Source organism: Wolffia australiana, chromosome 4 (assembly GCF_029677425.1).
Source record: "Wolffia australiana isolate 7733 chromosome 4, ASM2967742v1".
NCBI lineage: Eukaryota > Viridiplantae > Streptophyta > Magnoliopsida > Alismatales > Araceae > Wolffia > Wolffia australiana.
Genome location: NC_135838.1, coordinates 13,801,985 through 13,874,073, shown reverse-complemented (window position 1 = coordinate 13,874,073; position 72,089 = coordinate 13,801,985). Strand labels below are relative to the sequence as shown.

The window sequence follows — 72,089 nt, the reverse complement described above, 5'->3', positions numbered from 1 at the left end:
AGATTAGGGTTGCCCCGGGAATCGCCTGGAGATAATCGCCGGAATTACCCTGGTATGTTTGAAATTTTGCTCTTTTGGGGGGTTTGGTTTTCTTTGTTTCTTGATTTGGGGATTTGAAATTGCGTATCTCTCATTTCTTATCATGAATTTCTATTTCACATTTGGGGATGCGAGGGCCACCTGCTCAGAGACTTCTTCTTTTTCTCTCCATTCTCATTCAACAGATTGCCCTAATCCATTTGTCTCGTCCTGCTCTTGATTTCCTCTTTATTTTTTATTTGTTCATTACCGGGCTTCCGCTTCACATTTTTTCATCGATGAATCTTAACTATTTTTTGCTGTTAACTTTGAATTTCTTCCAGTTTTTTTCCTTATCTTGACAGATTATTTTTTCTCCGCAGAAGGTTCATCAAGATTTGACGCTTTGCTGCTCAGAGACTTCTTTGGCAAGGATATCGTAGAAGAGGTAGAATTGGGGGGTCTTGACGATGAAGAGGAGGAAGATGTCGTATTTCTTGGGACAGAGGGACTTGATAATCGGCATTCATCTCTTGGGAATGGAGATGAGGTAGTCATTTATTTCTTCAATGAAGCGATTTTCTGTAAATTCATGTTTTATTTTGTTGGATGTCTAATGAATCAGCTCCTGTTTGTAGTCTCCTATTTGGCTCAGTTGAGAGAATTTCTGATTAAGTAGTTAATCAAAATTCGTTTACACACTCTCTCGTAGTTGTCTTATTCTTGGTTTTGAAGAACCCTTTGATTTTGTCGTGTATTTTCAATGAGGATGTATCATTTTTATTGACATCTCGTAAACAAACTCTTTCCCAGACGTGCATATTATATTTTGTTGCGTGCTTCTATTTTAAAGAAGCAAGGAACATAATATAATCTGTTTTATTTGGAGATTGAGTTATTTACAGAGACGGAGGTAGCTACAACTAAATTAATCGTAAAGGAGGATTGTCAGGACCATGAAAAGGGATGAGGGTAATCAATACTGAATCGTGTTACATTGCCCTTGTTTTTTTATCCTCATACATAATCAGGTCAAAAAAATTGTTTTTTGCTTTGAATCATAGGCGTTTATTTTATCCTTATCATTATTCTTCTCTTGTCTCTTGCATTCTCCAGTGGTTGTATTTCCCTCTTCTTTCATCGTTCTTTGGTTGAAGTCAAGCTAGTCATGACTCCGGCTGATTTAATTCGTAATAATCTTTTGGTTTATTGGAAAACAATGATCATTGAAAACTGGTTAATCTTTTTAATTTAATGGTTGAGTCACGCTTCCGCGTTGATTGGTTTATATCTGGTCTTCAGCTTTTGACATTTTACATGAGGAGAACCCCATTTAGATCGGTCATCTTAATGGTCTTTTGTTTTGTTGCTTATCTCACATAATCCTTCATTTTTATTCTACATTTAAAGAAAAAACCATGAATGTCGCGTTAATTGTTACTGATGTTGATGCCATTATCTCTCTGTCGTTGTAGGTTCGAGAACTAAGATCTCTATCTTCTGTCGATCATCTCACAAGAAAAATTTCTAAGGTTAGTTCCTGTGAATCTTTAGTGTACTTGATCTTTTTATGATAAATCTTAGTTCTGGCTAGGATGCATCATGCACATCCACCGACATCTTTTTGTCTCAATTTTCTTGTTAGATTATCTTTATATATCTATATCGTTTTTAATTATTTGCACTTCTGCCAGCAGCATGACAATAGCATCGTGGGCATCCGATCAATACCATCATGAGACCCTGCTAAGAATCTGATGTGCAATTCTGATCCTCCTGCGGCGCCGGATCCTGGAGGGTGATAGTGATAAATTGTTGTAGAAGAAAGGCACAATTTTAAAATTAAAATAATGTTACCTGTACCTGATTTCAGCCCCTTGGTCACCTTTGGAGCTACGGGACTGTGAGACCGTGTGACGATTGGCTGAAAAACCTTGATAAGATTTGAATTGTGAGCAAGAAAGTCTAACTTTATAGGGATGAAGGTGTAAGTTCCCATAAAGTAAATTAAGTGTTAGGTGAGTAAAGATTAGCGAAGAAGAATCTGGAGAAAAAGAGCAAAGGAAATTATTTTCGAGAATGTTAAGTTATGGTTTCAATGCAGACAAACGGTGCACTTGATATTCCATCGTCCCCTATTAGAGAAAAGAGAAAATAATGGGAAGGACAAAAGAGATGCGAGGGCTGAACATATTCTCACCTAAAGATATATTCTCATCTTCATCATTCAATTGATTCCAAACTACACGACAATTCACATAAAGTCTAATACTCAAGGATAAATTTACTGATGCGAAATTGAAAAATGAGAGACATGAAAAGAGGATACAACTTTAGCATGGTCCTGGGATAACAATGTCTTTTTATTAGTGAAATGTGGATCGTCATGGTCAACTATAGATTTTAGAAAAGTGAAGAAAATGATGAAAAGATATTATAATTACGTTAAGGAAAAGAGTGTTATCAAAAGAAAAAATAATGAGAAATCAATGGGAAGCTCAAGGAAATTTAATATTATGACCGTGTAACATAGACCGTCATTTTCTTTAAAGGAATGGTTCGGGTTTGGTCCATGACGAACAAGAAGGACAAACAAGCGCCGAAATTCATGGATTATTGAGCGCGATTCAAAATGCCTTCGTCCAAGCGTGTTGGTTTCCTTAAAGATGGGAAACATGGCACAACAGTCGTCATTTCTGTTACTCTCACTCATTGGTTTCCAAAATAATATAAAACATTTAATCATAATTTCCTCATAGCCATGGACTGCTAGAGGGCCTGAAATGGCAAACATGAACGGAAATTGTGGGAAATTAGACAACAAAGATCATATCATTAAATGACAACTAAATCGTGTTCGGTAAATGTTCTGACAATACAAGTTAATGTTAAACTTGAACGAGTGGAGGTTTCGTAGCTCCATTGAAACTTAAACGGCGATGGTCTTTGAAAATTGGTGGATATGCGTCCTCTACTTAAACACGTGGAGGTTCTGTAGCTCCCTGGGATCCCTGCATGATTGATCAATACAAGTTCATTATTTTACGTTGAATAAACTCCAAGAAGCATATAAACAAAGTTGGACATAAAATTGAAACCGTACTTGGCCTCCAGCTTCTATTCCTGCTTGGGTACATGTCTTCCGATGATGGCCAACTTGGTGGCAGAGAGAGCACTTCATATGCGCGCCTTTCTTCGATAGTCTTTGCACCATAGGTTCTTTCTCACTGATGTCAATTCTCCTCTTCTGCTTGGGCCTTCCAGGTTGTTTCCTCGCGAGAGTAGGGAATAAATAGCTCCCTTCAGCTTCGCTCCATAAGTTTTTTCCATTCATTGGTGGGATACCATAACTATAAGCTAGCTGTTATACATCTTTCTTCAACCACTCACTGACAAAAATGACAGGGTCCTCCTTGATCCAATGAATGCAAGTAATAGCATGGGAGCATGGAATGCCCCTTATCTCCCAATATCTGCAACTACAGGTTCTACGAAGTAAATCAACCACAAATCTGCTTCCCAAGTTTGTAACCTCGAATTGATACTTGCCTGCATGCCTAAGAGTGCATGTCCTAGACTTCTTCTTGTTATCTTCGACCAACTCCCTTATCCGAGGGCATTATTGATCAGTTATGTCAGAAAACAACTCCCTTTTTTTATCTACCCTCTGCATGACTCCACCTCTAATTTCTTCCAACATGTCTATGATAGGTTTAGATCTAGCCTGTATGATGTAATTGTTGAAGCACTCGCAAATATTGTTATCAATCACCTCCCATTTTGTATCCTTACTAATGTAAGCCATGCAAAACTTCTTTATACCTATATCTCCAAAGTCATGCGCGGCTTGTGGTTTCAATGTGCTCATCTCTCTCATAATCCTTTGGAAATCTTCATGAGTTGTGCACTTCACAGCTTTCCAAAATAAGTTCTTCAAAATCTCAGTGGAATGTCCTTTCTTTTTCCAATTTGCATAAATATGTCTAGCACAATTCCTATGCTCCGCATGGGGTAATAAATATGACATTGCATTTTCCAGTCCCTGCACAATGTTAGAGAGTACCAATCTATTAGTGTACTACAACAGTTCGACAATAAGCATTAAAACTATATTTATGAGCGAGTTAGTTAAGTACCTTCTGCTGATCGCTAATATAGTCCAACCATTTCCATCCAGGATTCCTAAATCATTCATCAGCAGTTGAATAAACCAAGTCCAAGAAGCTTGATTTTCCCCTTCGACCACTGCCCAGGCAATGGGGAACATTTGATTATTCCCATCCTTGCCCACAGCACTCAACAATTGGCCTTTAAGTTCAGTCTTCAAAAAACATCCGTCCAAGCCAATGACTCTTCTACAACCTTCAAGAAAACCTCTTGCTATTGAATCAAAGCATATGTAGATCCTCTTAAACCAAACCAAAGAATCAGGAGTGGCTCTATCAAGAACCAGCTCAAAAGTACCATTCCTATTGACCTTCTTTAACGCAGCAACATAAGCAGGAAGCAAGTGATAATGGTCATTCAAAGTTCCTTGAAGCTTCATGCGCGCCTCAAATCTAGCTCTATAACAGGTTTGCTTTGAAACTGTGATTCCAAACTGAGCATTTATTTCTTGCATCATATCTACCACCTTTAAATCCATATTCATTCAAATTTTCTCTAAAAAGTGTTTTGCAATCCAATGATAATCGGCTTGCCTATTCCTCGGAGCCCTATTGCACGTATGAGTATCATTAAGTGTTTTCACAACAAAAGCCTCTTTCGTACCATCCCAACTAGTGTATATCCTCCATGGGCAATCTCCCTTGCAAACAACTTCAACTTTCCGGTCACCAGACCTTAAAAAACTGATGTTGAATCCGTTCCATATAGCATGGTCCTTCACAGCTGACCTAAATTGAGAAGCCGATTCAAATTTCATGCCTAATTGAAATATAATACTCTCAATGGGGCATCTCGGATCATACCTCTTGCCCTTGTATATGTTCCTTCTATTTTCACCCTCATCATCAGTATCATTGGGAGTTAACATCTCATCCTCTGAATCATCATACTCACTATGATATCCATCAACAAATATTTGTTGTTGGACTTATTCGTTTCTATTTCTGTGGCCTTCAACCAATTCCTCATTCCATTCGTCACTTGAATATTTGTGGGGAGCACTTGTATACACGTCACTTTACTCATTTTCCTCACATATACTATATTCAGAATCATCATCGCTATCATAATCAGAACTAAACACCTTTCTCTCGTCATCAGCCCTGTTTAAGAGACAAATGGAAAATAGTAATTGATCATGCGTGCAATATACTTAAATTACCAGGGAGAACTTACATTCTTCTACACTAATAGGAGCACACTGGGGGAGATCACCACTGCACGATGAAGAACCGGACCTTAAATTCAGTCCGATTTTAGATACTTCTTACGTTCAGAACCTTAAATTTAAGTAGGTTGGGTCGTGGTCCAGCTCGTTCTGCTTCATTCAGACCTTCAATTTCGGAATGTGAATTTCAAAAAACTATAAAAAAACCATAAAAAATAAGTAAATTTAATAAACTAGGTTTCATTTACAATATAAAAGAAGATAAGCTGAATGATATACTAAAGAATTAGAAGGGATTTCAATCTGCCACGGTAGATTGATCCTTCGATGAAGAATTAAACCACAAGAATTAACCCAATTTCCCTTCACAGCTAGATTGTCAAAAATATGATTTTGGTGAGAAAGAGATTGTAATTTAACAAGTAATGCGATCATTTTGCCAGCAAAACTTTTCCTTTTCAGTCTTCAATGCCAATGACTGAATTATCTGTGGCCCAAGACAAGGTTTCAATGGCTAATTATGTGCATTCAAAATTGTTTCGGCATATCATGAGTCTCATATGCTGCACACAGTTTGAGGCATAATTATCCGTTATAATTAGCCATGGGAAGCTTGTCCTGGACCACGGATAATCCAGCCCAACATGACTCGCTTTATACACTGTGTTCCGTGAATGAATACCAAGTGGTATTCTTTATTTTCTATCTCCTCAGGCCTCTTTTATCCCTCGCAATAATGTGGGTTAAGTGTCTCCAAAGGACTGGAGGCTTATTGACAAAAACAAAAATAGAAAAAGGAGAGAGTTTCCAAACACCAGATCTTCTCCTTGAACCATTAGAACCTACGACGACGATCCAAATGTTTGTGCTGTCCAGTAGAACCACTTTTCTAACATTAGTTTAGATAAAAATAAATATATCTTCTTTCATAACTATAGTTACAAGCTCATTCGTCAGACCCTCAGGGTAAGAACCTGCACTGAGTCACCATTAAGATTCCCTGGTATAAACATCCATTCTATAAGTTCCTCTAACAATGGTCTTCTCTAGTTAAATAGGCCCTTCATTTTGAACATCAGCAATTTTTTAGTTCATTTTTTCCTTCAATTTTTTTCAAGAAACAACGTCCGTAGGTAAAATGCATCCTAATCAGGATTTATTTAAGGGGAGGACGCCTGTTTGAAGATTATTAATTGAAAATTCAAATTATAGCAAGAAGATTTTTGAAATTTTCTTAGATCTGGTGCTGGCCTTCACAAAATCAAAAGACCGAAATGCATGATATTTTGAACAGCACAAAATTTGAAAAAAAACACACGCCGGCTTTTCACTCCAATGGGTGATATAAAAAGAAGTTCTAATGGTGGTTCTTAGATACTATTATCAGGAATAATTCAGAGATATCAAGTCTTCTCCAAATTCCTCAAATGAAAATTAAAATATCAACACCAACAGCAAAAAAAAACTGATAGTTTCTATGGGAAATTTGGGGTCTAACCTGTTATGCCAGTGAATAGGACCCTCAAGGCTTTTTCCTTCTGGTTTTTGCGAATCCACCGCATCAGAAGAACTTTTCAGACTTTGATAAGCAGGATCGGTACCAGAACCTAAAAGAAAGATCAAGGAACAATGATATTTGGTAAAGGTTTGAAATAATACATCTTCGTGTAAGAGAAAAAGGATGGTGTCAGACCTGTGGATAAGACAGCTGTAGCCTCAGCAGCATCTCTGACGGGCAAGACACCAATAAGACCCTTATCCTCTTTCTGCCATAGCTCTTGTTCCACTAGCTTGACGCTGTTGAAGGATTCAATAAATTAGGAGGAAGGACTTACTGGCATCGAAAGTCAACTCTGCCTATGCAAATTCATAATTTAGATCAATCGGCAGTCAACGTGAACACCACACTGGGAAATTTTTCAGAGTGATCTCCGAAAGGAATTTGCACGGTATGTGTGATATGGACCAAGTTCAGACTGGCTCTCTGAGTTTTACTCCAAGAGGATCATCCACAAGGACTTTGAACTAAACTTTCAGAAATTTTATCCTCCAAGAGAGTCATCAACAAGGAATTTGAACTAAATTCAGCAAAGACAGCTAAAGGGAAAGAGTATCCCCGGGACACCACTTGTAAGTGGCAGATGCAGTGAATTCAGAAAATATTTGCACGGAAATCACCTCCGCTTCTGAAAATGCATTATTTCGATTAACCAGCAGTCAATATGAACATCACACTGAAGCGTTTTTCGGACAGAACACCAAAAAAGCAGGACATACCGCATTATCTATGATCAACCATAAATTTCAGGACATTATGTGGTCGATGTGACCACCAACAAGGGGTCTGAACAAAACTTCAAGGAAAAAAAAGAGAAAGGGCAAGAGTAACCCAGAAACACCACCTGTATGGGGAAATTCAGCGAATTCAAAAATTATTTGCATAAAAAATCTACTCTTCTTGCGCAAATTCTCAATATAGATCAACCAACAGTCAACAAGGACATCACACCGTTTTTTTCAGATAGATGGCCAAATTAACAAGACAATCCACAAATTTCAGGTAATTCCCACGAGATAAACTCCGAGAGGATCATCGACAAGATATTTGAGCTAAAAATTTAACAAAGACAACAAGAAGGACACAGTCCATATGGGAAAGCGCAGCAACTTTCAAGAATATTCGAATGGAAAATCAACACTTTTCATACAAGTTCATCATTTAGAACAATCAGCTTTAAACAAGAACACCGCAACAAAAAAAATCCTATGGATCGCCAAAGTGACGCAACAAACCGCAATAATTCCGGATAAATTTTCAAAAAAATAAAATCGAGCTGCATAATAAGAAGATTAGGAGGGACAGAGAGCACCTTTCTTGGATGAACAAGACCAATGGGGGAGATAATCAGATGCCCCAGACGAGCAATGCTTTTCTCATAAACAACATCCAAAAGGCAGCCCCTGACGACGGCAATGAACCCTAGCTCGTGGAACTCCCGTAGCGAAGAAGAAACTGGCAATGATTCCACTGCAAATAGCACCAATCCGCCGCCCCTTCTCTCTCACGCCCTTTCTTTCTCCCTCTCCACCGTCCCCTCTCTCTCAGTCCTAGTTCTGAGCTCTCTCCTGGGTGATTCAACTTGGACGGATTAATAGAACGTATTTCTCACTTTCTTCGTATCCCGTTTATGACGTGGAATCCACGTGGCTGATAGGTGGATTCCGCCTAGGTGGATTCCGCCAGAAATCCACCTGGCAGCCACGTGGATTCCACATCATAACCGGGATACGCCGGTGGACCGATTAGGGAGTTTGGGCTGTACCGTGGCAAAAAAAAGTTTAGGCTGGAACGCTGATTTTCGAAAAAGTATGGGATTTAACCGTGATATTAACCCATATATATATACAGATATATATTTATGTATATATTGTCTGTCTTTTCATCTCTCTCCCTCAATATATATATACATATATATATGTATATATTGTCTGTCTCTTCCTCTCTCTCCCTCAATATATATGACTATTTTGTCTCATCCTCACTCCCCGTCTATGTATAAATATTGTATATGTATCTTCTTCTCTCTCTGTCTTTCTTTCTCGTTCTCTCCCTCTCTGTCTGTACTAGCCCCTTCTGTCTCTCTTCCTCTTTATCTTTGTATCCCTTCCTCTGTGTCACTTTCCTTCTACATCTCTCTCTCTCTCTCTCTCTCTCTCTCTCTCTCTCTCTCTCTCTCTCTCTCTCTCTCTCTCTCTCTCTCTCTCTCTCTCTCTCTCTCTCTCGGATGTAATATGGATACAACCACTCACCACTTAAGGCTTTGTCATGGCCGAAAGCAATGGGGTGACATCAGCAACCACACGTCACTTTAGCCAATGACAAGGAACTCTTTTCTTTTTTCCTATAAATACCCCACAGTGACAGTTAGTTAAGGGGACTTTTGGCTTTGAATGGTTTTCATCTACTCTTGGTTTTTCTTCTAGTGGTTTCTGTCTCCCTGTTCTTCTTTTCCTCCATCTCCAACTATCTGAGTTCTGTCTTCCTGTCAACACAGTTTCTTACCGTCATGTGTCAGCTCCATTCTTTTTACATATATTGGATAAGTACACAAAGGCACGATCTCAGCCTCCTATATTGCGTATTGAATTGTTTGGTATCAGAGCTGTTATCTTGTACGTATTATTTATGGGTACTTCTATGCCATGTGACAAAGCTCTCACCATTCTGTTTGCTGTTACCCGACTGGGCATCAATAACAATAACTTACCCTGAAGCTTCACCTTAAAAAGAAGAATCCATGCCCACTTGGGCACGAGATCTTCGACAAAACTGGAAGGAGGAATTACAGAGCTTTGGTAAATGCTTACAACTTCTTGAAGATGTGCGCCAAGGATTGGATAAGTTGTCAGATTATAAAGATGGAAATGATCCACAAGTAAGAATGAGAGACCCGACATTAACCTTTTTAGGCCGTGAAATCAGATCACTACAACCAAGCAATGACAATCGTAGGGAGCAAGATGTCTGTGACTATTGAAGTATCAAAATTGAATTGCCAAGCTTTTACATGCCCTTCCAATCATCCAAGTCACAATTTGGGTCCAATTACAGCTCCACAAACTATAGTCTCGGCCAACCCATGGTCTATTGGAGGTGCCACCCGTACTACACCTCAAACAAAACACACTAAAATTGACGATGCTATACATGTGGATGATTTGACCATTGATACCATGATAAATGCATGTGTATTTGCATATATTCTAGATGCTTTTGGTATTATTTATTTGGAATTTATCATGTTATCAATGAGTCTGAACAAACATGTGAAAGGGTAAAATTTGGATATTTGCACCCAGTCGAAGTAAGGAATCTGGCATATTTGTTTGGAATAGATTCCATTTTGAGAGATTTGAAAAAGAACTATCTTGTTCAAAGGTTCTACACATATGCTTTTTCTCAAAACATTTCATTAGACAATGACTGTTTTTTCCTCTTTCCAAATGGTAAATATTTTTCAGAACATGGAGTGTGAAACAAATCCATGTTTGAATTGAAGCTGAGATACTGATGCGAGTTCTTCCTTTCTGAACCAGATAGATTTATATCTGAAAAAGGCTGACAAGAAGTTCTTTCAAATTGACTATTTGTTCCTCTATTAGAGGTGTTGCAGAAATTTCTGCAATTGAGTAAATAGCTCTATGAACGAAGGGATCGGGTCAAATTAGAAAATGGAAAGATTTTTACAAGTTATATGTTTTGTTACCACTTTTTGGAAATTCACCAGATATGAATTTGTCAGAGACGTGAATCTATTGGCAAATAGCCTCTCTCTCAAAAAAATAGGTTTTTTCTACAGACGCACAAAGAAAATATTTTGTTGCGATGAACAAGATATTGAGGAATTGTGCTCATGTAAGATCGTAATTATTGATGCGTGCCTTTTCCACATAAAAAGGGAATCCTTTGTTACAATAGATGAATTAAATAAATAATACGCAGTAGCTATAAATTCCAATTTTGTACTGTTAAACAGGAAATCTCGTAGTGAGGTGCAAGGGATGCATAATCTCTTGTCGTGGAATAGGTAGCTGTTCGAGAGGTAATAGTCTCAATATTTGTATTTCAGATCATCGCGAATAGCACGGGTAAGCTTCCCAAAGTCGGGACAATTGATGTAATCCTATGGGAGTTGAGGACAACTGGTCTCCAGCTAAGAGCACCCGCTACGGCATTATCATTTCTTTTCTTGTGTCAGATGATGAATGTGTAGTCCTGTCGATATGCAATCGAGTGAGCGTGCCGATCGCTAACTTTCTTCTGATCGTGCAGGTACTGTATTGCACTATGATCAGAGACGAGTACGAACTCCTTGGGTAGGAGATAGTGGTGCCAATGGCAGAGGAATTGCACAAGGGCGTAGAATTTGCAATTATAATTGTTGTATTGTCGCCTCATGTTGTTGATGTGATACGACGACGGCCGGGATCGATCGGCGCGTTTCACGTCACAGGGTTATGATGCGAATGTACGGGATGTAAGCCGAATGATGAGAAAATACGAATGAGCAGATAAGGACTTGACGGATAGCGACGTCGGCCGTACCGATCAATGAGAGACGAGTGAACCTAAGATCAAACTCCCAATGACCCGCTGGACCTACTAGACGTCTACTAAGTGAGGGGCATCTAACAGCCCTGGAGCGTTCGGCGTCCAAGTCGGATGACAGTCCGTCTACCACAAGAATCCCTATGCTCGACAAGGTGGCTAGTCCTATCCGATGATGTTCGAGAGTATCACGGTAGCGGACGCGATAGGGGAAGACGAGACTGTCAAAGATAATAATACTGGAGTTTATAGAGGGGAGACGAGACTGACCTTTGTATCGCTTAGTCCAAGGCGTCCAAGTCGTCGAGCGGATGCTTAGTGTCGGGTCGTGCGGACGAGTGTCGTTGGCGAGGACAAAACCGGGTGCGGACGGTGCGGTCGTAACTACCAGCAGAGAGCTGAGTCCACGGGTGGCGTGCAACAAAATCGGAGCAGAGGGCGCACAAGGCGCGCGCTTGGCTGGCGCACGGCGTAGTCGTGTGGGCGGGCAAGACAGCGAACCAAGTATTGTGGGAATAGTCGTGGGGGTGGGGCAGAAAACCAAGTAATCGGTTATGGTGTAGAGGGTGGGAATCAAGAAATCAAGAAAGATGAGGGCGAAGGGGAGAACGAAGGGGAATCAAGGAGATATGGTGAGATCAAGAAATCAAGAAATCAAGAAATCAAGAAATCAAGGGGAAAGAAAGTGGGCGATCAAGAAAGACAAGAGGATGCGGTTGGGGATCAAGAAACGATGGGGAAAGGAGGGTGGGTGATCAAGAAAGGCAAGACGAGGCGGTTGGGAATCAAGAAACGATGGGAGAAAGGAGGGTAGGCAATCAAGAAAGGCAAGACGAGGCGGTTGGGAATCAAGAAACGATGGGGAAAGGGGGGTGGGCGATCAAGAAAGGCAAGACGAGGTGGTTGGGAATCAAGAAACGATGGGGAAAGGAGGGTGGGCGATCAAGAAAGGCAAGACGAGGCGGTTGGGAATCAAGAAACGATGGAGAAAGGAGGGTAGGCGATCAAGAAAGGCAAGACGAGGTGGTTGGGAATCAAGAAACGATGGGGAAAGGGGGGTGGGCGATCAAGAAAGGCAAGACGAGGCGGTTGGGAATCAAGAAACGATGGGGAAAGGGGGGTGGGCGATCAAGAAATGGTGGAAGGGTGGAAAAAGGTACCAAGAAATGGCTTTCTTGAACTGTAACAACCAAGAACCCTCCAAGAAAGAGGAGTTCTTGACGGATCTGGGGTGTGCTCCCTCGACGGAGCAGATTTCCCCGGTTGATGGCGTGTCGACGACGCTTCTTGAATCTCCCAAGACCCCCGGAGTAATCTCGACGAAGGTCTCTTTCGATTCTTGATGGCGACGGCTTCTTGAAACTCTTTCCTCGCACCGGAGTGATCTCGACGGCGCGCTTTAACACATCTCCCTCGGAGTGATCTCGACGGGGAGACGTGGGCTCTACCCACGGAGTGATCTCAACGTGGGGTGGGGCTAGCCAAACCCCCTACACTACTCTCTACGATAAGGGGGGAGACGAATTGTGAATAAACTTTTCAACAATGACTCCAAGGTGTTCCTTGGGCATGCCATCCCCTTATATAGTGAGGATGGGTGCCAAGTGAACGTGGGAGAGGACGAACCGTCGCGAGACGTGGTTCGGCCTCCCTTACAAATTCAAAATACAAACATAAAAAGTAAAAATGACAAGGACGGGGCCCAACAACATTGGCCCAGTCCACGAATCCAAAAATACAAACACACATGAAAATGAGCATAAGTAAAAAGATAAAAGTTCTTACGCGGGGTACTTAAACCCCGGGTGGCGAGCGTCGGCGTGAGCTGCTCGGCGTGGCTGACGACATCCCGTCGCGTCATCCTCGAGATGGTTCTTCGTCATCGTGGCGTCGTCCTCGAGATGGTCCTCCATCAGTTGTTCAGCTTCTCACTGAATTATTCTATGGGGTGTCCGTCCTGGCTAAGGACCCACCAACACCTACACCTGAGGCATCACGGGAAACTTCAAACACCTTGTTGAAGTCAGGCAGTTGTAGCACAGGAGCCTCGGTCATGCGGTGCTTGATTTCCTTCCAAGCCTTATTGGCCGCCTTCGTCCACTCAAACTTATCGAATTCGATGAGATGTGATGAGAATGGTAACGCTGCTAAATCCCAAAACAAACCTCTGGTAGAAAATCACCAAACCCATGAAAATCCATGTGTCATGAACATCCTTGGGCTTGGGCCACGACGTGATGGCCTCGACCTTGACTGGATCGGTAGGGACCCCGTGAGCTGATAAGATGAAACAGAGGAAGGAAACCTCGGCAATAAACAAACTGCACTTCTTCTGATGAGTGTAGAGCTTCTCATGTTGCAGTGCGGCACATACCTCTCGTAGGTGTTGTAGGTGGTCGACGCGGGAAGTACTAAAGGTCAGTATATCTTCAAAGAAGACGATGAAAAATCTGCCGGTGAAACGGCGTTGGACCTTGTTCATCAATCATTGGAACATACTCAAGGTGCTGGAGAGCCCAAATGGCATGGTGTTCCACTCGAACATGCCATCCTTGATTTTGAAGGCCGTCTTCCACTCGTTCCCAGGTCAGATGCGGACTTGGTGGTATTGATGTAACACGGAGACGATGGGATCGAACGGCACGTGTTATAACACAGGAGAAGATGGGAAATTCCACCAGATGATATGAATGCGTGTTTAGAAAGTAACTCTCATTGAGAAGGATAGGTAAATTGCTGATCTAGAAAGACAATTCAATAGATTTCTGGGAAGGGGATTGTCACAATCAAACTCCCAATGACCCGTGAGAATCACTAAAGTATCTACGACGCGAGGGGTTAATGACCCAATAGTGTCCACAACTCCCTTTATCAGATGATCTAGCCGTAACCACAAGAAAATAGATCTATCCCTTGATGTGAGTGGATATCCAATGTGTCATATTCTTAAACGGCGAAGAATTGATAGTGGAAGATGACACTGTAGAAGGTAATAATACTGAAATGATAGGGGGGAATGATATTACTTGTTTGGCACAACGGTAGACGATGAGGCTTGGAGGTGCAGACGGGGCCGCGAGAGCGGGACACGGACACAGTGAGCACATTGAGAACGGGCGTATGGGGTGCGATCGTGGGCATGCGGGGTGGGGGCACGCCAGGGTGCGGGTGCGTAGGGTGCGGGCGCGCCAGGGGCAGGCGTGCAGGGTGCAGGCAGGCGCGCCAGGCGTGGGCGTGCGGGGTGCAGGTGTGCAGGGTGCAGGTGCGCAGGGCGTGGACATGCAGGCCGAGGGCGCGTGGGGTGCGGATGCATGGGGAGGGGGCGCTCGAAGCACGGGCATGTGGGTGTGCGCGTGCAAGCACTAGAGGCACGCGGCAGCCACAAGAAGAGGCAGTTGAAGGCACCGATGGCGGCAGCGGCATCGGCGGCATTGTCAACTATGGCGGCAGCGGTAGCAACGGCAGAGGTGAATGCAGCGGCGACAACGGCAATGGTGGCGGCAGCGATGGCGGAGGCGGCAGCAGCAATGGTGGTGGCGGCAAGTTCTAAGAAAATAGTTACGGGGTTTCTTGGCGATCCTTGGCGATTCTTGCACGACAACAAGATCAAGAAACGGCTATGGTGTGCGCGGAGATGACGATTCCTTTCACAGATTGCTCTCGACGTGGGCAGGTAACGTGTCAAATGACTTCACGATCTACTATCTAGAAAGCAGTAAAGATAGCTCCCAAAGGGAGAAGGTGGGAGCCAATTGAGAAAATTTTCAACTTCAATTAACTCCAAGCCTTTCCTTGGGCATGTCATCCCTTTATATAGGAGAGGGAGGATGCCCAAGTGGGCCGAAATTAGGGGAAAACCGTCGCATGACGAGGATTCCCCTAATGTACATTAGTGTGGAGACAAAAGAAAATAACGGACAAGGCCCAAAACATGGTGGCCAACCCAATTTGTCCAAGAAAATCAAAATACAACGAAATAAGATTCAATTGCCGATGTTGGCACGATGGTCCCCCATCAGGTATCCACTATGTAAGTTGATCTTTGAGAAGATAGTCGATCTGACAATTTGATCGAATAAATCCTGCACTCGGGGGATGGGAAAATGGTACTTCACCGTAATCTTGTTGATGGCGCAGGAGTCGCAACACATATACCATGTCCCATCTTTCTTCGGCACGAGTAATGGGGGGAAGTGCGCTGGTTGAGACTCTCTTGTATAAGGCCCTTGGCCAAGAGTTCCCTCAGCTGCCAATACAGCTCCTCGTATTTTATCGAGTCCATCTGGTAATGTGCTAAGTTCTGGAGCGATGCTCCGGGAATGAGGTCAATGGCATGCTGGGTGCTACGCATGGGTGGGAGCTCGTTCGGGAGCTCTTCGGGGAAGTGATAAGCCAAAAATAGGGGTAAAAACTATGCAATTTTTAGCCCTTGTCGTTGTGGAATTTGGCTTATGCAATCAAATTTATAAGAACTCCACTTAAAACGTATAGTGATAAGTACGAGTGTCGTCCAAGGGAAGCTAATAAGGAATTCGATTTGGTAGTTTTCTTGATAGTTTACCCCTAATTAGAGTGAATTTGATCTTCAACGAGGATCATTCACCCTAATTAGAAGAGATGAGATGAAAAGACGAAATTGGGAGCTCTAAATTGGCTTCTTTGATCCTAATAAAAGGATCCAAGAGGTCAATTAGAGGGGTTGAAAGGGGAGTTTTGATGTCAGATTGGTTGGTTTTTTAGTTTGCTGATTCAGAAATGACATGGGGAAACTTTAATCTCCTAAGAATTAAAACTAATTTTTTAGAGTTTTATATTAATGTGCACTCAGAATAGCTAGGTGAATCTCTCAATCTCTCCTCTCAATCTCAGTAAGGGCTTGTACGTTTCGCTCAAGCCTAGCGGTTTAGAAGTTCATACCAAGATCAAGAAAAATGAAGAAGAAATGTCACTAAAACAACATCCAAATACACTAAAAGTTCAAATACAACAAGCAAAATGGTACCAGATAGGTTGATCCAAGCTAGAGCTCCTCCCTGTCTTGCAGCTGTGATAGAGCACCATCAAGAATGAGCACCTCCTCTCGAAATTCAGCTTTTATACCTAGGTCACATGGTGAAAATCACCATTTTACCCCCGTTTAGTAATTAATATTTATCTATCAATGTAGGCTATATCTGAATGATCCAATTGTACAGATAGAAAGAGGGGATCAAGACGAGCAAATCCATAAAAAAATCATCTCACTCGGACATCAGGATCAAAAGTTATTAATAAATCAATTTTAAACCAATTTAGTCCATTGGATTTAAAATTGATTTATTTATTAATACACGCAATGACGTGTCAACTTCCTATTGGCTGCGGCGTTTCAACTCCTTGGCGGGCACTCTCTCATCGCGACATGTACCCCTGACGAGAGAGTAAAAAAGTAATTAAATTTTCGTTAGTGCGCATTTTGCGTACATTTTGATACGCACGCACACGTGCATTTTTTCGTTCCTTTGCCTACTTGTGTGTACGTCACGCCTGTGCCGCAGCGCATTGTATCGCCGCCGCACGGGCGGTGAACTTACCTCCTGCCACATACACATGTGCGATCGCCGTTGGATTTTTATCCAACGGCTAAAGTTTCGCCACGTCGACAAGGCAGGAGACTCTTTGCATTTTTTTTCAAGAAAGCCCTTAATAAAACAAGCAATTGTAAACGAACGCCGCCCAAAAATATTCGTGTATATGCCCTTTCGGCACTCTCTCTCCTCCAATTTTCTCTAAAATTAATAATGCAATTGCAAATAAACCCTGAATGATTTTAAATTGGATCTTTACGCCTGCCGTGGCGACCGAGAGCTGTTTTCAGGGTCTTTTTGCAACAGAACGTTGCAAAAAGGCCCCGAAAAGTCTAGAAATTGCATAAATACATTTTTTCTCTTATAAATATGCCCTTTTTAATAGAATAAATGCATTTTTTCTTGAAATAAATCCCAGAAAATTCCTAAAAATTCGTAAAAAATTCTAGAAAATTCCCTGATTAATTCCCATGTTGATAAATGTCGAAATAAACTTTTAATGTGCCATTTTCATCCAAAAATAATTATTTCAAGCTTCAATAAATCCTTAAAAATTCATATATTTAACAGAAAATTAGGGAAAAATCAGAAATTACTTGGAAGCATTATTTTCGTGTAAATATATGATAACAACCCAATTTTAAGCCTTTTAAACGCATAAATCATGCTAATAACATGAAATAAAGACCGAAATTAGGGTGTTAACAGGAAGACATCCCCAAAATTGGCCATAAGCTCAGTCATCTTGGGCATGTCGGGTGCGTCCGGCGCGCATGGCAGTTCCTCCGAGGGAACATCTAGGGTGAGACCGAAGAAAATGGGTAGGTCTTCCCGCTCCTGGTCAAGCTCTTGTCGAAATATGCACCCATTGGTAATCAACGGTGCCTTCGATTGGGGAGCCGACGTCGAGAGGATCGGCGCTAGCTGAGTAGGCACTCGTACTACTGGATATCATGTCAATCAACATCCACGATACATGAATGAACATGCATTTGTTGGGCCTGAAAGTTGGACATCATTCTCGTACAACCATGGTCGTCCTAGTATGATGCTACCAATCTTCATTGGTAGAATGCACTCATCATAGGTTCTCATCTTCAACGGTACATGACACTGAGATCGTACCAGAAGAGTAGAAGCGTCAAATCCATGATACACTATATGGAGCCAGATGCGGTGTTAGAGTAAGGCAAAGCTTGGTTGTGGTGTCCTCAAAGACTGCATTTATGAAGCTCCCGTTGTCTATGATCAGCTTGCACATGCGTCCTTTGATCTTGATGTAGACTTAGAAGATCGAGGTACGCTGCACAAGGTCACTAGGTGTAGGTGCCGACTAGATCATCGCGGGCAGTAGTATGACCATGGGTGTAGGAGTCTGTGTCGAGGTAACCCCTGTTGTCGTAGTAGGAAGACATGTTTGAGGCATCTAGGGCGGGGAGATGGGGGCCGTCGAGGTCCTAACTGGCGGTGTGGTTGGCGCAATCAGGGTAGATTGCTGAACTCTAGGGATGTCACGATGTGTAGCGCCTTGCTATATCCCAAGGTTCACTACCAGTGAAATAGGCACCAGAGCAGCTGGAATAATATGTTTGTATCCTAAGGGCTCCTCATAGAACTCGTCCTCAGGGCACTCGCCTGTGTAGACACCAACCTTGATATCCTCCTCTGGTTGTGCATCAATCTAGTTCCTGCTAAAATCCATAGAAAATAGGGACGAACAGCTAGATCGTCGGCGTCCAAATCCCTTACACTTGAAGCACTGTAGCTGCTCGCAGGTCATGGTCGGGGTGCGAGCTGTTGAGACGATGGAAGAGGCAGCAGGGACTGCAGTGACAATCATCGGTGGAGGAGTGGTGCTCCTAGGGGTAGTGGGAACCCCTTTCATCAATCTCGTGGTCGGGGACAGCCTGGTAGTCGTAGTCTTGGCGGCGGATAGGGTACAGGAAGTAAGGGTTGCCACCGAAGTCGTGTCCTTGAAGGAGAACTCATTGCTCTCCACTAAATTGTAGGCATGGTCCACTATCATCGGGTTCTGCTCCAACACCTTAGCTCCTAACTCGGGATGGAAGTCGTGCACAAAAAGTGCAATCTGAACCTGTGGGCTATCGACGAAGTAGCAGCGCATGCAGTACTCCTCAAAATCCTCAATGTACTCGCCTACGTTGCGCCTGCCTTGCTTGAGATCCATCCACTTCTGGAGGAGTCGTGTCATATAGATCTTTGGGACATACTTATCCTTAAGCTTTCTCAACATGACTTTCCAAGTGATTGGTGGATCTCCTCTTCATCTTGAGGCATCCTTCTCGTTCTTCCAGAATATCTTGGCCTGGCCTCCATGTCTGGCTTTGGCGCATGAGACACATAGGTCATTGTCCATACTATACCACTGAAAGTAACTCTCTAGGTCAGACTCCCAATCCGTATAGTCTTTCAGATTTTGCGTGCCCTCATAAATGGGAACCTCGATTTAGACACTCTTCTAAATCTTGGCTCAGTGTGCCTCTCGTCTATGATCTCTATCATCGTCGTCGTCGTGGTGATGACAGGCTAGCTGGTGTTTCCAGACATCCTATGGCTGGTAGGGGTCTCTGGGTTCTGGTGTCGGTGCGAGAGCCAGGACCCGAGGAGCTGGGTAGTAATCCCGTGGTGCAAGCGGTTTGGGCAGCACATCTATGGCTCTCGCCGCGGGCCGTGCCGATTGGGTATACTGGGCATACTAGGTAGGGGGCGAGTATTATGCAAAGGCTGCGGGAGCGGCCGACAGTGCGGTGGGTGTCACTGGGGTAGCGTAGGGGTCGCAAGGCACGTAGGTTGGCATCAGCATGTAAGTCGGCTGTAGTGGTGCCAGGGGTGTGCATGGTGCCCCGTAGTAATCTTGTAGCCCGTACAGTGGCACGTGAGTCGGTGCTGGTTTGTACAGGGCCGTAGTTGCTTGAGTGGCTGGCGGGTAGTACTGCTCCTCGTGTGCCGGTGGATGGCCCCACGCATATGGCGGGATGTAAGTGTCACTGGTCTGGTGTTGCGCAGGGGCCGACTCATAAGGTCAGCCTTGGTAGTCGTGATGGGTTCCTCCCGGGAGATATCCGGCCGTGGCGGATGCCTCCTCTCGTGGCGGGAACCTTGACTCTAGGTAATGTTGCAGTCGGTCCTGGTAGTAGTATCAGTCTTCGTTGTGTCCAATCGACGTCTCTATTGTCCCCATGGAGTCTGACGTGTTTGATAGGGGCGCGTAGGCTGCTCAAACTGTCGAGGTGGCATATTGAGGAGCGGCGGGAACTCTGAGCTATCTCTGGCTAGCGCCTTCCCGGGACGTTGAACGAAGTCCTCTGCCCCTGCTGGAGTGAAGCGGGGATCTGGTGTTGGCGTAGGAACATGTGGTAATGCAGCCTGTCCTCGGTCATCAGAACAAGGTGGGGGCGCTCTCATCGGCGGCCCGCTAGGGGGAGTAGGGGACCTCGGAGGGGATTCCCTACTTGCTCGAGCCGATGACTCGGTCATGGCGAGGTCAGGCGAAGTGTCCTAAGGGAGAGCAAGAATTGGATCTTCCGGTGGATGATTCCAGATGTCTGGATCAAAGTCGCGATCCTTCTTGTGATGTGCACCATCTACGTCCAACCGTAGTTGGCTGCGAGTTTGAACCATCCTATGGCCAGATAAGTCATAATATAGGGTTTTCTATCTAGGATGATGCAATGACGAGATATATATGTGTGCACGTGCAATGAATTTTGAGACGTACATTGCGTGCCATTTAAGATGCAAAAATGAGAAAAATGCGACCGACGGTGCTAAGCGTAGAGGTTAGCACCATCGGCTCTAATACCAATATGATGTAACATGACCGCCGAGATCAAACGGATTGTGTCACACCACATGGGAACTGATGAGAATAGTGAGATGCAAGGATATCAAATGATGTGTTTGTTCGTAAATTCAATGAGAAGTACGACAGATCCCGGATGATTCGAGGCATAAGTACAGATGACGACATGAGGGGTCAGGACACGGACAAGCTTCTAATGACCTGAGTGTTCCGCTCAATGGCCGACGGTCTGGAGGACATTCACCATCTGTGAGCGTCCACGCCCATCGCTGCAAGCAAAACTGATCCGACATCGACAAAGGAATAGTCCTCACTGGTGGCCAAGCCTATAATAACGTATGAGTTCTCTCGTGGGATGGAGCAGTTGAAAACTTGCACTGAAAGACGTAATAATACTACAAAGTAAAAGGGAAGTTGAATGTGACCTGTGGACCCGACCGAAGTATCTGGGCTATGAGCGCGCTGCTCGTCAGCGTGAGGAGCTGTAAGATTCACTTTAACCATCATGCAGAGGTGGTGGTCGGGTGGATGATCGATTCCAAGCTTTGTGCAACAGGGCTCTGAGTAGGAGTTGTCGACAGGAATGTACGACGTGGAGGGTGGCTCATCGGTGAACGCGAGTCTGAGAAGCTCCTGGCGGCCAAGGATTACAGGAGTGGCGATCGAGAGCCATGATGCCAACGGTAGGGCAGTTGGAGGCAGCCAGGGGTGGTCGTCCAATGAGAACGATGAGCAGAAATGTCGTGCTTTGACTGTCCTATCATCGAAGGTAACCCGAGTAGCGCTGACCCAATATCCGATAAGTCGGTGGAGATTTCCCCCACGTCCAATGTGAAAGAAGAGATCGGTGTGTTTGACGTTGGAGTAGGGGGGAATACCGCGGGAGACAGTCGTTGAAACATCTGAAAGGCAATCGCTGCGACAGTTGGGTGAAGCAAGCGATGTTGTAGAGAAGTCAACTGCGGGTTGACCATGAGTCTGGTGGCGATAACAGCCCATTGCGTTCGGCTGTACCGGAAGTTCGTCGAAGAACAGGATCATGTTCGGCTAATCGAAGGCACCAGCAAGACCGTCGTTCTAGCGGATGTTGATGGCCTGGTAGGACACTATGGTCGGGACCGCAGCTAGAAGAGAACAGCAGGACACGTGGGATACCAACAGGAGGCAATGACACGGGGAGGGTGGAAGGCTCGTCGATTGGCAGGACAACCAGGCTCCGTCTATGAAGTTGGCAAGGACAGTCCCAAGCCCAGCGGCACTACTGGAATAGAAGGTGCTTGATCAAGGCAGTTTGAGTTCTGGCAGCTCGCCCTAAGTCTCCAAGAGGTCAGAAGGTCAAGCATGACCAATATCCTGGCCCACTCACGATAAAGAGTAGGTGACAAGAACTCCGCCGATGGCGGTCCTCGCCGGGGTCTTCGTTCTCAGCTGATGGGCAAGGTAGCAGCAAAGAGCCTTCTTCTTCCTCGTCCGTTGGAGGGCCACTGGCAGGATCGGCTAGGGTTCCACTACGACAGAAAGTTTCAAAGGAAAACATACGATACCATTTCCTTTTCTTTCTCAAAACAGTTGATGAACAAGTGGAGAGCCTCCCCTTCTCTTTTTTAGTAAAAGAAAAGGGAGGCTTACGGGTTCCCTAATGGGCTCCTTTAGGGGGGAGAAGCTTAGTGGGCTTCCCCCCTAAAGGGTCCTTCAAGGGGAAGAAGCCAAGCATGGGCTCCCCTTCCCCCCCCCCCTCCCTCAAGGATGTAAACCAAAACTATAAAGAGACAAAAGCTCACATGAGGGAGGCCCGCACATACGCAGGAGGGGGCCTCCGCACCGTCAAAAGGAGATGACAACATAAAAAATAAAATGATGCAAAGAGGAGGACCATAAACGGAAAGGACCTCTGTAAAACCAAGAACACAAAATAATCAACGCGAATGCATTTTCTCAAACCTGGTAGCAATAACTTGGGTTCTTCACGTCAGCTTGGGCTCCACGACGTGGCTGATGACGAGTATGGGCATGCTGGATGGGATGGTCCTCCATCAATAAGCTACTCAGATTTTTATTTCCTTCTTTTAAATCTAGGATGATTGGCAGCATGTTTTACTCAAATATCTCAGAAAACCATTGACCATAATTCAATCCTTAAAACCAGTTGAAGGTTTATAGAATGAGCACCACGAAAAAAAAGGCTTTGGTTGAGAAGATAAAATACCAACTCTCATTACTACTGAAGAAAACACAAATCAACATTGACACTTTTAATCATAAATATAGTTCCCCCAAAATATTGAGGCGATGATAGTGAATAACATGTACGTTATATATGGACTTAGATAAAGAGACATATGGGCAGAAATATGAAGATTGACTGTCATTTACTTGAAGTCAATGTTTGGATTTTGATGAATTTACCTATGGAATTGATGATTCTATAGGAACTAGGTCAAGATATGAAAAAAACATGGTAAAAGTATTTCCAAGACATGGAAATATAATTAACAAATGTCCATGTAGTTTTAGAATAAGTTTAAATACAAAATAAAGACATTTTAATGCATGTATATGTTACATATGTTCATGGGAATGCAATGAGCTACATGACTTTACAAGTTAAAGGAGACAACACATGAATATTCAAATCCCATGTTTTGGAATATTGTCAAATTCATTTGGCAAGTTAAACACATCGACCACAATGTATCTTCGGTTCAACTATGTTTGATTTTGTTAAATGCTTTCTAAAGGTACATATAAATGAAGATAATGCCTGACCCTTAAAAAATTTTCTATATTTTTAATGACTGAGAAAATTTGTGTCAAAATTTTATGAACTATAATTTCACAGGTACAGATGCTGAAAATGTTGATTCACCTTGGAATCCTGTTTCAGGTCAACTATGCATTATTAAAATTAGTACTTTTCATACAAAACATAAAGATTAAATTAGTGGTTTATTTCTAAATGAAAGCTGTCAAATTTTAACTTTAATTTACAATAAAATTTTGTGTCACATTTATCTGATCTGTATTACAGTGAATGAAGGTGGAATAATAAACAAAGGTACACATAATGACTCTTGACCATGTGACTTTAAATAAGTATGTTAATATTTTTATAATATTTTTATTGATTATGCGGACAACATTATGTCATCTTTGAAGGGAATGCAAGGGGTCTTCCAGGGTGTACCATAAATGCCCTCACGAATTTGTAACCTGGTGAGAAAGGATAAAGAGGGTAGGAATCGTAAGCATATGCTTTGATTAAACATATTACCTTAAATGACTGCCACCTTCTTCTCTCTTTAACAGAGCACCTGCCTCATTATCAAAATGATAATTCATGCTTTTATACCATTTATGATAGTATTGAATGGTTTTTTTTGCATGTTAAAGGTGTAATGTCCTTCCCAAAAGAATGTTTTGATTGAACCAATGTATTAACATCCTTAAAAATGCATTTGTCTTTGTCTCTCTCTGAAACATTAATGCCATATCTGGGGTGATTATTTGAACATCCTAGGGTACCATTCATATTCCCAGCATTGAGCTGAAGTTGACTCCATATGCAATAGAAAAGGAACTCCTGTTTAATGCATCCAATGCTTCTCCATCACTCTCAGAGTCAATTATTACTCAAAGTGAAGAAATAAGATTGAGGATCATCTTGCAAGAACTATTCCTCTTTCTGCCCCATCTTCTTTTTTTTGTTTTTTGTGGCATGTTACAGGTTCCCTACAAGGTATCTGGATGTAATAAGAATAGAAGGAGAGAAGGTCATTCATCATAGGAAAAGGGGAAGGAGAAGTCAAGGTTTCAATGCACATACAAGGTGCAGGATTGTTATTAATTCATCACTTAACACATTGATTGAATCGCATTTTAGGAGAGAATAAAGGAGGAATAATTTATAGTGTTTGATCTTATCTGTTTCTCTTAATCTTTACCATTTCTGTTTGATTGAATCATCTCATGGAGTTTAGGAAACTGAGAGAATTTCGTAGACTAGGCTAAGAGGACCGATAATGACCTGTGTGGTCAACAACGGGGTAGTGGTAATATTTCTCACTATGGTTGAGGAGTCCAAGTGAAGTGACATGTATATTGTAATGAGAATGAGGTCAAAGAGATATGCATCTAACAAGGCTAGGGGGTAGAGTGGCGGAGTTTTCACCAACTCTTTATTTATTTGATAACCCCGTTTCCAAGTACTCTCTTTGTGGGTTTTGAATTGATCATTCATAGCCTTCCACTGTATAGGAAAATGATATCCTAGGAATTAATTTTTAAAAATAAATATATTTTTTAAAAATACTTAATGCATTCCCCCTCTTATGTATAAACCTAGATATATAAAACAATAAAATAGGCACAAAGGAAATAAAGATGGGGACAGTGTGACAAAACATAAAGAGGATTAGAGGAACAAAAAAGGGAAATAGACAGAGAGAGGGTGAGAGCAGTTATCATTGTCCAGTCCGCCACTACTTGATGTCGCTGCTGTTGTTCCCTCACAATGTCACTACATGCCTAACATCATTCACGCACTCAACTTTCAAGTCTCAACTCTCAAGTCTTAACCTATTCGACATATGAATATACGAGTTCCATCTAAAAGTTTGAATGTCCAGTAATATCTGCCTAACAAAAATCTCCCATTTTTCAGACTCATTATCTGGAAACAGATTTCTTAGATATCATTAACACATCCCCAACCACTTACACTCTTTGTTCAAGATATGTAGCAATATCAATCTCCATGATGAAAATCGGATTAATTACCAGAACGGTGGTACTCTATTGGGAAGATCACGGCGAGAATCACATTTATCTTTGAATGGAACCAGTTAATTTATTTTCTCACTGAAGGCTTGAATAAGGCGATCTTCTATAGTTGGTGCTCTCTGAGAAAAATGTTTATCTGATTGATTAATATGAATTCCTGAATCATATTAGCTCTAATGTCAATCAGGCTTATTCATGTCACAATTGTACAAGTGCTCCTTGGACCTAGGACATAAAATATACCTTGTGGATAGACAGTTATATTTTGACTATGGCCTACAAGTTTCTTTTCACAAGATTCCAAACCATCATATATTGGATGTAGCAACAAGTTCATGAAGTTCACTGCGGTAAAGATGTAATCATCCACCTTCAGTATTAGATGAGATTGACTCAAGGAAGATGATGTAGTTAAATACCTAGGCATGGGTTGAAAATATATGAGAAAATGTTATCCAATGATTTCACCACGTGTGTGTACTAACCAGAATGACCGATTAGGTTTGACAGTCAAATGTATCTTTAGCCATTTGGGAGTCTCACACGGATGAAGGATTACACGTACATGATAACTGATTGATGGTGAAGCCCTCAACGTATCCGCATTTTTTTCCTAGGTTTAGTTAAAGTTCATGTTTAAATAAACTATGTACTAGTGGCCTTAAGAGGGGGACCATTTCCTAATGGGTTCCCCCCTCTTGGATCCCTCCTTAGGGCCCATTATCCTCCCTACATAACGGAAGGAGAGGGCACCCGACGGAGTAAGTCCATTCTAAATTTTTGGAAAAGAGAAGAGTCCCGTTCAGTTCCCGTTTTGAGAGAAGAGAGTAAGAGAGTGAAGGGCGGACGGGACGGGGCCAACTTTGGCCGCCCGTCCCGTTCCGCCCCTCCCCCGTTCCGTCAGGACAGACAGACGGAACCCTAGGCGGCCGCCGCCGCCGGGGTCCCAGGTCGGTGGAGCGCCGCCCGGATCGCGGAGCTGCCGCCCAAGCAGGGGCTGCCGCCGCGAGTAGCGGCCGCAGCCGCCCGAAGCGGCCGCAGCCCCTGAAGCGGCCGCAAGAGCCCGCAACGGCCCCGCAGCAGCCGCGCCGTCCTCAGCGACGCGGCCATCCGCAGCGCCGCAGCCGCCGCAGCGCCGCCGCGCCCTCAGGCCCGCAGCGCCTGACTGCGCCGCCGCAGTACCGGCTGCAGCCGGCGCGCGGCCGCTGCCCCCGCAGCAACCCGCAGCAGCCGCAACCGCCCGCAGCCGCCCGCAGCCGCCGGGTCGGCCACAGCAGCCCGTAGCGGCCGCAGCCGCCCGCAGCCGCCGGAGCGCCCGCAGACCGCGGCCGCCCGCAGCCGCCTGATCGGCCGCAGCCGCCACAGCGGCCGCAGCCGCCCACAACCGACGGAACCGCGCACGCTGCCGCCGCACAGGGTCGCAAGGCGTCCTCGCACGGCCGCCCGCCGTGCCGCGCCCGCGCCGCGCCCCACACTGGTCAGTCCTCAGCCATGCCGACTCCGCCCATTGGGCCCGAGCATTATGGGTCGGTGCCTCTATTCCGGTCCAAGGGGCCCGCTCGATGAACCGGCTCCCGCATCCCGAGGTGCCACATCCCGCGCCTCAAAGCACCGTCGCCACCCTCCGAATCCCCTCGAAGTCCAGCCGCCAGCCGTCGCGCGTCAAACCGCTCTCTGGGAAGCCCAATCGCCATGCAAGCATCTCGAGGATGCCACGACAGCCCTATGCCTGTTACGGGCCTAACCTAATGAACCGCCGCAATCTCAGTGGTCTGTTACCCCGAAGGAGGCTCACAACCGCGGCTCAATATCCCGGCTATCTCCGGCCGCCGCCGCCGGTATAACCGGCTGCCACTGCTGCCGCCATCTTGGCCGTTGCCCACCTTCGATCGTCGACATCTCCGGCGGTCACCGCCGCCATCTTCGGCTGCCGCCGCCGCCACTATTGCTGACCATCGCCGCTCGCCACACAACGTCGCCTATGGCCGTCTTATGCAGCTGCTAGTTCACCGCCGTCCTCGCCATCCGGCCGGCTGAACAGCCCCCTTCCACCGGTAGTTGGGCCCACCAACGCCCTAACGACTACCTGTGGAGCGCAGACCACGTGGAGATAGAGTCTACTTCGGCCCTCCAACGAATTGAGGACCCCAGGACAAGATCTTTCCGGGACACCCACCGACAAGTGGGGCGTGCAGTCCAAGATAAACGTCCCCGAGAGGGACAGGCGGACCCACGCTCCCGCCGCAGGACGTCGACCACGTCCGTCCTGCATCACTGATGATAATAAAGGCTACATGAGAGAGTTAGCATACTCATGTATATCTTCTAGGATATACGATGTAGCTAGGCACTCCATGGGTCGTCAATTTAACAAATCAATTATGTCAAATTGATTCTTGATTACTTAATCTATTTGTGATATATTATTAATAAATAAAGTCTAGTTAACAAAGGTTATGGGGCCATTGAAGTTATTTACCTAACTGATATATGGGCCTAAAGGATCACACGCATGGTTTTCAATTTTTGGAGGTTATACTCAAAGTTCAAGGACTTTCATTAAATGTTCCTTAAGATGGGGAATTTTGTGAAATTGTTTCCCAAAGGAGTTCTACAAAAAATTCCTTGACTGTAGAAAGAAAGGGGAGCACTCTCTTTCCATACCCATGTGACTCAGTTTGGGTGCCCTTTATTTTTTCATTCCTATTCCATGTGCGCTGCCTACCCTAAGACTTGATAGATAAGAATGATATATTGACAGAATAGCTAAAAGAAGTGGATATCCAATGATCTAAACATCTTGTGGATACATCTTGGGATTGGACATCTGAAAGGCTTGAAAATGCTCTTACAAGGAACCAAGAAATCTTTGATTCAATCTGTGTGAAGGTGATGTTATTGGTCAGTCTATGTATTTTCTTTTGACATCTATGTTTGAATATATGTTCTCCTTCGCTATCAAGTTAGAATCATGTTGATCAGGGGTGTGATTCCAATCATGCTGATTCCAATGACGAGTAGCTGATTCCAAGTTATAATCTTGTTGGTGCTGAATAACTAATGGACTTTTTCCTCATCTTGACTCTCACTGATTCTTTTTTTGTCAGATCCCTCGATTCAAGCTCTAATTCTCTGTTATGTTTATTATGATTCATCTACTCGTTCTTTTACTGATTCATCATCATCTCAGTTTCCAAGGACTAAAACACACTTTTCACGGCGTAGACATTTGACAATGTCTAACCGATTTGGAGTTAACATCATGTGAGAGGGAAAGAGATACATTTGATTTTTGGGAAAAAGACCTTTTCTTCTGATTTTGATTATTAGGCACCGATCGGTTGTGTTTTTTAACTTCTAGAAACATCATGTAGGGCTCCCAAAATATATTAACCTGTGCGAATGCTTAAAATTTTCATGAGGATGTACTTGTACAGTATGTCTGCATCACTTCCATAGTGTGTGATTGATTAGGTGGGCCATCACATGCACAAATTGATCGTGCGTCCCCACAACACAAAACAAACTTTAGTACATGAGACTGTTTCTTTTTGCCACAATTTGCTATCTGATATGAGATTCAGACAGCACGATAAATATATTAAATCAAACCTTTAAATAGTACCAAAATATATCATTGATTGGATTGCCAAATGACAAGTCAAATCTTCTTCCATGTGATTCCTTGAATGATTATAAGCCGTATTAGGGTTCACCCTCTAGACATATGCACTTACTCCTTGTCACACTGGATCCCCTCAGCTTTGACTTAATAATGTCACAATCAATCTGGGATGACATTCTTACCATAACGGTAACATTAAGAAGGGAGGACACCTGAAGAGAGATGGAGGGGGAGCTTCTACGAAATGACTTGCATGGTTGTTGAAAGATTTTCTCAGCGCATTTTAGCATTATGTAGATGTTTTGATGAATATTTATACTGGTTTAGGCTAATCAGATATTTATTAAAAGTTTTGAATTCATATCATACATGGTCAGTGAATTTCAAGGGATGCATAATTTCAGATGGCCCGAGTTATACAAGTTAAATATACACAAGATGGTTATTTTCATTATATACAAAGATAGCTGACATTTCACAATCAGGCCGAAGGACCAAATCATCAACTAAAGTCACTATCTTATGATGAAAAGCAGACAAATGTATCCTACACCATTGTTCAAATATATATATGTCAACCAGACAACTTTTGCGCAGTCAAATATGGTACACAATCAGGATGTATTCTACCTTTGACATATATACCTGAATTAATCGGTTATTTTATAAACTTTATTAAATTAAAATAAATTTAACTGTTAATGATATTTTGAATGATCTAATTTCACAAATCCAATAACTTTTCAGATATTCTTGAAATTAAACTCATCCCGAAACTAGAATATCATTTTCATATTATGAGGATTTTTAAATGATTGGTAAAATAGTTATATGAAAGTTTAAATTTAAAGGTTATCCTTACATCACTATTCATGCCATTTCTAATGCATATTATCATTTTCTAAGTCCATAGTGCAATTATAGGAACTCTTACCTCCAAAATAACTATATATATGCTTCAGGTCCCTAATTTCATCAAAATCATCAGAACAATCTGAGAAAAAGTTCATCCATTTGCTCTCTTAGTGTGTGTAATAGTGCTACAAAAGGCAAGATAGTATCCTTACCCACTGAAGAAAAATGAAAGGTTAGTTTGATTTTCTTCCAACACAAACTTATTTTTCACATCAATATGATCTAAATTCATGTCATTTGGTGCAGAAATTCAGAAATTATATGGGAGGCAAGACTAGCTTTTGCAATTCATTGTATCAGCTAACTTTTTAAAATATCATCTTGTGGATATTTTTATTAAAGGTATTTACATTTTTATTGAACACAAAATTTAATCTCAACATCAATATGAATATATAACATGTAGAATTATGTCATTATATCCATGATAAAATAAAATTATATCAATAAATTTATGCTTTTATACTTCCTTTTTACTACTTGTTTTTAGTTTTGCACTTGCATTATTCACGACTTAAGGATAACACGAGAAATTTATGATTTATTTTCCTATTTTTATTTTTAAATGGATTATTAATTTTCCTATTTTTGTGATTTATTTTCCTGTTTTTTAAATGGATTACCCTTAGACTCAGGTGGATTTCTCACATCTTCTAAGCTTTATTTGAAAAACAGGACTTATGTAAAAATAATGTTGAATCTGTGATACAAACGGGAGGAAAGGAGAAAACCAAGCCGTCTCCTAGATAATAAGAAGAGGCTCAATACACAAAAAGCCCATTCAAACCTCCTTAAGAAGCAAATCAACTAAAGAAATGAATTGTGGAACTAACCCACAATTTGAATTTGAAAGGCCTGTTTTTGTGATCTCTTAATTGTTTGATTTGAATTTTCTCACCATTTCTCTGTAAATATTTCATAGAATATCATAGTCTTCAAGCCTTCCAACGCATCAAACGCCACTAAAAATTTTCTCATGCAGCAAAAGTTGCAGCATTTTTCGCCCACTATCTCTTTCTACCCAATTATGCCGCTCTGATGTGCACTGCCACCCACAAATTTCTTCACATGAAGGGAAGCTGAAGGATCTATTTATCCTTATAATGTATTTCTTGCCCTAAAAAATACCAAAAACTTCTTACAAATGATACCAAATTATTAGAACGTTATAGAAACAACATAAAAATATTTGTTTCATTTATTTAAAATAGTTATGACTAGTTTTCTTCATTTCACTGGTCTTTTTATATTTTTAAAGTAGCTCAAACTTCATAAAAATAAAAATCCCATGAAATAATTATTTTAAAATATATATGAAATGTAATTTACTCTCTCATTGCCTGTTCCTTGAAAATTCAACCCTTACGTACCCTATTCTAAGTAAGGAAAATATTATAGATATTTTTGCATAAATCATAGCCCTAAAATGACTTATTGAACCCAAATTATGGCTTATCAATCCATGATTTAAGAAGTTTAAAGCATAATGAAACTGCACATGAAGAATGACATGGTCAAAATTATATTTCACAAGATCGACTTCAAGAAATTTGAAGATACCTTTTTTGAGTTTTTATGAAATAATATCTGTTACTGAATTCAATAAAAGACTATGGAATTTGGATTGATATAATTTGGTATAAGTATTGAAAAGAATAAATAATTTGATTCTCAAAAGGTTGAAGACATTGCTTAAAGAACTACTAGAAGAGAACGATGACATAGAGGAGAGGTATAATTGAAGGAAAGGCAATTATACATTTTTATATCTATTGGACATCTGATATTTAAGTTCAGGGGGTCAAGACCAACATAATTATACGAAAAAGTATTTGTGTTGAAATTGTTTGAGAAATGTCCAATATAAGAATCTTTAGAAAAATTGCTTGAGCTTTGTTTGAATTTTTTTATTCTTCCTTGAGGGTGAACTTCAAGTTAAGAGGAACAATAAAAATCATTGAGAACCAGAGAGATCAAAAGAGATAAAAAATAGAAGTTCATCTTCTCCATATGAAAAAAAGGAACATTACTTCTAGCAAAATGAGAAAGCCCCTTGGGGTGAGGAAGTAAGAAGGTGACAGCCCATTCTCCACTATTGAAGATTGAGTGGTGTAAGCAAAGGCAATGGGCACTGCAAAGGTCAGACAGTTAAATGCTCGAGCTAAAAGTGTGAATATTTGTACCTAATATCAAAATCATGGAAATCATTGGATCTCAGGAACTGTGAGATAATGAAATGACCATTTCATTCAGCAATGGTAGGATGACATGGTTGCCTGAAAAGTCCTAAGATTACAGATATTCACACTTCCATAGTTGAGAACGTAGGTGCCTGGCCTGTAATGTAGATGGTTGGTGAATTTGGATGCAAAACTAAATACCTAGTTAGGACCCTATGAGAGTTGAGTTTCTCCCTGAACCTGCTTAAAAACATGTGTTGTAATCCTTATCATCTACCTCATTCTTTAGATAGAAAAACCTAAATTCAGTTAACTTAGTATTCATACATTAGAAAGAAAAAAAATAAATTAAAATTTTACACTTCATTGAGTCATTTTCCCTTTTATAATAATGGGTTATTAATCCTATATTGAAAACACAGTCACATTTGAAAACTTATTGCTGCTTCAAATAAACTATTCGTGGAATTTAATGATTAGAGACAGATAAGTCATATTCCAGACAAAAATTTTCCATCCATAACTTGTCCTTAGTGCCTCATGTAAAGTACTACTTACACAACTATGATAGGAACTAGCTTTGTTTACATTTAGTCCAACCATGGGTTCATATATATCAACATAGCAAATTCTTTCCCTAACTAGACTCTGCTTAGTATCTGCACACAAATTATTACAAGATCAACCATCGTCATCATATCATTAGGAGTAGATAATGCAATTCCATCAAGATACTTTGACTTCATTATCAAATATTTCATGAATATTAGTATTTATAATAAGATAAGTAATCATCATAGAATGACCTCACTATAACTTAGTTTTGCACACTGTTGGACTTCATTCTAAACATCACATGTGGATTAACATGAATAGGACTTGTATATAGGAATTCAATTGAGACATGGATATTTGAGTGGCTTGCAAGCCATTAGACTCATCCATTTGGACAATAGCTAATCAACTTTATAAAACTAGCATACTGACCTTAAAGTGTTTCTCTAAGCATGTGAATAAGTCATTGTCAGGATACTTTTAGCTGTCAGTTATTGTCTGAAATTTATGAATGTATGACAGCTAATTAAATAACTTTTTTTTTAGATTCATATGGTAGATGGGAGAACGATCTTAAATCCTTTCATTAACAGAACATGTACTTTTATGTCAGTTTGATTTCAACTCAGACTAGGGAGTTCACCTAATGAAGAGACCTTTGATGACACAGCTGAGGAGAATGGAGGATGCGCTTAGAATCTGGTGTCCTTTATGATTCCGACTAATGTATCCATCTAGTTACCTTAGGATATGGAGCATGCATTTAAAGGTTGAAATACAATCAATTAGGGGAGCAATCATGCTTGGTTACATGCTTGTCTCAAATATTAACTCCCTCCCATCTGGGTCTTAAAGATCGTATGTGATGTGTTTCTAGATGTGTTCTCTGAGTCTCAAATGAGGGTTCCAGTATTTCTCTTTGGTGTCTGCTTATACTTCAGTAAGCACCAAAGTTCTATTGGTCATTATTTCTGGTTGTTTTTATATAGCTCTTGCAACACTTTTGATATAATGGGATTCTTGTTTTGAGCTTCCAGGGTGTCAAGTTTGAAACAAAGGCCATATCATCCTTGTCCTCCAGTCACAGTCCTTTAATTTTTTTTCAAATGTGGGAATCCTACCCTTAATTGATTAATTAACTCTAGACTCTTATTCAGGATTCAAGTCTGGAATAAATTTACTTATACTTCATTCGAGGTCTGAGCTTCTATTTCTCCTTCAAACTCCATTCAAACATTTCAAAATATCTGATTCATAATCCATTGTGCTTCTATTTTCTTAATCAGATCCAGTGAATTGAACACAAAATGTACAATTTGGACTTCATTTACCTTTAGCACATTTTATGGACATCATAATATTTCCCTCTCAATTGTCATGCAGTGGAAATGGTTGCTTTTAAGTAGTGTATGATACTCAAATCCAAGCCTCAGTAAGATCAAGATGAACTTCTTCCATTGAGCCATAAAACTTTGTAGCCTTGGAGAACTAACATAATGAGTCAGCCTCTTGAATAATATTTTAGCCGGAACTCAAATGTTTTGGGAAATTTTGAAACTCTACAGAGCCCGCTATAATGTGATGAGGCTCTCTATGGGTTTCCTACTGCAGATCAAGTCCTGAAGGGCCCTGGAAACCGAAACGGAAGAAAGAAGTGATGCCCAAAACTAACCAAGTAGGGCTCATCAGAATATCTCTAAAAATAATATTATAAACGACTCTCAGCAGCAGGAAGCCGATTGTCTTACTCTGATATTAAAAAAAAATCCAATCCGGTAAGACATCTTCAATCATATTTAAAAATAATGTAATCCATGGTTTTGAGGCACGAAACACAAATAATGAAAAGAACTAGCATTCCCACACTTTCGAATTGTATAATTTGATTTGAAATATCTGAAGGTTAACCAGCCAACCTTCTCCATGGCTTGAGTATTGTACTTGACATTCCATCAGTTCCAGATGAATGACCTGACCATTAGCTCATCAGTCACGGGAATACAAAAATTGGCAGCTTATAGACAAATTACGTTAAAACAAAAAGTTATAATCAAAAGAAGAAAAATAAAATTCCACAGCTCGATGGGCTTATGGGGCAGAAGACACCCACTTTTATCTAAAAATTAAATAATACACGTTATTTACAGTTCTCCCCTGATTTATGTCAGAAGCCAACCCCCATCATCAGCTAAACGTTGCCATCCGAAGCTCGTCCTTGACCACGAGGCATTTTCTTCGATGCATCTAACCAAAAAAGAACATCATACAATTCATTTTCCAGAAAAGCAAGTGGAAATACAGAACCGACAATGCACAACACTAACCGTCTTCGACGTCTTTCATCTGGTAGTAATGCGGAGCAATTTCCACCAGCCAGTCCGGCTTTATTTCAGTCACCTGAAGCAATATTAAACCAAGAGACAATTGAGTAAAAATAATCACAAAATACAATGAAAATCATGAAGCAAAATGCTTCCGTGGACATACCTGTCGCATATACTCTTTTGTAGTCAGAACCATCTCATGGTAGACAACCCATCGGGGTAGAATCTAGAAAAAAGAAGATAAATGTCAAAATCAGCCAAATTTTTGAAAGTATTAAGGTCAGAGTGTGGGTCCATTGAGCAAGTTACCTGAGCTAGACCAGAGCTTGGGTGGATATGAACAGTTTGCGGATTTTTAACAGTTCGATAAGCACCAGTCTTCATCAACCTAGCAGTGTGGTAGAAGAAACCTGACGTTATTGCCTTCTTTATGGCATCTGGATCGCTTGGACACGAAGTACGTTCGATCTCCACTCTTTCCAATAGGCCTTCAAGCTGATCCCTAATATCCCGCGCACGTTTCATGCTACGCACCTATGGATAAACGAATTTGAGAGCAACAATGAATATTTTATCAATTGTCAACTCAAGTATAAAGGATCAACCTGGATGCATGAAACAGTAAAGAATCTAGACACGTATTGGTAGGAAATAAGAAATTTTTCATTCCCATCGTCACCATCATTCAACAATGGCTTGGACAATGACATAACGATGATGAATTCAAGAGATGAATGATGACGGTGACAACCATTAAAAACTGGATGACCACACCGATGATGGTACAATTAAATACTTTATCTTTGCTCTCAGACAACGGATGAAACCAGATAACAATGATAAGTAATCATCATCATCATCCATAATTGCCAAGATAAGAGCATTTAATCAAGTCATCATCATTGTCATAGATCCGTGGTTTGGGCGACCATCGATGACAGATGCTGAATTCAACAGATGGACGACGACACTTGGGATGATGATTAGGAAGACTACACTTGGGATGATGAAGACAATGATAAAGGCATGATTAAAGACTCTATCTTGGAATGATGGATGACGATGAAAATGACAAAGACGGTAACAGTCCTTTGGAAACTAGATGACAAAAATGATGCCTACGGCATGATTACATGTTTTATCTTAGCTATGTCATCATCAGTGTTGATTCTAAGCCCAATTCCAGATCTCTTTCCACAGAAGAAAAGATCTAATAAAATAATGATTCAGCTGTCCTGAACATACCTGTATGTAATTCTCATAGCACCACTGAGTAGAGAAATCAGTCTCTTTCCAAGACTCATAAACCTGGAAATAGAGACATTGAACTTTGTTACAATCTTATAAATCAATTGAGTCCAAGAAAAAGTACTTAAGAAGTCTGAAGGAATGAAAGGACAGACCTTTAGCAAGGCCAAATGATCACCCACATTCCCAGTGTGGAAATTCATTCGTGCATTATCGGCGTGGACCTGCTTGTCCTTAGGCCGGTAGAAAATAGAATTCCCAATTGACAACATCGCAGCCACAGATATAATCTCCTCTGTGCACTTATACTTATCAGAAGCGACGATCATTTTTGACAGCATCGGGTCAACAGGAAACTCTACCATCCTCCGGCCTACCTTCGTTAACTCCCCACGGCTGTTCAAAGCACTGAGGGCAAAGAGCAGCTCAAGGGCCTTCAGCAGAGCCTCTGAAGGAGGCGGGTCCATAAAGTCAAAGTTTACAAGATCGTTAATTCCAAGGCTCTTGAGTGTAAGAACGACATTTGCCAGGTTTGTCCTCTGTATCTCTGGCACAGCATTATCTTCCAAATCGTGCTGGTAGTTGTAGGCAGTGTACAGGCGGAAGCACTTTCCAGGGCCAGTTCTTCCCGCCCTGCCTGCTCTCTGCATTGCGGAGGCCTTTGATATGGGATTAACCAGCAAGGATTCCATCCCTGTTCGTGGATTATATGACTTGATCTTGCAGAAACCAGGGTCAATCACGTATTTGATTCCGTCTATAGTCAGTGATGTCTCTGCTATGTTTGTCGCCAAAACAACCTTACGTGCACCCTCTGGCGTTGGCTCGAAGATCTTGGATTGAAGCTCTGTTGGGAGGTTAGCATAAATAGGGCAGATGATCAGTTCTGCAATTTTTGTGCCCAAACCTCTAGTCCTGTGCTTCAGAATCTCGTCAGCTGCTTCGATTTCTTCTTGTCCGGTGAAGAACACTAGAATGTCACCGGCAGACTGGGTGACGTGGATCTGAAGAACTGTAACGATGGCAGCATCTATGTAGTCTGCTTCTGGTGCCGTTGTGAAGTGAATATCAACAGGGAATCTTCTTCCTGGGATCTTGAATATAGGTGCACCATCAAAGTAGTCGCTGAACTTCTCTGCATCAAGTGTTGCACTCGAAATGAGCAGCTTGAGATCTTTACGAAATCGGGCGATGTCCTGCATCAGAAACAAATTTTGGAGTGCACCCATTAATTTTTAAAGAAGATAATAGTGACATCAGATGTAGAAACACAGACCTTGACCAACCCAAAAAGGATATCGGTGGAAAGAGTTCTCTCGTGTGCTTCATCCACCATGATGACGCTGAAATACAAATAATGTTTCAATGTAATTAAACCGTAAAAGAAACTTAGAATTATAGAGAAACTAATAATTGCCTGTAGTTTGCCAGATCAGGCTCGCCAAGAAATTCACGCAGAAGCATCCCATCTGTCATGTACTTTATGATGGTCTTGTCTGATGTGCAGTCCTCAAATCGAATGGAATATCCAACCTAAAAACTATGATTAAAAGCGCAAAATATAATCTGAATAACTAATTTTCTATCATTTATCGAGATAGAAAACAAAAGTGTCACACCTCATGTCCAAGTTTGACGCCCATCTCCTGAGAAACACGAGCAGCAACACTCATTGCTGCAACACGACGGGGTTGAGTGCACCCAATCTACTCAAAAGAAAAACGTTGGAAATTCATCAATGAAAAGCAAAGTAACGTTCAGAAAGAAAAGGAAAGCCGGCAAAGACAAAACTGGAGAGGTGTCCAATCAAGACTGAACAACAGAACAGAAACATCAGTGCAAGAGCACCAGTTAACTTCAAGAACCCAATAATCTTAAGAAGCAAATGGGGAAACAGTTTCGACTGTACTTCTGAGAGCAGAATATGTTATAATTGTTTCACTTTATCTATCTATCGACCCACCTACCAATCTATAAGTGATTTGTTTATCGGTATATATAATTATCTGGTAAATTTACAAATCTTCCTAGTTACCTATTCCATTCAGATATACTTAGTGTTAAACATAACTGTCATAGGAACCTCCCTCGTTCCTATAAGAGTAAGCATGCAAGGAAGATGTTTTGCCCCAGTAACGGGCAAGGACATGTGCAAAGTCAAGCATCGTTGACCCATGGGCTTTAGACCCTATGTAAAGGAGGGAGTTCACGTCAAGAAGTTACCAGAAGAAGTCACTACTACAGAAGCAGGCTGGAATGCACGATCCCAGTCCCAACCTGGAGGAGAGGAAGACCGATCCATCATCCTCTTTGATCTATTGATTCTTTCCTTTTCCCTACCATTTCTCTGAGATTTGGTGACAAAGACATTTGTCTCTTTCATTTTCCAGTGGCATTTACACATTTTCCTCAGCAAATAGATCAATTGATAGAAGGTCACAGGGTTTCTATGACAACATCATTATAAGATCTTGTTGGATCTTATCAAGTTGTTTTTTTTTTTTGAAAGATTGATTTCAAAAGGTGATCACCCTACAAAGCGGCAATCACCAAGCTTACACATGTAAACCCCTATAACCCTATCAGTACAAGGTTAACCCCTCCCCTCTCTGAGGGAACCATGTTGCCATGAGGTCCTTGACTTCATGGGAATGTTCATCCATGGAAGCCTCCCTCCACTGGAACATCACCTTGTTTGGATGGAGCCTTATTGCCCATAGCACAGGCAACACTCAGCCTCCACCTTGTTTAGAAGATGGAGCCTTATTGCCCATAGCACATTGGCATAGACTCGCAAAAAGTCACCTTAGATGACACAACTGATGTTGGCATTTGGGTGGCCCAGATCAATTGGGAGAAGGGGTACTCGAAGAATTGATGGTTGCAGTCCTCTCCTCTTGTGCATAATGCGCACTCTGCCAATGTATCCTGGTACATTTTCTGAAAAAAGTGTGCGTCATCAGTTGTCTTCGCAATAAGAGCCACTCGAAAATCTTTGCTTTCAGCAGAATCTTATGATGCCAAATAGCCTGACATGCTTGTCAAGTAGTTTGCACCGCTTCTGGTGTCTCATAAATCTTTTCATATGCCTTTCTGATGGAAAACGGAGCGCTAGTCCATTCCCAGTCATCTTGTCCCCAGGTCTTGGTTTCCATTGACTAAGAGCTTGCTGCATGTTCAAGAGTTCTGCCACATTCTGGAACGACAGAGAGCCAGCAATCCCCAGTCACCATGCACCATCCCAACAATCCCGCACCATGACATTTGGACACCGGGCCACACGGCGACCACGTATGCGACCAATACTGAAATATTGAGCCCTCACCTAGCCTGGCCAAAAAAAATTCTCGAACTTTAGGAAAAATCTTAGTCCCTGTCAGAATGCTAACGCTCCTCTGACTGAGGCTGCTTTTTGTCCCAATTTAGTCCATGACCATAGCTATCTCGTACTATATTGATGGTGAGGTCGTCCTTAGGCTTATGATCCTCGTCATCCACTTCGTGAGAAGGGCTGCGTACATACTTCGTATGTGTAAGACCCCAAAACCACCCTATTTGGTGAGCCTGCATACAGTATTCCACACCACCAAAGCAGGTCTGCGACCTTGTTCAGTCCCTCAGCCTTTCCAGAAAAATCTTTTTATTAGACCTTCTATATGTTTTTCGCTACCTGCTGGCATCTAGAAAACAGAGAGGTAAAAGATTGGGATTGATGATAGTACTGACTGCAGTAGCACCTAGCATCCCCCTCTGGATAGTACCTTGACTTGCCAGCCTTCCAAACATCTTTCGATCTTTTCTACCACCTGCTGCTAGTCTGTATTATTTGATATCCCCCTCTTCAACAGCAGACCCAAGTAGCGGATTGTTAGCCTTCCAATGGGTGTCCCAAAAGCAGCTGCACGCTGCGACTCCTCTTCAAGAGACATTCCGCTACTCACAAATGCTGACGTAGCCCCATTAGTTTGAGTTCCAGAGAAGTCTGCAAATAAATCAAGTAACGTGGACAAATTTCTTGTCTCCTCCACTAAGCCTTCAATAAAAAAAGTGGTGTCGGGCACGTATAGCAGTAATGGAATACCCGCAGGGAAGCTTGTTCTCTGGTGGCACCTCAGGAGGTGGTGAGAACACTTGGTGTTGAATCTACGGGCATAATAAAGCCCAATAACAGTGTATTACCTATCGGGCTTAAAATAAAAGCCTAATGTTTATAATCGGGTCCATATGGCCCATTACCCGATTTGAAATATCAAATCGGGTAAGCAATAACGGCTAGTTTTATAGCCGTTATAACTAGCCATTACCAACGGCTAGTTATTACCCTATAAAAGGGATTACGAAATGTACTTGTAAAATAAGGTTTCTGAATACATTTTTCTTGTTTTTCATCTTGTCTTCTCCTCTCTCTCTCTCCTCTTCTCTTGCAAGCCACTAGAAGAGTCGTCACTAGGCACACGAGGTGTTTCTGTTAGACCTCCTGCCACTGCGCTTTCAACCAATAGACCTCCTGGTACAAATGCTGATTGTGCGGGTCCTATTAGCTCCACAATCACCTCCCTCAACCTGTTTTCGCCAGTGCCTTTCCTGGTTGAGTAGCAATACAAATATCCTACTAGGGAATACCCTATTAGGGAGATAAAATTAGATACAAGAAGGGTCGAACATTCCAAAAAATTGTTATTTTATTAAATTCTTCTCCACAGACTGTGCAACTTTCCAATGAAGTTGTGAATAATACCACAAAAGCGAGAATTTAATGTACCTTCCCGCGTTGGGTATACCCTGCTTCGTGAAGATATTGAGGTATCTGCGTTGTCTTCCCTGAACCTGTTTCGCCAACTATAACAAGGACCTGACGTAAAAAACATCAGTCGTTTCAACAGCTTATTTTTAGGGGCATACAAGATCAAAATCCATATTAATAAGGTTCCTGTAATATTTTTCTTCATAGAATACCTCATAAATTACAATGTAAAAGCCATTCGTAGCTAAATTATTCATATTCCAAAAAACTGTATTAATTTCATTTCAACTTTCATCCCACCTGATGAAACATTCCAGAACCAATACAAATAGCTCTTTGAACATACATTACAGCGATTAAAATTAACCTTTTTTTCATCACCACGCTCCAAGCAAATTTGTAATACCACTAGAATTGAAGCAAACAATACGATTTTGCCTATGGTATAATCATGTCACTAAGAATTGAAATGCATTCGTTGACCTTAAGATGCGCTTTTCTAGATGATAACTTCCATTTTAGAAATATCCGAATTGCAGAATAATTATTGCCATAATCCCCCGACATATTCTAAAATGCGAAGGGATACAGAAAACATGAAAAGCCTCATACCTGATATTCTTCCACAGCCTTCAGAAGATCTTCACGATACTTGTAAATTGGGAGAGTTTTTCTGTCTTCCTAAGAAATAAATAAGATATGATTATGTTACAAATAATTGTACCATTGGCCTTAAATGTTGACTTGACTATATGCCAAGCATAATGAACTGTTAGATCATCATGGCCCAGTTAGGGCTAATTTTACTAACTTATGGGCCTGAGGCCATGTACGTGTAATAGACTAATCCTAGGGATCTATTGGAAAAACTAACCTAAAATGGATTTAAATAAAGGCCCAATAAGGGCCCATTAACGGCCCACTAAGGACCCATTAAGGGCCCAATAGTGAGGGGCCCATTTAGGGAATATATTAGGTCCATTAAGGACCTAATATATGCTGGGCCTGATCTATATCAGGCCCAGCCTCCAACAGCTATAAATATAGCTGTTGGAAGTCCTTTTTGAAAAAAGGAATCTCTTCTGCAGCTTTTTCCAACGGTCAGTTTTTGACCGTTGGACAAAAGCATTAACCTCTCTCTCTCTCTGTGAAAATTTGTATAAAAGGGGCATCTGTTCAGTAATAAAGATCAGTTCATTTTTGCCCCAATTTTTCTGTCTCTTCTCCACATTCTCAGAAATTCTCTCTGCAGTCCACTATCTCATCTTTTCCTTCAATTTATTACATGAACCACATTTAAAAGTATAACAAAAATGGAGAGGAAATCAGGATTTATTAAATAAAACCGAACCTGAAGCTTCTGTGACATAGAGCTGGCAGCTGACAGTGCGGGCACTTCATCCATTGACTCATCTTCGTCCTTTGCAATAAAAAGGGGAAAATAAGAGGAAGAGCATCGATAGTGCTAAAGAGCAAGGAAGATGGATATTTCTAATGAAGTTGATGCCCACCTTAATCCCTTCCATTACAGACTCCTTGATGAAATTGATGCCATCTTCAAATACGTACCTATTGAAACAAATCAGAGTTTTATATTAAACTCAGACAGATTTAACAAAAAAAACTCCAGTTTATCGAACGCATCAAACATTTGAGAAAGACAAGAGACAGAGATATGGAAAAACTAAAGTGGCAAGATAAGAGCTTACTGATAGTCTTCGGTCTCTTTTTTCTTATCCTTTGCCCCAAATTTAAGAGTAGCCTTTCCTGGAGAAAAAAAGTTGAAAGTCAAATTTTAGGAATAGGTCATAAACATTTATAATCCTTATTTCAAAAAAAAAAACATTGATAATACTTATTACAAAGTTGTTAAAATAAATTTGAAGGTAAACATGATTAAAACATCCATGCTACCAATCTGATATTCTTCCCAAGCTTCCTGCTCAGCAAAAGGGTTCATCTTATCACTCACTCCGCTATCCCTGGATCAAAAAATGGTAGAAAGTAGACGTTAGTAAAAATCAAAATCAAAATTCTGACCAAGACTGGCAACATGTCCCTTCAATACTGACCTATACCGCTGCATTGCAGCAGCGAATCTCTTTTCTTGGTTCACAATGCCTTCTTGATCATAAGCCTCCGGCATCTTATACTGCATAGCATGATTCCTGACATTAGGCATATGTACCGGATAACTTGCCCGAAGAGATATCGGACCATGGCATAAATTAATAGATTTTTTTGAAGAAACAAATCAGACATTGGTGAGTCTTGAGCTTGCAACCTTGCTTAGAGCACAGGTAGAGGCCAAACACTATGCCAGAGTTGTTATTTGGCACACATTAACAGACACATATCACAGAACGAATTCACAAGTCCTAAGTAGGGATACAAAAATGATACTTTTCATCTCTGACACCACACGACAGAAAACGAAATGCATCCATAGTTACCTCTGTGATTGTATCCAAATCCTCCGCATGTTTCTTTGCAAGATCATAAATTTTCTTCTTGTACCTGAAATTATGACGAAGACGACGATTAACAAAAGAGCGGAAAACATTACTTGCGAAATCTGAAAGCGGAAATGTAACAAAGTTGTGTCTTTAGTTATCTATTGAAAAAATGACTAGATATTAAATTTTTCACATGATCGGAAAAACCAAAATAAACTGAATGATAGTATCATCAAACAACGTCATCTCTGAGCCATGATATGAAAAACAATGCAAAATGACAGACGAAATCAAAACAGCGTAAAAATGATAACAAAATTCCAACAGAAAAAATAACAAGATCCTGACCCGTGCCACAATTCCGTAAACCTAAAAATAACTCGAATCTTGAAAACATGCCATGAAATAAATAAGCATCTCCAAAGATCATTTTACAAGTTTGCATATTCGTCCACCTTATGAGTGACCATACCTGTAAAACATTATTTACAAACTTTATAGAGCGGCAAGAAAATTACACCAGACACACTTTTACAACGTGCCATATTTTAACCAGATGACAATGCAAATTCATGTCATCAACGTCTTTACCTCATCTCTCGTCTTTCAGCTTCAGTGAGTTCTACACCATGGAAAAGATACTCTTCATCCAGTATATCATCCCTTAAACAGATAAAAGTAAACCCAGAGGTCAAAATAATATTACAACCATAGAAAAGAAGAACCACACTTTTCCACGCATCATAATACCTCAGCTCCTCTAGCTTCTTGTCTTTCCTTTTCTTGACATATTCTTGCCTTGAAACTTTTCTGTGAAAGCAAACATGGAGTGAAATGTGTGAACAAATATTATAAATAGAAATAATTAGGATCTAATTCAGTGATTGTGTTGATTTCTGGAAAGATTTCTGACGAGCAAATTCTACACTGATAAGTTCTTTTCAAACACATATCAAAGGTGAGCGGAAAAAAGAGACAGGTCCATGTCAGCATAGGGAGCGTGAAGTAAGAAACATGAGCCAATAAATAAGGACGGGATGAGAGATGGGAGGGATTCTTTTTCCAAGAAGTGGTTACTCCCGTACAAGCAATACAGGCAGAGGGCGGAGAATGGGAGGAGCCTACGTCCAGAGGGAAGGATCTACCGATCCTTATAGTCTAGTTTCAATTCCATTCTCATTCTTGTATTTTCTCTTAGGTCTTACAAGAAAGTATTGGTCCTTCTGATACAACAACGATCCCACAGACTTAAGGCAGGACTCAGACAAATACAAAGCAAAAATAATTCCCACAGAAATCGTTTCTTAAACAGCTATTATACGAAATACATCATATAACTCTTTTTCCTCGATGGTAATAAAAATTTAACTTTAAAAAAAAAACTAACATAAAATCAAATCATTCTTCATTTCAAAGAAATTAACTGCTCATGATTAACAAGAGAGATCTCATCAGCCCAATCCCAATTATTAAGTTTGATATGCATCGTGCATAATTATTTTGGTTTGAAAGGGGAATAGGTCAACTCCTTACCATAAATTACTGACATTTAGTGGCAACATCTTCTGCATTGTGCATAATTATTTTGTTTTGGGAAAGGAATAGGTCTTCACCTAACCAGAAATTATTGACATTTATGGCAATATCTTCCGCATTGTGCATAATTATTTTCCAAGGAAGAGACATGGACAGGGCAGTGAGTGGCCGCATGAGATTAAAAAGGCAGACCGATGATTATAAATGGGTAGCAATCTCGGTGTGTAGCCCAGGTAGCTCATGCTGCCTAGTTTTGGGAGGAACTTTCCAGCGTAGTTCCAGCCTTTCAGGGGCGTTTGTCGCTGTTTGGGGGCAATTTCAATGCGACGTTGCAGTAGTGGGATTGACCAAATGGAGCAGCAGGAGAGATCCGTGATCAGCAGACGTTTGGTCATTCATCTGAGTGGCAGGACTACAGGAAATGGGGCCCACGGATCAAGTCTACACAAGAAGTACGCAGGGACCTAACACCCAGACTTGGTTAGACAGGTTTCTATTCTTGGTCTAAATGTTGGAGCATTTTCCCTTTGTAAACGTGTGCTCATTTCCCAGACCAGTGTTAGACCACTCACAGATTATGTGGCAATCACAAGGGGGACAAAGCAGAGCTACATTTTCAAGTTGAACATATCTTCGCTGCATGCGTGCGGGCCAGGGAAGAGATGGGGTGGTGAACGGTGCAACCAGGACAGAGAACGACAATGGGAGGCTAGCTTTTTTTTTCTTTAGAAACATAACGGGAGGCTAGCTACGAAAGTAGATGGCTGCAAAGACATCTATTGAGGGTCAGAAAGCGCATCTAAGAGGAGCAGCACAAGAGGAGGAATGATGCTTTAGTAAGCCTCAAGCAGTTGGATGACTGAGAAGAACACAAGAGCACTATCAGAGGAGGGAAGTAAAGAGCAAAAGGAAATAGAAACGTGGTAGCCTAGGAGGACACAAAAATAGAGATGGATTGGAGGCAAAGTTCAAAGCAGATCTGGCTGAAAAAAGGCCATGCTAACACTAGATTCTTTCATCTCACAACTATGGGAGAAGGGAATGAAAACAAATTTTGAGGCTACAACTGAGAACCACGAAGTGGTGGGCCCAGAGGCAGTGGGTGGAGCACTGGAAGACCACTTTGAGCCTTTTCTAGGAGACGGTCCCAAAGCAGATGGAAATGGAGCGGTATGAGGGCCACCAGGGTGAGCGGCAGCACCAGATAACCTTGGTGCAGCCTTTCTCAGGGGAAGAAGTGACGGCAGCCATCAAGGGACTACCTTCTTCTGGCTGCGCATGAGACAGATTTTCCCCCAGACCAGGGGTTTCTTTGAAGCCGAGCTGGGGGACGGCCCCCTATTCCAATAATGAAAGTGACTGGTCAGCTCAATGTATTTTGCGGGAGGAGTTTCCACGTCTATTCTCTCATGCAGAGAATCCTCAGGTGTCGGTTAGAGACTGCTGGGACAATGCATGGAATCCGGTTTTCGAAGGCATTCTTTCGGACCAGAGGGTGAAAGATTGGTTGAGCATGCAGCAGTGGCTCATAAATTGGCGACCTTCGAGTAGAACACTAGATGGTTGGGTTTGGAGGGATACGACATTTTTGGTTGGGGAAGCGTACAAGAAGATCAGAGTGGGACAGATGGATGCAACACCAATTATCCACATATGCAAACTTCTTTGGGAACAGATATACCCACTAAAGATGCAGATTTTCGGATAGCTGCTCTTAAGGAGACGGCTAATGACAAGAGTTTTCTGGAAGCAGTTGATCCCAAACACCTCAACAGCGTGCCCTATTTGTAAACAGGTTTAATAAGACTGCTCCCTTCTCTTTTCTGAGTGTTCATTCAGTCGGGCAATATAGGGATCATAGAAGCTTAAAGGAGTGGATGTCGCTTAAGAAAAGGCCTGCCGGGACTCTTTCAGGGGAGGCACATGCAGAGGACCTACGGAGATTGGGAAGGCTCCTTGTGGTGTTGTGGGCAATATGCCTCCATCGTAACTAGGTTGTATTCCAAGGACGGCTGTCTCGATGGACACTGACATGAATGATGTGGATGGTGATATGTTGTACTAGTTTTGAAGGGGGTGATTTTCAGGTAGGGGGTTAATCTGGTCTTCCATGTATTTCACATTTTTCTACATATTTAGCTTCTAATGGATCACCAATCTCAGGTGATCTTCCCTCTATTTCTTCAAAAAAAAGGTAGTAATTATTAGTTCAGGACCCAACACCCAGTTTAACTCCTAAAATAGAACTATTTTTTTGTGAAGTGTTAGTGAGATAGTCAGCCTTATGGGCTAATGGGCCCTATTCTATAAGCCCATTAGCCCTCTTATCATTCTCTCTCTCCTAGGGTATATGTATACCCAGCCATGTACTCAATTGAGTTATGTCATTATCTTCTTCCTTCCTCTCTTAACATGGTATCAGAGCTCCAGAGCTCTTCCATCTAGGGTTTGACATCACCCTCTCGCTGTCTAGCGAACCCGGAGCGTGACCGACGGATCAGCCACAGCGCGAGCTGTAGCCAGCCCGCGGAGCTTCCGGAGAACCAGCCGCAGCCGCAGCCGCAGCCCTAGCCGGAACCGCAGCCGAGTGCCAGCCGCAGCCGCGCACAGCCGCAGCCGCAGCCACTCGCCAGCTGCAGCCACGCACAGCCGCAGCCGCAGCCGCGCGCCAGCCACAGCCCCGCACAGCCGCAGCCGCAGCCGCGCGCCAGCTGAAGCCGCGCGCAGCCGCAGCCAGCTGCCTCAGCCGCCGCCGAAGCAGCAGCAGAAGCCGCAGCAGCCGCCGAAGCAGCCGCCGCAGCCGCAGCCAGCAGCCGCAGCCGCCGCCGAAGCAGCAGCCACAGCCAACAGCCGCAGCCGCCGCCGAAGCAGCAGCAGAAGCCGCAGCAGCCGCCGAAGCAGCCGCCGCAGCCGCAGCCAGCAGCCGCAGTCGCAGCCGAAGCAGCAGCCGCAGCCACTGCCAGCAACCGCAGCCGCCGCCGCAGCCGCAGCACGGACCGCAACCTCAGTCACAACAGCCGTCTCCGTAGAGACCACGGCTCTGATGTCGGAGGAACTTTACTCCACGGGCCAGACGCGTCAACTGGCCGTCCCAGATGATGGCTTCACCGATGCAGACTTTCAACGAGAACCCTTGTCACACAAGGTTACTCATTCTCTGCCGGCGGTTCCCGACACGACGTGTCTCCAGGGCCCGAATTTGTTACAGTGGCGTCACTTTGTCGAGACTACTCTCAAGGCTCGCCAACTGTTCAAGCATTGCACACAAGCCCCGCTTCCATCGACCCATCCACACTATGCGGCGTGAGAAGCCGAGGAACACTTCGTCCTTGGATGGCTCTACACAACCTCCCTGGCACCCTCGTTCCGTGAAAGGTTCCCTCGCTGCTCCACCGTGAAGGGTTTTTGGGACCAGGCCAACAAATTTTGCGGCCGCGAAGGGGACAACTGGCGCCTCTTTATGCTCGTTGCCAAAGCCAGCAACTTTCGCCAAGGCGCACTGTCCATCTCGGACTATGCGCTGGAACACAAGAAGCTGTGGGACGAGGTGGACTACTACTTGCCGACGGATGATCCGACGTGCAAGTCATTCCAGAACACTCTTCGCCTACGCCTCTTGGGGTTTCTTTATGGCCTAAACAAGGAGTATGACGACACTCGGCGCCGTGCCCTCCGTCGCAAGGAAGGCCTTCCTTCCATTGATGACTTGGTGAAGGAACTCCAGGAAGATGAGAGTCATTTTCATGTCATTGGCACTCTCTCCTCGGAGACAGCTCGTGACTCGACTGCCCTCCTCGCCCGGCCTCCCTCGCCCGCTCCTGCTCCCCCCGCGGAGGCGGCCCCCTCCGGGCTGATTTGCTCCTACTGCAGCAAGCCTGGACATCTTAGCAAGTGGTGCAAGAAGCGTCAGTACGACAACCGGAAAAAGAAGGAGGCTACCGAAGGAAAAGCTATGGTTGCCTCCTCCTCTACCTCTTCTACCAGCCCGGCGACTATTGAGCAGCTCCAAGCCGACTTGGCCCGTCTCCGTGACCAAGTGGCTACTATGCAGACTCCGACTCAGTTGACGGCACATTTTGGTGGATTTGGTGCGTTCTCTATCCCTCAGTCTGAACAGTGGTATTGTGGTACGGCTTCTTACTCGCCTCTCGTATCGGATACGAGCTGAGTTCTTGATTCGGGGGCAACCGAACACATGACCCCGTTCAATGACCGGTTTGTATCCTACGAAAGGCATAGTGGGGACCGTACAGTTCTTACAGCCGGTGGTGGACGGTTGCGTGTTGCTGGAATTGGGGCAGTTTTTGTAGACGGCCTCGGAGTGGTCAGCAATGTTCTTCATGTCCCCGCCCTGCGAGCTATACTTATGTCTCCTCAGCGTTTGGTTGACAGTTTGTCCTGTTCTTTTCACCTCCAGCCTGACGGGATGTTTCTGTCTGACAAGGAGGGTCGGACTACACCGATTAGGCGGGAGAACGGGTTGCTGTTGTTGGACGATGGGGGACGCTCTCGGTGCTTCCTGCTTCACCGCCAACTCCGATCGGCGGATGTGCAGCGTATGGGACGTCTCCAGTTGGCTCACCAACGGCTGGGTCACCCGCCATTTTCAGTTTTACAGCGTCTCTTTCCTTCGATGTGTACTGGATTGGACCTTCAGACTATCGTGTGTGATGCCTGTCAACTGGCAAAGCACCGTCGTTCATCATTCTCTCCGTCCACCTCGCACTCCTCCACTCCATTATTTCGCATCCATAGTGATGTTTGGGGACCCGCCCCGCAGACTAGCCTAAAGGGCCACCGATACTTTCAGATCTTTGTTGACGAGGCCACCCGCTACACATGGGTCTTCTTGTTGACCGCCAAATCTGAGGTTGCTCCGACGGTCCGTCACTTCTGCACCATGGTTCGTACTCAGTTTGGCCGAGGTATTCAGCGCTTCCGCTCCGATAACGCCCGGGACTTCGTCAACAATGAGCTGGCCACGTACTTTGCTGATCATGGGATTCTCCACGAGTCCTCTTGTGTGGCCACCCCGGAACAGAACGGTATGGCAGAACGTCGGATCGGGTATGTCACGTCGACCGCCCGTACCCTTCTGCTGAACTATTCTGTTCCGTGGGCGTATTGGGGTGAGGCGGTCTTAACGAGTACCCATCTCATAAACCGTCTCCCCTCCCAGCCCCTCGGGTTTGTCAGCCCACTGGATCGTCTCTCCACGGCGTTCCCCCATCTCTCACTACAGACTGGACTCCTCCCTCGCATCTTCGGGTGCACAGCGTACGTCCACGATACGGCTCCCTCTCGCACGAAGCTCGATGCTCGAGCTCTCCGGTGCGTCTTCGCCGGGTACGTTTCTCTCCAGAAAGGTTACCGTTGCTACCACCCTCCATCTCGGAGATTTTTCATCTCGGCAAACGTCACCTTTGCCGAGCATGAGTCTTACTTCGGTGATTCTACCTCGCCACGCCTTCCGCTGGCTGAGGCGTCTTCGACTCCTTCCTTGGAACCCTTTTTGTTTGTGGGACCCATTCCTCCACCGTCGCCGTCCCCAGCCACCTTCTCTCCCTTGCCTCCTACCGTCTCACCTCCTGGTGCACCGTATCCTCCCCCTAGGGCACCTCCTAACCCCGGGAAGTCCATCTCTCACCCCGGGGAGCTACCTCCTACTCTTGGTGCACCGTATTCTTCTCCTAGTGCACCACCTTCCCCCGGGGAGCTATCTTCTTCTCCCTCCTTTGCTTCCGCTCCTCCGTCAGACGATGCGTCACCCTCGTCTACTGATGATGATGCTCAGTTGGGATGGCCTATCGCCCTTCGGAAAGGGGTTCGTCAGTGCACTCGCACACCTCTCTACCCCTTATCTCACTATCTCTCTTTTGATTGGCTAAGCCCTTCCTACCGGTCCTTTCTCTCTCACATCGAGTCGCATCCCATCCCTCGTCGCCTATCCGATGCTCTTGCTTCTCCTCATTGGAAAGCGGCGATGGATGAGGAGATGCAGTCCTTGCTCAAGAACCACACTTGGGAAGTCGTCCCACTTCCTCCTGGCAAGAGGGCGGTGGATTGCAAGTGGATTCATGCCAAGAAGCATCATGCTGATGGTACTCTCGAGCGCCTCAAGTCTCGACTTGTGGCTCGGGGGTTTACTCAGTCGTATGGCGTGGACTACTTCGAGACCTTCTCTCCTGTGGCGAAGATGGAAACAGTCCGTCTCCTCTTGGCGCTTGCGGCTCATTCCGACTGGCCGATACGACAGTTCGATGTGAAGAATGCTTTTCTCCACGGTGACTTGACGGAGGAGGTGTACATGCAGCCACCTCCCGGGTATACCCTTGGCCCTCCGGGCACCGTTTGCCGGCTGCGGAAGTCTCTCTATGGACTGAAACAGTCGCCGCGGATGTGGTTCGGTCGGTTCTCTTCGGTCATGAAGACCGAGGGCTACACTCAGAGCAATGGGGATGCCTCCCTATTCTTCCGTCACAGTTCCGCGGGTGTCTCCATCTTGGCCGTGTACGTCGACGACATCCTCATCACGGGGTCCGATTCTACAGAGGCCGGCTGCCTCAGCTCTGCGTTGGCCAAGGAGTTCGAAATCAAGGCCCTCGAGCCTCTTCGCTACTTCCTCTGCCTTGAGGTGGCCTACTCCCCCCGGGGGATCTTTGTGTCACAGCAGAAGTATGCCATTGACCTACTGGCCTTGACCGGAATGACTGAGTGTGCACCAGTTACTACTCCCATCGACCCTAACGTCAAGTTGGGTAAGGGGGAGGACTCAGCACCGGTGAACGCATATCAGTACCAGCAGGTGGTGGGGAAACTCCTGTACTTGACCCACACCCGCCCCGACATCAGTTTCGCCGTCAACCTCCTCAGTCAGTTCATGCACTCTCCGCGGGAGATCCATCATCAGGCGGCCAATCGGGTACTTGCGTACCTAAAGGGCTGCCCCGGGAAGGGCTTGTTCTTTCCTCGGAGTATGGAGCAGACCGTGAAGGTGTACACGGATGCGGACTTTGCCGGCTCAGTTGTGGACTGTCGTTCCACCACGGGGTACTGCACTTTTGTCTTCGGCAGTCTTGTCAGTTGGAAGAGCAGCAAGCAGGACAAAGTGTCCCGCTCCAGTGCTGAAGCCGAATACCGGGCACTTGCCAATGGGGCCTCTGAAGGCCAGTGGATATACGGAATTCTCCATGACCTTCGTGTGGAGTATTCCGGCCCGATCCACTTCTACTGCGACAACAAGTCGGCAATCGCCTTGGCAAAGAACCCTGGCCAACAGGGACGGATCAAGCATATGGAACTCCACCGCTACTTCTTCAAGGAGCGCGTGGACGAGGGCATCTTTGACTTGGAATTTGTTCCATCCGCTGATCAAGCTGCTGATGTCCTTACCAAAGGACTATCTCGACCTCTCCTGCAACGTGCAGTGTCCAAGCTCGGCATGGATGACATCCATACTTCGCTTGCGGGGGGGTGTTAGTGAGATAGTCAGCCTTATGGGCTAATGGGCCCTATTCTATAAGCCCATTAGCCCTCTTATCATTCTCTCTCTCCTAGGGTATATGTATACCCAGCCATGTACTCTATTGAGTTATGTCATTATCTTCTTCCTTCCTCTCTTAACATGAAGCAACATGATTTAAGGTTCTAGTTCTGTCATGAGGTTACGTTTTTTCTGAAAATGTGGTTATGTATTTCTACATATTTAAGGCGGTGACCCGACAAAGCGGTAACTACCCAAATCATGAGACTTTCTGTTCTCAGTCATACTATAACTGAGCATATAGTGACATTGGCCTCTCATAGATCTTAAATTCCTTAAAGAGGATTTTCTAGAACTGACATTTGTCATGTAATTAGGACTTCATTTGTGGAGCAATGGTTCATGACAGATTAAAGGTAAGCTAGACTAAATAATCACCTCAGGGCATAAATGTCATTATCTTCTAAAGCTTTTGCTCGCCTCAATATCTCCTCTGCAAACAAATTAGGCAGAAAATCAGATTAAAATGTAAATGTTATTTGTATACTTTGAATGCAACTGATGTGAACATGAATTACCTTCCTCTCTCTTTGATAATTTTTGCTCTGTCAACTGTCGAGAAAAATAATAAAACGAGATTAAAAACTCAGAAAACCTTCATGACAGTAAAACAAGCATAAATGCATGAGTAAATGCATTAAATAAGGCAAAAATGCATGAGGTCCCTGTTAATAACACAGTCGCTAGTGTCAATTGGCATGTTGCCACATAAAGATTTTAGACATTGAAATAATCTACACTAACTGAAATGCGAATGTTCGTGCCAAATGGTTTCGCAAAAAAACTCTTTTCTCAAAATTAGGAACATTACATGGAAAGTGAGGAAAATGGATCAATGAACAAGATTCTTTTGTTCATTTGTCAAGTCTGTTGATAAACACCCGCTTCAAAATAAAGCGACAGGAAACTGCCCAAGAGATTATGATTATTGTCAAAAAGTACCTTACGTGTGGCTGCTGCATCTCTCTCTTTGATGTTCCTCTCAAGTTGCTCACGTTCTTCCTGATCTTGCCTTATTGCTTCTTCAGACTGCATTAATGCAAGAATTCAATGTCAATCCGTAACCAACTTTAATCATATTTCCAAGAAATAATAACAAGAAGAAAAATAGATTCTCCAGCTAGACAGAAATACATACAATGTTCAATCGGGAATTAAAACGTAAGGCTCGTGCAACATGGGTGGTATTAAAAATTTTAGTTTTAACATGGATGGTATAAGGGACTGAAAAATTGTAGAGCAGAATGATAATGTTTGGACAACTTTCATCACCGATGTATGTTAAAAAAGAGAACATTATATGAATCAACTATCCCATAATCAAATGCCTTCAAAATTCACCGTAATTCCATGTCAATCTTTTTAAAATATTAATAATTTTAACAAGATATCGTCCACCCATTACATTTATGAAGTTCTAGCTTACTTCAGAACTATCTTCATCTTCCTCAGTTTGGGAAGTGCGTCGTCGGACTTGTCTCGCACATTCTGCTTTTGTGTTTACCTAAAGCTCAGCAAAAAATCAAAATAAGTTGAAGGAATATCAAAAAGAGGAAGACGAATAAGGAATTAAAACAACCAGAAAAGTGTTGTCCAATGAATTAAAAACAAAACTTTGCCTCATTATCTTCAATGTCCACTGCTTCACTCCTCTTCCGAAACTGCTTCCTCTGGGAATCAGGCTTTTCAGGTCGTGAGGTGACTTTTGTGGCAACAGTCTCAGAATCTTCATCTTCAGCATCCAAAAGTTTATAGGATCTTTGCTTCTTTGCCAGGGAAGCCGCTTCCTTTTCTTGCTTCTGGTAATCCTGTTTCACATTAAAATGAAAGAGAGCACTTTGTTAAAAGAAACAAAATACATGAAATCCATCATAATTAAAAAAAATTAATTGAATGACATTACAAGGAAACTGAGAATGGTTGTCAATGGAATAGAGAAAAATGATACTCAATTTACTTGTATCACATCAGCCTCGTCATGTCTGCAAACAATATTAAAATATATAAGCCCTATTTTTCCATGTTCTAACAGGAGTAACTATTTAATCGATCTTTTAATTACATATAAAAATGAGTGCATGTCGCCGAGGGACAAGGCATGTCACCAAGAGAATGAGTTAGAAACCTAGCTTCAGGAGAGAATTTGAGTGGGTAACAGATTTAACACACTAAAATTCAAAAATGGATGACGGCAGCAGAAACTGGAAGAGAACCATTGGCCCATGAATCCTGGCCCAATTATTGACTGAGATGGCTTATCATCATTACACCATTTGACTTCCTGACAAGAACACACCATAATGGAACATTTGACATTTTCCGTACAAGTTATCAAGATTATCCCGGAAGGTTACTATTGAAGAACAACATCCTGATTAAAGATGAGAAGTAGCACCCTTGCTATCAGCTATAGTTTTTAGCACAGTTGCAAAGCGCTTGACTCCAACATGGTATCAGAGCCACGTGGCAGGTTCAAATCCCAGAAGCAACACACTGCACGTTACGACCATAAATAGACCAGGGGCAGGTGTTGGGGGGGAGTGTTGAAGAGCAACATCCTACTTAAAGATGAAAAGTAGCGCCCTTGCTATCAGCTATAGCTTTTAGCCCAATTGGTAAGTGCTTAATTCCAACAGTTACGGCAACATACTTACAGTTAGATAATCAGTCAGATGATGGTTGAGTTCTTAATTTAAAAAGACTGAATGAGTGACACAGATACCACATCAACTTTCAAACGAGAAAAGGGAAAAATAAATTAAAAGGCCTTTTTATTTCCAATATTTTCAACCTTCATCTTTAGAATAACTCGAGGGTCGGAACTTACACTTAAACCCGTCTGTCTATGTGGCACCTTTAAAAATATTTTTTCGGCAAAAGATCGAGTCTCTGCCGAAGAAGGTGAACCATACTCCACAAGTTTGCGGACAATTTCTCCAGGTGATGATGCCTCCTTGGCTACACAAAAAGAAAAAACGTTGCGCTGAGAGTAAGAAAGATTTTGTATACGGGTTTGAAGAAACAAAGAGCAAACAAGACACATACATATTCGAATGACATAATTGACCACTACGGGTTCTGAGTAACCCATAAGCGACATCAGCTGATCTGACACCCATTGCTTCAACAGCTTATCATCTGATGCCATTTTTTCCTTTTGGTTACTGGCCTTCTCCGGTCACTTGAAGCGATTAGAAAGATCGTATCTCATTGAAAGCATTTGTCAAATATTCATAAGAGTCGGGAGCAGAACCTGAATCACAAAGAAAATGCAAAAAAGACGATTAAAACCTAATAATGCCCATGATTGATCGATTCTTGGAAACTATGGTACCTTAAGTGGTGTATAATGGTCCAAAAGGTAGAGAAAAGAGAAAATAAGCTACCGGGTTGCCGTGTTTGTTCAAGCAAAAATATCAGGACTTCATTTACCTTTTCCCATCTTGATGAGATATCGAAAAATAGGCGTAACTACGCTATAGAGTAAGAGCAATGCAGAAAAACAGAATTTATTCGCCCTCGGTTGTCTTTACACGGCATCAGAAACCAAAAATCAACTTGTGAACGGACGAATGAAATAACGAATAGAGAATTCTCGGGTAAAAAAGGAAGGACGAAGATCTTCTCGCACTAACCCTTATGATTCCACCATGAGAGGAACGCAACTGGAAAGATCGACCAGAAGAAGAGCCCCACTCGCTGTCCAGCGCTACCGAAGCTCTTCCCTCCCTTCTTTTGAAGGACGGTAGAAGTGTGAGTAGAAACGTTGTTTTGCCTATTTATTTCACGAAGCCGTTTTAAAATACACGAAATTTATTAAATTTGGGGCATTAAAAATGAAAAAGCAGAAAATCCCATAATGTCTTTTAGAAACGGATGTGGAGCCCTTGAAACTAGAAAGGTTATTTGCCTTCACCATTGTTTGTTTTCATTATATGGTCATTTATTTCAAGAGTATCTTAACTCCAAATAAAGTTTTATAATCTTTGGGTAAATCAGCATATTGGCATTAGGGTTTGCCTTCACAACTCAAAATCAGCATAGTTGCATTAGGGACTGCCTTCATGACAAGTATCGAATTTGAAACTTAATTTTTTCCTTCTAAATGTTGCTCTTGCCTTCTAATCTTTATCGGATCTTTTAAAAGCCAAGAGTAAAGTGATGGTTTGAATGAATATTAATGTTGTTGTCATGATATTAAACCACCAAAATAAACTCAAAACTGAAAATAATTACACACTGTGCTTTGAAATTTAGCCAGAAGGCGATTGGTTGAATCCTAAAAATTTTAGTGTAATATTTCATGTGGATTAGTCTTCGAGCTCTTAGAGATGCAATTGAATCAAGAAACTTAAACTTAGTAGGTGATTAAAGGTCTTTGAAGAAGTCCATACGCCCAATCTCTGCAATGACAGAATTATAGGAAAACTTGATAGCAAATCAAATCTACTTTGTTTATGTGCAATTTTTTTATGAAACTGACCGCAATTGAAAAAGTAACTACACCAAATCATATACAATTATAAATACTTATTTATTAATTACTTTTATTATTCCTATATGCGTTCTTCTAGCCTCCCCATCTATTGTAAAATCCGTCATAACGGTTATATCTATTTATCTATATATCTATCTTAATCTAGCAACAACCTGAATATCATTTAAGTGTATCTCCTACGAAGGATAGTATAATTACTAATTTATCTACAACTTTAAACATTATTCTCCACTACCTATTGTAATATCATGCTATATTATAATATGATAAATTCATTTCAGTATCGAACTCCCTCACTATCTTTAATGTCTATAAGAATATTACCCTAGTATCATATATTATCTCCTTTCCCTAGTTCTCCCTCACTCTATCTACTATTACTTATTATTATGTATTATCTAAATTCTCTATTTTTTTACTTCATCCTGCTTACTAATCACATATCTTCAACCTTTTCACAGCCTTTCTTATTATCTTATTATATGCTTAATTCTTCTAATCCCTCACATTATCATATTATTTTATTGAACCTAAATAAAACTATTAGATATATCTTTAAACTCCAGTCCATGTGGAGACAACCTTTTGTACATATTTTAGTGAGTTTTATCTTTAGAGCATTTTTAGGTTATTTGAATAGTATAGAAACAATAACTTCAAACTTTTGACTTTTGACTTTTCCACTTTCCCAGTATGTGTTTGCCCGGCCATGACAAAAAAATAGCTGTGTTTATAATAGTTTCTGTAACCTTCACGACAATGATAATTAAATAAACTGGAAAATTACAATGTTCTGTTGTAGCGACAACATCTTCTCATAATCCATGTGGTTGCCAAATAGATCCATTTTGCAAACTGTTCTATAAAAAGATAGGTTCTAAATCCCCAAACCTAAATTTATCCTTTTTAGCTTTAGGCAAAAGATTCAAACTGATCATGAATCAAGTAGTTACCTGGAGGAATCGATTCATCCTATTTCACACCTGATTATAGGAGCTCCTAAATCCCTACTTTTCATGAATATTTTGTAAAATAGAAGTAAATTTTCCAGATAATAAACTCTTTTATGTTTTTGACTATTAACATTAATAGTCACTTGATAAAAAATTTCCAACAGATGATCATCATGGACATTTAATTTATGTTTATATTTATTCAAAGTATCAGGAAATAAAATAGGGGGGCATAATTATGAGGTTGAGGTTCAGTTATTTTTGGATATTTGATTTATTCTTGATTTCTTTTAGTTATATTTTCACTACTAAGCTCATAAACATTATGTTAAAATTTTACCTTAATTTAGAAACTACATGGATGGTTCATGATGATTCTGGGCTGATTTGGGGGATGACTTGATTCATGAATGTGAGATCCATTATTAGTCAAGTTACCCTTTTAGTTGGGTATTTATCCTTGAACTCTGGCTCACTCTCATTTGCTCCATCTCCTTCAAGTATATTACACGCATTCGAGCTTGTCCTGATTTTACTGCATCTTATCTGTTCCATCTTATCCTGATTTTACTGCATTATTTTCTAATACTTCTCACTAGAAGAGTTAGTATTCTACTGAAAAGTATACTGGTTTGGGAGTGAATAAAAGTTCTTCTTTTCCAGCTGATGAAAATAAAAATGTTTATTCTGATAAAAATATTTTGCATATTATTTTAAGAATGCCCAATATCTCTAGAACAGCAAGTATTCTGTCCATTGCAATTATTCCTGGTGTTTCTATCGATACCCATGTGATCATCCATATGAGAACCCACTTATAAAAATTCAGAACTAGAACAATGATGACAAATTAGCATGTCTGACAGTGGAGAATCACATAAATCATTAATCTTTGTCACTAGAAGAAAATAGGTTTATGCAACTGAGGTTCTTACACTTCTGTCTAATATTCCACTTTTTTTAACATGTGCATTTCTTCTAATAATTAAAGGGAGCATATATCCATTAGTTTTAGCAAATTTTCCAAACTTCAACAGATTTATTAAAATATTTATGTATAAAGCACCTCCACTATCTACCTCGATCATCTTTCTATTTTGATCAATCTCCCTATCTTCTATCCCATGCTGCATATTATTTGAACAATATGAGTAAATACCAAATGCATATAGGTTACTTCATGAGCTGGTCCATGAAAAGTGGAATAGATTGAATCATACAATAATCAATTTTAAATTCAACCCTTCGTCAAAGCTTTGGGCGCCATCACCAATCAATGCCCTACCTACGACCACAGCCGCCCGAGCTTCCCCCACGGCCGTTAGCGTCTCCCAACGATAGCTGCTTCTTCCACGGCCGTTGCTTCTCCCGCGGCCGCCCGAGCTTCCCCTACGGCCATCGGCGTCTCCCAACGGCCACTGCTTCTCCCGCGGCCGTTGCTTCTCCCGCTGCCGCCCGAGCTTCCCCCACGGCCATTAGCATCTCCCAACGGCCACTACTTCTCCCCTGGTCGCCCACAGCAGCTCACGGCCACCCTTGCCTCGCCAACGGCCACCACATCTCCCGCAACCGCCCTATGGTGATGTCCGACGCCGTCGATGGTGTCATCCAATGGGTAAATCATTAAGTGAATGTAACTACGTGATGAGAACTGTCCTAGGTGAAAGGTACGTGCAGGGCCGACGAGTGGGGGAAATACACCAAACTCCGAGCTCCAGGTAGGCTACCGAAGACGATGATGATGACCTTCTGACCCTCATCGGAGCGACGACGGTGACTACAACGCCGAATGGATGGATTCCATAGGGGCTCGCACGTAATGGACGGGCTCAACCCGTACCTAGGAAGACGCTCTAGTTATAGTTTTCTCGAAGTGAATCTCTCACCTAATCTATCCCGAGCGCGGTGGAGCACAGTAGAAAATATAATGTAAGAAGTAATATAATTGACGAGCAAGGGAACGACATACCTAGTCAGTGGCGGTGTGTGTCGTCGAGTCACTCGTCTGTGCATGATGCCGATGTGGGGAGAACGGCGGAGAAATGCCGAAGATGGGTGCGAGTAACTCAACAGTCGGCGATGGTAAGGTGCCGGAGCGTGATACTGGGGTTTGATGGTGAGGAGGAGAGACGAAGCCAAGGCGCAAGGAGCAGCGGTGACACGGCAAGGGGCAACAGACCGACTGATCAATCAGACCCCACAACCTACAACTGCAGCAGGCCTATGACAAGGTGGCACACGGTTGTTGAGTGGCACAGTGGTTCAATGGTGTGACCAGCTAGTGGCGTCGAGGGCCCACGATTGAATGGAAGGCACGTGACCGGCTGGTCGTATTGGCGTGGAGAGGCCGCAGATGCAAATGTGAGCGGCATCGTCTACGGAACCTTCAGGGGAAATTCACTAGACAACACGGCGGCTTTTCCATCGAGCAACGTGTGCAACAAGGCAGTGCTCGTAGCTGGATCATGGGCGTTAGTACAGTCTGCGTAGCGTGCGTGCAGAGAAGGGTTCGGCTGCAACAGGGGTGCAACTTACGGGAGACTTCCGGGGACACGTCAACTAAAACCTATGGCCGACAGCACAATCACGCGGCCGTCGAACGGGGCCCTTCGCACCCCGTGCTCGCAGTGCGGAGGTCAACAAAGGCGACCTCACGGGACTCGGAGTGTCGTCCGACTGACGATGCAACCACTAGGGCGGCGGGGCTTCCAGCATTTGAGCGATCGGCTGGTGCGGTGCCTCGACCGTACTGCAAGGTCGCGACGCACTCGTTGTCAGATCAGTGCCGCAGTGCATGAGGGGTTAACGTGGCCCACGTAGGCGTTACCGGTGCAATGCGCTGACAGTGAGAATAGTCAACCAGCGAAAGAATGATCCAACAATGACCGGGCACTGCAAGAGAATGACCGGGTTGCTCGTCCCCTTGAATCCTTTCTCCTTCTCAATCCTTCTTGTTCCTCCTCCCTCTCCTTCTTCCTCAAGGCGAGACCTGGACGGCGATGGTAACTGCCAACAAATTGAAATCCAGATCTGAAAAGAGAACGTGGGGCCATCATGGCCTTATATAGGGCCATGATGGGGCCCTTACAAAGGGTCCAACAAGGGGAGCTTAATAAGGGAACCCCCTTTTTACAACACAAGTAAACAACATTGGAATTGAAATGAGGAGATGGATGAAAACGATGACGAAAATAAAACCAATATAAACGAAGATGAAAACATAACGATACAATTGCGGATGTGCTCTACCCGGGGTATTTAAGCCCGGGCATCTTCGCGGATGCTTTGGCGTGCCGGTCAGGCTGGACTCGAACCGGTGGCGATGCTGATGACTGCGATGACGGCTCCGCTAATGGCTCGTTGGCGTCGTCTTAATGCTCTCCATCATATGGCCTCCTGCGGCCGACCCGATGTCTCCCGCAACCACCCTTGTGGCCTTTGCGTGTGCCCTTGCGGCCTCTTGTGGCTGCCCTTGTGGCCTCTCATGATCACCCCGCGGCTTCTCGCATCCGCCCCGCGGCCGGCCGTAGCTTCTTGCATCATAGCCGTGGGCGCCCATGTCGTGGCCATGGCCGCCTGAACCACCTCTGCGGTCGCCCGCCATTGCACCGCTGTGCCCTACTGCCCCTACACCAGCGCACCCTGCCGTCGACGTGCCCTACTGCCAATGCTCTGCCGACCCCGACTACCGCCACAACGTCGCCGAGCCCTACGCGACCGCATTGTTGTGCCCTACTGCCGTCACACCACTGCTTCACCGCGATGCTTCACCATTGTGCCACTGCGCTGTCGTGCCTTGCCACCGCCCTACCACCAGTGCGCACTTGTGTCGATGTGCCCTATCCTATCGCCGAGTTGTCGTGTGTTGTAGTCTCATTTTGTAGGCGTTGCCACCGCACCCTACCACCGCTACGCACGTCGTCGCGCTTGCCATCGTGATGGCTGTCGATTCTACCGCCATACCCATTACCGTGACCGCCGTCGCTTCTTGACCGCCTCCCAACGTCGCTCGTCAGCGTTTGTTGCCGCCACGCGTTAGCGTCCACCACCGCTGCTCGTGGTGGCGAGGACGTCAACACAACTCCTGCGGACACGCGGCCGCCGTCGCCCGACCAAGTCAACGCACCGGCTTCAGTCACGTCTCCACCTATGCACGCCCCGACATGCGTCATGACACGTCGTCGACAACTACAAGACCGGTCGGACAATGACCAAGTCGACGCACCGGCATCAATCACGTCTCCACCTACGCACGCCCCGTCATGCGTCATGACACGTCGTCAACGTCGGATCAACAACTGCCCTTTGACGTGACACGATACCACGTCGCACATCGTTATTTTTATTTTTATTTCCCGCATTTTCTCTTTCCTCCAAGGCTTATATGTATAGGTCAATGTTGCAAGAAACAGTTGGCAAAGTTATATTCAAGAATTGAGTTTTTCTCTTCGTGGAGGACTTGCCCTAATCCATCCCTCTTCTCCAGATCGTCGCCGCCGACTGCCGCTCTCTCTCTCTCTTTCTCTCTGCCTATTCCTGGCCAGCCCTAAGCACATGCCAGTATATCTTCTTTGGTGATTGTAGATGCCATCTTGTTACTTGGCGACTTTGACAATTGATATGGTGTGCCGGACCGCAAGGTGAGCAACAGTTGACTCCCCCACTTGTCGCACTTTCACGAGATGTCATTGCTTTGATACCACTTGAGGTAAACGGAGAATGCCCCATTGGAACGTCTTGATGTAAATGACGAAAACACGTCAGTAATACTGGATTTCAAAATAGCTTCAAGTGGTCTGCAGCTTCCGAAGGAGAGGTCCTTGGAGTTGTGATGGTGGGCGACCATCTCCCCATAATGACGGAACGACGCCAGCGACCTCACCGAGCTGCACGAGCCGAAGTCTACGACGTCTCATTCAAATACTCCAAGTGAAGATGAAGCCGCACATGTTTTCGTTTATTTCCTTTATTATTGTTGTTGTAATTTCTTTGCCCAATTATGGACCGAGCCTTTCGTGTTTTGGCATCATCCATTTCAAACAATTTTATTTTTCTCGTCATTTTGAGAGAACCACTCGTCTCGAGATGATTCCCTCCCGTTACGCCAATTGGGCATGCCCATGGCCCTGTATAAGGACACCATGCACAAGAGGACAATCAGACAGAGATTTGGAATCAAGTCCATCTGAAGTTTCTTGTTATTAGTTTCTCGTAGCAATAGGTAGCCATAGATAGTTTCGAAGCATAGATCATGGGAAAACGTGGCTTCTCTCCACGTTGCAACTTTGTGTTATTGTCGTCAGCAGATTAGCAGCCACTCATGGCCATCTCTCTCGCGATGAATGCCACACCTTGGTCATTGTGCTGCCTCAAGAATCGTTCAAGACGTGCGTTCTTGGTCCAATCTTGAAGCTGCCCTCGATCGCCCACTGTTCTGCCTCACGGCCAGCCAGTCTTCGTCAAGATTGGGAGATCGTTGATCTAATGCTCTCCCTCTCCCTCATGCCTTGCCCTCTGCCACGGAACTGTGTTCGTGGGAATTCTTGATTCAAGAAGTCGTGGACTCCACTCCCTCTAGTATGGCCGCCACCAAGAAACTCATTGCGCTAGGTCCTATCGTCGCGGGCACGACGCTCAGGATCTCCCGCTAGCCTGTCGCGCACGTTGGCGCCAGGATGCACCGGCTGTTAAGGAGTCAGCACCAAAAGACCAGTGCGCCAACTCGCCAAGTCAAAGGACCTGCGTGCCGATCTACAGATAGGACTTAATCCAGATTAGTTAGTAAAATCAACACATATATTATACTCGTTAGAGACTTAGATATTAGGATTAAATATAAGATCACACATAGATGGCCAGGATCAAATCTAGATAGGATTATAACGGTCAGGATTAGAATGGGTCCAAAGCACCAATCGACGGTTGTGATCGGTGCACCCATTTAGTTATAACGGCTCAGATTTAATCAACCCAACGTTACAAGGAAAGGCACATTGCACGGATCAACGGTCGTGATCCGTAAATCTGAATTTAACGGTATAGATTAAATCTGAATTTAAACATAATATATCCGTTTTAAACCGTTACAACGGATATATCTCAATAACAGAAATTTACTATTATTTACCACCTAGACGTATTATAAAAACCAATCTAATGTACACTTTGTTTCTTGGGGAATAACAAAGATCCTACCTTGCACCTCTTCTCTTGGTGTTCTTCTTCTCTTCTTCTCTATCTCTCTCTCTTCTTACTTCTTCTATCTTTGTCCTTCTACTTCTATCGAAGATCCTCTACACCAGCATCCTGCTGCGTCTGCGACCTGTAATGCCATCATCTCTTGGAGCGCCGGTGAGACCACAACATCCCACGCGCGCCATACCACGTCCCTGAGCGCGCCTTGGCGGTGATTTACTGTGCATCCGAACCTCACTACCCGCTTGTCATCTCACCATTGCACCTTGCTGCACTGGTTGGATTCCCACGCTGGTCTTAGTCCATAGTGAACTTGGGTGTCCAACGCGTTGCTTATTCGCCCTCGACTCTGCCTCGTCACCGACAGAAAATCCATCGCAACAGGTTCTACTGTTCCCCTACTCGACGCAGTTCATCACTCCTCATTATTTTGTCGATATATTTTCTGTTCCTTTGAGAGTTAGGAGGCCTCTCTTATTACCTCATCTTACACCACTTAGCGAGTTAATAGGATTGATTCTTCTTGTGGTTCCACATTTACACCTTTACTAGGAGGATTGGACGCCGACGGGTAGTGCGAATACCCCTCATCTTATGCGTCTAATTGGTCCAAAGGGACGTTGGGGAAGTCAATTGTGACCAATCAAACTTCACCAATTTAGCTGATCTTCACGATTTGTTGGTTAATTCGTTGTTCTTGTCGTTGTTTTCTCAAATTTCATCTTACCATATAGGTATCTCGTAAATTTCATCATCATCATCTGTGGTGTAAATACACGCTGATCGATCCCGGCCTTAGCGTTTTACATCATGAGAACCACTAAATACTCCCAGATCCTGTACGAAACTATTCACGAAGAGTTTGTCAACACATGCTACTCCCCCTCATGCAATATCCCAATCGAGACATTATCGCACCGTTAACACACCATGATTTGAAACGAACAGGAGGTACTATTGCACTGTAAATGAAGGATGCTTACTTAGATGGCTGACAAATAGTAGCAGCGGAGTTTGTAGAAAGAGTAAGAGTTGCTAAGTCGGAGAAGAAGAACGCAAGAGAGAAGAAGAATAAGAAGTAGAAGAAAGCGAATATTTTTTTCCAAAATACTCTTTCTTCTCTCTACGACCTTACCCCTTTTTAAAGAAAAAAACACAAGTCTTAAGTAATAACTGGTCATGGGCGACTTGAGTCTGCCGGATGGAATGACGTGCCTTACGCTAGAGAGAAAGAGAGAGAGAGAGGGCGCGAGAGGGCGAGAGAGAAAGAGAGTGAAAGAGAGAGAGGGAAAGAGAGATATAGAAAGAGAGAGGGACAGAGAGAGAGAGACATAGAGCGAGACAGAGAGAGACATATAGAGAGACAGGGAGAGGATTGGAGACAGAGAAAAAGAGAGAGAGAATAGCACGAAGCATCTGCAGTTCACGCATGTAGACTACTCTCAAGAAAGAAACAAGATTCGAAAGTATTAATGGAGGAGAAAGCATAAAAGGTAGTAGAGTGATCAAATGTTATAATTTATGGAGATCCCACCAATGAGTTGACGATGGCACAGCGACAACAACAGCTTCTTCTTCCTATCTAAGAATCCATAAGATCCTCAACTTGAGCTTGTTTAGGTGTTGAATTTTGTTTTGAGAAAATTGCTTTTATTCAAGAATTTCACCCTTCCCCTCAATCTGTAAGCTGTTGTTGCTGCTACCAGCGCCGCTGCCTGAGGGATACCTTTCATTACTGCTGTTGAAGGCTATCCCCACCATCGCTCATCTTCCCCATCCCCTTTTCCTTCTGTTCTTTCTTCTTCCTCCTGTTCTAATCTACATCCTAACCTACCCCCATCACTCTCTCTCTCTCTGTCTCTCTCTCTCTATCTCTGTCTCTCTCTATGTCTCTCTATCTCTCTCTCTGTATGTCTCTCTGTCTCTCTCTCTCTCCATATCTCTCTGTCTGTCTGTCTCTCTTTGTCTCTGTCTCTGTCTCTGTCTCTATCTCTATCTCTCTGTCTCTGTCTGTGTCTCTGTCTCTGTCTCTCTGTCTCTCTCTCTCTCAACTGACCCATTCCATCCTCTTGATCTCACATAGCGCCACACATCTAATCACATTAGACAAGCTTTGTCTGGACATCTAATCACATTGGTGGTTGATCCTCAAAGGTCACACCACATTGATCAATAGTCAACAATGCGTAGATCAATGGTCAACTACAGTCCCCCAGCCCACGGTCAATCCCAGTTATTGTTCAATGGTCAACAGGCCACCAGTTAACTTGACCCATGCCAATGAACTGCTCAACCAGATCAACCACCAACGCGACTCGGTCAATGGTTTGCCTTAAAGTATCAACGACTGTTGTCCTGCGATCAGTTGCACCCATTCCGCTCTCTTATGAGTCCCTTTATTTCTTTCCCGACTTATGTGCTTCACTTGAGTTGTCGGACTGGATAGGAAAACACCATAGTGCCTAGAGACAGTCTTCTCGTACTTGACCCGGAAGGGACTCTTCCACTACTGATAGACCTAGATTTAGATAATCTAAGGAATTTTTGTGAACGGTAGCTTGTTTGGGTCTACCTTCGGTTATCACTAGTCATAATTCCCACATCCACATAGCTATCCTGCATCAGTAGAGGTCAACTACATGTTACGATATTTAAATCAGCCAGGGAAAAGCGAGTCAATAAGGCCATCCCTCACATAGTAGAAAGTTCCGTTCCATTCGCACTAGGGGGCTGGACGGAACGCATGATGTGAATAACTAAGAATGGTCCTAAACATTCAGAAAATTAATGCTCATTGACAGACGGCGTGTCATCATCAGTCATCCATCGAGACATCGGCACGAGGATGGAACAAAAGCCTTTATGCCATCCCGTTCCTTCATGGGTGCAAGTAGTTTACACTAAGTGTATGGCCAACCTCCGTCCTTTCCGTCCATTCTGTCATCTATCTTCGAGCCTAAATGCAACCCAGATTGGACTGACACTGCTAGTGATTTCAAGGGAGAAGTGGTCAAAATTTAAGAGCACGATCGCACAATCAATTCAGACATCATACATCTAGAGAATGAAATACCTGTCAAGGAACCCAGCCACGTGTCAATCCCGGTAACGGCAAATCTGCTGCTGACACGACAGAAGGTTCGAGAAGGATCTCGTCAACGTCATCAGGCAAATCTCCACCCGCACAGCAGCGATCTCGCCTCGTTCCCAAGCAGACACGACGGCAATCTCGCCACATCCCCAGACCGCCACAATGATGGTCTCGCCCCCATTACAAGAGAGCATTAATTCCAAGACCACCCTGAGGCTTCTCTGATCTTCTACAAGAAGAACCCAACTTGTATCTCAAGGACTCACTCTAGAGCCTAACGGCAAAACTCTTCTACCTCTATATTGTTCTTAGTTCTCCTCTTCTTCCACCTTCTTCCTCCGTCACTCCGTCAATTTCTATCATAGTATTAGAGCCGATATCGAAGTCAATATTCAAAGCAATGCATTTGAACAACGAAAGCGCTTCAGAATCATCGTCCTGAGATGAGTCGTCAACAAACCAAAGAAGGACTACCTCTCGCAAAGGTCCAACGTAGATATCGGCCGCCATGGTACCTTTGGTAAAGTTTACAAGAGAAAACTACATTGTGTGGAAAACTCAGGTAATCCCTACACTGAAGTCTCATCGACTGATATCACACATCGTAGCAGAACCACCTCAGAAGGCCGAGGACCATGAAGACGAATGGTGGTACTTCTACCAGCACATTATGGGGTCTCTCCTATCATCAATGACAGAAAATGTCATTGGATGCGTAACCAAAGCTCCCATTGCCAAGGCTATCTGGGACACATTGGTGGAAGATTTTGCTTCTTCTGCGGAAGCACGAGTACATGAGCTACTCGAAAAGTTGCACACCGACACCAATGGAAGCTTAAGTCTGGAAGACTACATCACCAAGTTTTTATCAATCAGCAGTGCACTCTCAGCATCAGGAGAAAGAATCAACCAACGAATGATGGTCCGAGATCTCCTTCGAGGTCTGGGCACTCAATATGCTCTTGTCATCATAACCGTCCGAGCAGCAGCGCCACCCATGTCGGTGGAAATAGTTATCTCTCACCTTCGAGCTCACGAAGCAATGCTCACCCGTCATCAAGTTGTCAAAGAGTGGACTGAATTCCCAGCAACGGCTAACCTCAGTCAAGTAAGCCCAGGAAATACTAATCAAGGCAAAGGTAAGACCAAAAACTCAAATCTTAACAGTGGAGGCTTTGGTAGGGGAAACAGACGGGGAGCAGGGCGGCCTAATGCAAATGGATGATTCCTTCCAAAATGCCAAATTTGCACCAGAACATGGTACCCCTTGGAATGATATGAACAATTCAATGAAACATACACTCCACAAGACCATCGAGTGACCCAAGCCATATCTAAGGACACATGAGGCAATTGCACTCACAACCCTCCACAATTTGAACAGATTCTCTGTCCGACACCGCAAGCCTACAATACCACATCATCAGTCGCGCCGTCATCATACTGGTACTCGGACAGCGGTGCCACACACCACGTCGTTGTCGACCCAAACCTGCTCATCAATCCCCAAGTCTACTCCGGACCAAATAAAATCTACATCAGAGATGGTTCAGGTTTACAAATCCATCACTCAGGTCACACCATTATCCCCACTAGTTATCAAAGTTTAAATCTTAAGCATGTTTTACAAGTCCCTAACATCACTCGCAATCTTCTTTCCATTCGTCAATTCACCGAGGATAACAATGTATTCTTCCAGTTCCACCTTACCCACTGTATTGTTAAAGACAGTTCTAATGGACAGGTTCTACTCAAGGGTTGCATTGAAGATGGAACATGTCAGGTCACATCAAATTTTTCCCCGATGGCTCTCATCTGTGAACGCAGCTCCCCCAGTACGTGGCACCAACGTCTCGGCCACCCATCATTCTGCATCCTTCAACAAACAATTCGACAGTTCGGATTACCCTCTACTCAACTCCCTAAACACTATGTCTGTAGGGCTTGCGCGATGTCGAAGAACCACACACTTCCATATCAATCTATCCACTCTTGTTCTCTCAAACCTTTACAACTCATCCATTCGGACTTATGGGGACCAGCACCAGTTCGCTCTCATCTACATTTCTCTTATTACGTAATTTTTATCGATGACTATAGTTGCTACACGTGGTTTTTTCCGTTGAAATCCAAAAGTGATGTATTTTCAACCTTTCTCACATTCCAACCTTTGGTCGAACGAAAACTTAACTCCAAAATTATTGCATTTCAATCGGACTGGGGGGCGAATTTAAAGCTCTCCATTCTCATCTCAAGCAAAATGGCATTCATAACTGCATCTCATGCCTGCACACACAACAAAATGGGACGGCCGAAAGGAAGCACAGACACATCATCCCAACTGCTCTCACCTTGCTCGATCATGCTTCCTTGCCTTACCAATATTGGGACGAAGCTGCGGCAATTGCCACCTACTTGATCAACCGCCTGCCCTCGCCTCTTCTTGGCAATAAGTCCCCCTTTGAACTGCTACACAAAGATAAGACCAATTTCCATTTTCTTAAAACCATTGAATGTCTATGCTTTCCTCACTTACGCTCTTACGCAGCTCATAAACTTTCTCCTCGCTCCGAACGGTGCATCTTCCTAGGCTACAGCGCACATCATCTGGGCTATTGGTGCCTCTTCATCCAGTCCAGTAAGTTATACATCTCTCGCGATGTTCGATTTGATGAACACACCTTCCAAAGTCTCCCCAATTTGCCTAACGTACCCACCCAAACTCCACCATCTTCAGCATTCTTGGACCTGCACCACAAACCGTCCCTCTCCTGATTCTTCAAACATCTGCTTTATCCACTCCAACTCCCACGCAACTTTCAGACAACCCATCCTCTCCCTCTCTCTCCTCCAGAATGACCCCCACCCCGCTGACGCCACTAGCCACCCTTCCTCCCGTTCGGCCTCCTCGTTTTTCAGCATCGACTCCCATTCCCGATCTTACCAGTCCTTGCGTGCCATCTACGCCTTCACCCAACCCATCGGTGACCCTTCCCCTCCTCAATGCCACACCCTCGCCACTTCCGGCCCTAAACCCACGTCGTATGTCAAAGCCGTCGCCCAACAGGCCTGGCGCCAAGCTATGCTTTCTGAATATCACGGCTTACTCAAGAATGGTACCTGGAATCTTGTACAACCGCCTCCCAATGCTTGCATCCTCGTATGCAAATGGATCTATCAGCTCAAGCATAACCCAAATGGCTCCATCAACCGTCACAAAGCACGCCTCGTTGCTCAGGGTATTCATCAAACTCTCGCGGTTGACTTTGCCAAATCCTTCAGCCCTTTGGTCAAAGTCACATCCATTTGCCTCCTTGCCACAGTCGTCTCCCATGGTTGGTGCATTCACCAGCTTGATGTTTCCAATACCTCCCTCCATGGAGACCTTCACGAGACTGTCTATATGCATCAACCACCAGGTTTTACTCATCCTCAATTTCCCTCGCACGTTTGCCTTCTTTGCAAGTCCCTTTATGGGCTCAAGCAAGCCCCTCGGGCATGGTTTTTCAAGCTCTCTCAATTTCATCTTCGCCTCCATTTTTCCGGTTCTCATAACGACCCTTCTCTATTTTTCAAAGTCACTCCCTCTTCTCATCTCTATCTTCTCATCTACGTTGATGACTTTCTGGTTCTCGGTTCGGATCGCCAGGGGATAACCTCTCTTCTCTTCTCTCTTCACGAAACTTTTGCTATCCGTGACCTCGTTCCAGCTTGTACTTTTCTCGGCATTCAACTCAGTCCTTACCCACTTGGTCTTGCTCTCTCTCAGTCTCATTATTTGTCCACTATACTTAGTTGTGCCAACATTGAGCACCTGTAATGCAACTGTCACTCCCGTTCCCACGTTTTCAAGCAAACCTATTGAAGGCACATGTGATGCCACCCTCTATCGGCAAATCGTGGGGGCACTTCAATACTTTTTGCTCACGTGTCCAGACATTTTCTCCACAGTCAACAAAGCATGCCAGCATATGCATCAACCGCGTCCCAAACACAGGAAAGCGGTTCAACATCTTCTAAGCTATCTCAAAGGCACCGCTAATCTTGGGTTGATTTACTATAAAAACTCTAATTCTTGTTTAAGTATGTTCAGCAATGTCAACTGGGCAGGCGACTCGGAAGACTGGCAATCCACTAGCGGATATCTCATTTCTCTCGGGTCAAACTTGGTGTCTTGGAGCTCTAAGAAACAATCCACTGTCTCACTCTCCAGCATGGAAGCAGAATACAAGTCCCTGGCTAACGCTACCTCTCAATTTTTTTGGATCAAATCACTTATGTAGGAACTGCAGCTGCCTATTGTCAGCATTCCCACACTATGATGCGATAATGTCGGAGCCACGTAGCTCGCCCGAAACGTCGCGTTCCATGCTTGCATGAAGCACGAGGAAATTGACTTCCACTTCGTCCGAGAAAGGGTTGCAGCCGAACAACTGCAACTCATGTTTACGTCTAGCCAAAATCAGCAAGCTGATATTCTCACCCAAAGCATTCCCAAGCAACCATTTCCACGACTGCGTTCCAAGCTCAACCTTGTCCCTCTGATGAGCTTGCCAGGGCGTGTCAAGGAACCCAGTCCACGTGTCAATCCCCAC

General features: G+C 43.5%; 2 protein-coding genes across 5 annotated transcripts in view; one reads left to right on the top strand and one right to left on the bottom strand.

Annotated features, from left to right (window-relative positions):
* The window catches only part of LOC144702041 (protein PAT1 homolog), a 2,317-nt gene extending 413 nt beyond the window's left edge, over nucleotides 1–1,904 (top strand). The window contains exons 2-5 of one of the 3 annotated variants that reach the window (XM_078573904.1): nucleotides 1–52; nucleotides 405–568; nucleotides 1,494–1,550; nucleotides 1,713–1,904. The exon at nucleotides 1–52 is cut by the window's left edge and continues 15 nt beyond it. In XM_078573904.1, coding sequence (XP_078430030.1) covers nucleotides 1–52; nucleotides 405–568; nucleotides 1,494–1,550; nucleotides 1,713–1,757 — 318 coding nt within the window. In that variant the 3' untranslated portion in view covers nucleotides 1,758–1,904. Of the gene's footprint in view, nucleotides 53–401; nucleotides 569–1,493; nucleotides 1,551–1,712 lie in introns of all 3 variants that reach the window. The other 2 variants (XM_078573903.1, XM_078573902.1) reach the window with 2 other exon arrangements.
* Nucleotides 1,905–34,661: 32,757 nt separating this feature from the next.
* LOC144702039 (pre-mRNA-splicing factor ATP-dependent RNA helicase DEAH1-like) lies at nucleotides 34,662–56,514 on the bottom strand. 2 transcript variants are annotated; one of them, XM_078573900.1, is made up of 28 exons: nucleotides 56,393–56,514; nucleotides 55,803–56,010; nucleotides 55,585–55,715; nucleotides 54,377–54,565; nucleotides 54,184–54,261; nucleotides 53,700–53,786; nucleotides 53,276–53,309; nucleotides 53,136–53,190; nucleotides 44,429–44,488; nucleotides 44,270–44,341; nucleotides 43,676–43,739; nucleotides 43,295–43,374; nucleotides 43,137–43,204; nucleotides 42,932–42,989; nucleotides 42,734–42,791; nucleotides 42,574–42,642; nucleotides 41,835–41,903; nucleotides 41,241–41,330; nucleotides 38,098–38,184; nucleotides 37,896–38,011; nucleotides 37,755–37,821; nucleotides 36,634–37,674; nucleotides 36,476–36,538; nucleotides 35,540–35,764; nucleotides 35,394–35,456; nucleotides 35,231–35,303; nucleotides 35,052–35,150; nucleotides 34,662–34,877 (listed from the first exon to the last, which is right to left on the bottom strand). In XM_078573900.1, exons 2-27 carry the CDS (start codon nucleotides 55,903–55,905, stop codon nucleotides 35,095–35,097), a joined length of 3,156 nt encoding a protein of 1,051 aa, XP_078430026.1. In that variant the 5' UTR covers nucleotides 55,906–56,010; nucleotides 56,393–56,514; the 3' UTR covers nucleotides 34,662–34,877; nucleotides 35,052–35,094. The 2 variants fall into 2 exon arrangements, with proteins under 2 accessions (XP_078430026.1, XP_078430024.1); XM_078573898.1 differs by lacking the exon at nucleotides 34,662–34,877 and having other exon boundaries at nucleotides 34,938–35,150.
* Between the last annotated feature and the right edge of the window lie 15,575 nt (nucleotides 56,515–72,089).

What these genes read in the sequence shown, in the direction of transcription:
- LOC144702039 (XM_078573900.1), bottom strand. Translation starts at nt 55,905, where the DNA reads ATGGCATCAGATGATAAGCTGTTGAAGCAATGGGTGTCAGATCAGCTG. An exon ending in AAAGAGACCGAAGACTATCA is followed by an intron (nt 42,792 to 42,931) that starts GTAAGCTCTTAT and finishes TTGTTTCAATAG; the next exon opens with GTACGTATTTGAAGATGGCA. An exon ending in AGGCTGTGGAAGAATATCAG is followed by an intron (nt 41,331 to 41,834) that starts GTATGAGGCTTT and finishes TTTTTACGTCAG; the next exon opens with GTCCTTGTTATAGTTGGCGA.